Below are 63,903 nucleotides of genomic sequence, written 5' to 3' on the forward strand. Positions count from 1 at the left end.
AGTTTAGTTGTTATTTTTTGGATGGATTCTAGCAGTCAAACCTTGACATATGGTCAAGGTATTATTGTGTGGTTTGTATACAAAGTCTGAATTACATCTAGAGTCAATATTCAACTAATGTTGTTGAAGCTCTCTCTTTTTCTTTTCTCTCCCTGCTAGAAAGTGTGCTTCTGTCATGACTCCTCTAGACTCACTACTCCCTTAATTATTAAAATTATTTAGTCAGTCAGTCAGTCATTTTCTGTAACCTCTTGTCCTCATAAGGGTCGTAAAATTATTTAAATTCACTGAATTAATTTAACCCTCTGTGTACGTGCACTTTTAATACCTCAGTGCATCACACTGACTTTGTGTATACTCATCAAAACAGTAGCTAGTTTAAGTGAGCACATCTGGATAAGACATTAAAACATTTATTCCACTTAAAGCTGAGTTTTTTCTCTCTCACCAGAAAGTTAAGAGACATGTATGAAAAATGTCTACATCCACCACCAGCTATACATTTTAGAGAATGTTACTGCACGAGGCCCAATGCTTAGATAACATCAAATGTGTTTTGTCATAGCATCAGCAAGTATGCACAAGGTGGGTGTGTAGTGAGGTTCCTTTATACTGATAAACACTCATGATTTTGCAATATCTACCACTATCAATGTTGGTGCTATTAGGACAGATAAATGTACAATAAATGTACATAAACTTCTAAATCAACTGCTATATTCAAGGTTAGCCCGAAAATTTCCTATGCTGTTTGTCAGTGGAATTGCAAATGTGAAATGTAAGTGTTTCAGGTTTGTTGATTTTAATCTTAACTTCAGTGCATTCTATGGCATTCACTATCTTATCAGTATCAATGTGAGGTTGTCACTCACCCATACTTATGTGTCTGTGTATGCACTGTAGGCTTCTCCATGACTGGGGTTCCCCCTGCTCTCAGTCTGGCACAAGACCTGCATCTCTCTCCTTTCTTGCTGCTTGAACAGTCTTTACACCAGTGTCCCATCAGTTGTCCTTTGCTGCCTTTCTGACCATTGCCATGCCCGGTCATTGCTCAGCACAGTACATGTAAACCTGGGTTGGGCATTCCTCTCACTAGACGTCTCAGTTCAACACCAGCTTGATGGTGTCCCAGTCCAACAATGGTCTAAACACCAGCACTGACCTTTTTTGGCCTGTTGCCTCCGTCCTTGACATTTTGACATTTCCATGACCAGGTTACAAATGGTCAGCAGGTGACAAGGCTACGCTTCCAGCTTTCGGTCCCTTTTTTCAAAAGTCCACACACTGGTGTAACATTCAGTCTCTGACAGCAACTCGGCCTCCACTCATCTTCTGATGCTTCTTCTGTTTTTGTTGGGTGACAGTTCTTTCAGCAACCGGGTCTGTGTCCTTTGCTGCGTTTGCATTAGCTGGAGCACATGGAGGAGGAGCAGAGTCAATATCTGGTCCAACCAGTATGGGTCTTGTGACTTGTGTGCCTCAGTCAAAGAAAGATACAATGTGCTGTAAGTTTGCTCTTACACATTACTTCTGCTCATCAGTTTGTTCTTATTTCTCATATCTGTCCTTAATCTCTTTAATACCCCTTTCCTCTTAACACGTTGGCACTGTGTGCATTCTGGTCATGTACACAGCTTATTTGTTTTTTACAGTTTTCTAGACATAGCTGCTCCTTCTCCATGCCTCCAAACATGCGTTAAGCTGGTCCAGCAAAATTTTGACTAAGGCTAGGAAGCCCATTTCCACCCACTTCTCGGATTGACCCCTTTCACCCTTTGCAATGCTATATTTTTCATTTGGTAGAAGGAAGTTAGGACCAGTGTCCTCATCAGATCCCACTTTACTCTGAGCTTTACTCATCTCTAGTTATCCACCTTTTATGAGTGTGATCTGTAACACCCTTACAGCCAAGACTTGAGGACAGGGTTTTCTTCTCCCTGCTCTCTCACAAGAAATTAGGAATCCAAATCTTTGTCTTTTCTTTTAGGATTCAGGCATGCAAACGCCACACACATTTCTTTTTCCTTTCCTTTTCTTATTCAACTCCACACACAAAGTCTTCACTCATTCACATGTAGCATATTATTGTATTAGAATAAGTGTGATATTTAACATACACACTATATACACATTATTTACAAATGTAATGCTAACCACAACAATATCTAACTTTCTATCTCTGTACAATTACCCAGCTGTAGCCTACACTAGGGAGCTGTACAGTGCGGAGGGAGCCAACTACTGAAACACAAATCTTTAGATACATATCTATAGTCACTGTCCCCTCATACAGCCGCACACACACATTATTTTACTGACTTTATTTACACAGCGCTGATGTACAAGATTTTGCAACCTCATGACTATACAGCCACCTAATTATTCAACACCTCTCCTCTGTATCACTGTTCTCTATGTGCATGGAGCCAGTCACACAATCTTCATCCCACACAAAGACCTCACACTCACACACACACACACACACACACACACACACACACACACTCTGTCTCTTTGTCTCGAGATACAACACTATAACCGCTACAACTATAACTACTACTACTACGTCCAAATTTATCCCTATTTCTGCCGATTGGCCTTGTCTTCTATTTTTTTTCTGTCTTTTTTACTTTTATTTACAGCTGTCTCAGCTCTTTATAGATCCTGTTTTATGCATTTCATTTATGCATAGGACTGTTCACCTAAACACGCAATGCATATTATGCACATACACAAATTAATGCACACATGCATACATCTAGTATGTAGGATTAATAACACAATAACACACAGCATGCACATCAATTTGCGCACCAGCCCATCCTACCATGGCCTAAGTAGCCCTTTAAGTGAGCCAAATTTGTTCGGTCTTACCAGCGCTCACTGTTCATACAGAGCAGACCTCACCCTGACTAAATCTCCCGACTGAGCTTTATGCATATTTTTTAGATGTTAAAAGCTCCTACCTTGTCTGGGTGGCCATTCTTTTTGGAGGGTGCTGCTACCTGCTCAGTCAGAGCCATGCCTGCAGAGTTAAAGACTCGACTTATTCAGCCCCACTGTGCCTGACATTGGGCGCCAAAATTTGTGTAGTTGTTTAGAAATCATACAGGCAGAAATTACACTTATAGCAGTCCTTGTTTATTAATTATTCATCAAACACAGAGGGTGCGCACAAGTGATGGGGTCATCCATAGCGGACACATAGAAAATCCGACTCCTCTAATACATCTCACATCTTTTATAGCTTAACAGAGGTATGTCAAACTTTCAGTGTCTCTCACTGGCTAGCCCCTCCTAACCACACAAAACAACAGTGATCCAACTATATTAGGCCTTCCCTCTGGACTGCTTTCTTAGAATCTAACAGGAACACCACCACATTGTGTCTCTACGCTCCTATCACCAAAACAGACCTTTTGGCAGAAGAAGTTGTTTATATGAAATGGTTTCTGCATACTTCTGCAAACCATGTTCACACAGAGTACAGTGTGTAACTAATTATATGTGTATATGGGTGTGTAAGTAATCCCCAACATATAGGAACACTAATATATCATTATATATATATATATATATATATATATTATATATATATTATTTTTATTTATTTAAAAATTTTAATTTATAAAAATAGAATAATATCATAATAAAAATACACAACAGTTGCACACCATTGAGTTCCTGTTTAAACAGAGACATAGCTTAGGAAAACATTTAAGATGTAAAAGGAAATGTTTCTGATTATCTTCATTTGCATTCATATTTGTTCTGAGTCAAATGAGATTCTGCTTAAGTTGTGAAAATATGTTTGTTCCTCCTTTCGTACAAATGCATGTGAATGTGTTCATGCTACATATTTTGTAAATTAACATCTCTGAAGTGTCAGAGTGAACAAATAAGGACTGTTTGCTTCTATTGAAGGACAATAACTTCTAAATCAATTGTTTGCAATTAAAAGTGGAATTTCAAATTTATTCACAGTATTTTGTGGAAAACAATATTAAAACCCACACAAAGACATCTGACACCAAGACAAACACCAAGACATAAACCCATTGAACAAAACTTTACAACAATCAAAGGAGATTATTAAAAACAATGTAACACCATTGTCACTACATAAAAATGCTGGTGAAAAAGAATAAAAATAGGCAAACATTTCAGTGGTTTGATCAATAAAATAAGCAGCCTGGTTTATATGTAATCTGTGTTGAGAACAATACCCGAAATAATATCAAAAGATTTTTTCCACAGGAGAAAATACAGGGTGGGATATATTCTTAATACACTGTAGATAGAAAATCATAATACAATAGTGACAAAGATTATTACTTCGTGTCATAGGGGTCTGCTTAGTATGATGAACACTGTGAAGAAGGATATAACAACATCCACTTTGTTAATATATACAAACACAACCCACAATACAGTAAAAAGGAAAGGTGAATCCCATTTCTATCTGAATTTCCCCAACACTCACATTCATACAGTATAAAAACTCTGACGATCTTTACACACACACGCACAGCCGGCTGTTCATCACATAAGTGTGCAGCTGCGCTTGGCTGAGGTGGTCCAGCGCAGCCAGTTCAGCTTTTCTTCTGTGTAAGGTGGGTAGCGCAGGCCGTTCAGTCTCTCCAAAGCCCAGCCACGCAGCATGCAGCCCCGCCGGTGGCTGAACGCTTCGAAGCCCCAGCGGCCGTGATAACTACCCCAACCGCTGGCCCCTGAAACAAGTGGCCAAAATCAGATCACCAGTTGAAAAAAAAGTGCATACAATGGCGAAGTGGTAAAACTAGTTACCTTAACCTTAACCTTAACCTAACTTAGTTACCTTAAGTTTCCTTCTCTCTTAATCAGACTACAGATAAAAGAAAGCATCATTCAACAACCTCTGTGACCTGACATTGGCTTTATCGCACTGAAATAACGCCTGCTCTCAAGCTGTGTTTTACTAAATCTGCCTACATTTTGTTCCCTCATTTTGATGATTTCATTCACTTATTTTGATGAATACATTTCCTTACTTTGGTCAATCTGTACACTCAAGATAAGTGTAACATTAACATTACAGAGAGCCAGCAAAACAGACCAGCCTTTCTTCCCACAGCCTGAAGTACAGTACACCTGCTTTAAGTAAACAATGCAAAGCCTCCAATTGGCAGCTTCGAAGTCAGCAGTTAAGGGGAGAGTAAAGGGGAGAGTTAAGGGGAGCATAATTTTGAATGCTTAACAGCCGATTCTCAGCTGTTTGCCCCTCCTACTGAGATGAAAGCATATTAGACGTTTTAAGTAAAGCCTCAACACTGTCTAAAAGCTATTTCCAAATATATATGATGTTGACCACATCTGACCAGGTCCAGATCAAAATCCACTATATTTAGTCTTGTTTGGACTAGATTATTCCAGAGATGCCAAAGATTATTTAATCCTCAATTGCAGATTTATCAAGTCAAGTCAATTTCATACCATAGACTGTATAAAATAATGTACGTTGGTTTGTGCCCTTAGAGCTGGCCTAAAGCACACATCAGTGAGGGTCCACGTCACGTAAGTGTCATCATCTATCCATCTGCCATGTCTGTCCATGCACTTCTGCTCTATTGTTGTGGAGAATAGTTGGCTTTCCAAGCTTAGCCTTTTGTCCACTGATTCATCTTCGAATAAAACACAATAATATCCCTAAGTGTCATTCCACTGACAAAAATCAGAAATCTCTTTATAAAAACAGGCACTTTGTTACTAAATATGTGCCTATGACAGGATTGTGTTCTCACCCGTTTGTCTGAAAATAGGTGCTCTGATATTTTGATGAATGAATCCTTCATGTAATCACCATCTGTGAACGGTTTTCCACGCTTTATTATCTCTTGGGTTGCAACAAAACTTGCAGCAGTAGTGGAGTTTGGAGATGCAATCCACTTCTTAAATCTATCTTTGCGCTCCTCTAATTTCTCCAGACGTACTGCAATCGCACTTTTTCTCTCACTCCCAACTGGGTGGTCAGCTGCAAATTTAGCATGCCTTCCCTGGAAATGTCTTTCCAAATTACTCTTTTTGTTATTTGACAACTTCTCGTTACAAAGCAAACATGCAGGCAATCCTTCCGCACTGGCAATGAAAGCAAATGATTTGGTCCATTCTTCCTTGAATCCTCTGTTCTCATCAGCTATCTTTCTCTTTTTCCCTTTGGGATCTATGGACCAGGGAGCCACTATGGGGGCGCTAAAGAGCCGCATGCGGCTCTAGAGCCGCGGGTTGCCGACCCCTGAGCTAACACATTACCACAATTCCTATTAAATCTTTTTTTCACATAGTTATTTCCCCTTGAATACAACCCACAGAGTTTAAATACATATAGTAATTCCCCAACCCTAAAATAGCTTTTAGAGGCGAAGCTGCATTTTAGCCTGCTTAGCGTAGCAGGTAATGCTAACAGCAAGCTGCCTTTTAGCCTGTTTCGCTTTGTTTGGCTTAGCTTAGCAGGTAGAGCTAACATTACCACGATTCCTGTAACGTCTATTTTTTGCAAATATTTATTTACATATAATAATTTCCCAAACCCCAAACAGTTTGTAGCCTAAAGGAAGCTGCATTTTAGCCTGCTTAGCTTAGCTTTGCAGGCAGAGCTAACATTTAGCTTAGCTTAGCAGAGAGAGTTAATGTTACCACAAGTTCTATAACATCTATTTTTTACGCATATTTCTTTTTCATTAAACACATCCAACAGAGGTTAAATATATATTTAGTAATAAAATGTGCTAAAAATCCAAGCAAATCTCTGTGTGTGATGCTGCTTAAATGGCTTTGAAATGGGTGGTTTCTTTTTTCTTCATGGGTGGGTATCTGCACGGGGCATTGTGAATGGCATCACAATTGAGAATTGCTGTTGGTTGGTTGTTTGTAATGTGAATCCTGGACTAACAGGCTGGTTACACTGGTATGTCAAACCATCAAAGACCAACAAGAACTGGGTCACGACCATCAAAGTCCATAAAAAGACCATTTAAAGACCAGCCAAAACCAGCTGATGCTGGTACTGGCTTTAGCTGGTTTTGGCTAGTCTTTGATGGTCTTAGATGGTCGTGAACCAGTTCTGGTGTGAAAAGCCTGTAATGTTGTGCACATTTTTCTTAGCTTACTTTTCTAGCAGGTAGAGCTAACGTTTAGCTTATAGCTTAGCAAATAGAGCTACTGTTACCACAAGTCCTATAAAATCTACATCATACACATTGGGGCTATTTCTTTCTCTTTAAATAGACCTACCAGGTTCCTACTGGATTGGCTTTTAAATGGGTTGTTTCTTTCTTTCTTTTCTTTTTTTTAATGGGCAAATATTTGCATGGAGCATGTGAATGACATCACAATTATGAATTGCTGCTGATTGGTTGGTATTAATGTGAAACCAGGACATACAAATTATTCAGTGATCCAGGGGAAACACTTGGGGATATCAGATCATGCATACACATACCTTTCCTTCATCCACCTCACGTCTAAACACTAATGTTCTGGCTGATGAGATTTATACATTTGTTTTTGTTTGAGTTAGTCATTAATCCAGTATTATAGTTTTTGTTTGAATTTATAATAATGTACCCAGTGCCTTGGGATACAAATCATGATTTTGTAATTGCACCAAACAGTGTCTCTTAGTCCCAAAACCCATCAGGTCAGAGGAAATTGGGAAGTGCGAAAATCTTTAGACCAGGGTCACACCTACCTACACCTCCAAAGGGCAGGGTTGGCAAGGACATGTGGACGATCCCATCATTAGAGCAGAACCCTCCACTGCTGCTCTTTTCCAGTACTGTGTTTACCACCTTTAGAAAGGAAGGACAACGTGGTGTCAAATTAAAAACAATTTGTCTCCAGCTATGATGGGGGACAATGCACAGCTCGTTGTTCTTACTGAGGATTCTTCAGAGAACACATAGAGGGCAAGTGGCTTCTCTTTGCGGTTGATGAAGTCGATTCCTTCCTCCAGAGACTCAATGGTGACGATGGGCAGGATGGGCCCGAAAATCTCCTCCTCCATTAAAGCATCATCATCAGCCACATCCACCACCACTGTGGGAGCTAAAAAAGGCATTACCACATGAAGAAATGATTCAATCTTATCATGCTGCATGAGCCAACATACAGAGAACTGTATCCTGAGGTCTGTCCAACTGTTTTTCTCTCCACCAGGTGGAAACCTGCCATCATGTGTTCTACACAACCAGAATTTCCAGACTACAGAACTCACCCTCCCCTCAGTCTCTTCCTTCGAATTCCTTGCTTTCAAGGCCCTCTCCTCCATGACAATCATCCTCATTTACCAGACACCTAAGCCAAATCCCTCCTTCCTCTCTGATTTCGCTGAACTCCTCACATTAGCCTCATCCCTCTATCCACGCCTGCTTCTACTCGGTGACCTCAATAACTACATGGACTCCCCCACCTGCAAGCTCTCCTCTGAATTTGCCACTCTTCTGGACAATTTCACTCTCACCCAACATGTCACCTTCCCCACCCATGACAAAGTTCATCCTCGACTCCATAAATCTACCGGTACTTGATCTCAAACCATGCCTCTTTCCCCTCTATGACCATAAACTTATCCAGTTCACCATCCCCCATCCCCCGTCCCTGCCTACTCAGAGAAATCACCTTTCGTAACCTGAAATCCATCACTCCCCAACATCTCTCTGACATGCTCTCCAGTACTCTTCCAGATGTAGTAGGATTTTTTCAACTTTAATTTAATTTCTTCTTAAACCACGTTAAAGAAAAATGCCAATAAATCTACCTTGTACCTTGTTTTTTTTTTAGCATCTACTTCTGTTCTATTTGTCATAGAAACTTAATTGTAAGGTCAAACTGTACATCTTCCATGGGATGTATGGATTAAATTTTGTATTTTATAATACCTTTCAGTGATTTTATATAATATTTTAAAAGCTATTGTCAAAAGTCTATAGGTGTAATATTTGAAAGCTGAACTAGCAACGAGTGATATAGGTACTACAAGTGCTGGTATTGTACATGTTACCAATAGTACCACCATGTACTGAGTAACTATGCGTTTTACACTTTGGCTAGTAACTCATGAACTGTAAGGTGCAGCAAACAATATTTGCACAGTCTGTTTCTTGGATGATAGTGATTTGATTAATACAGGCTACACCATTTTGGGCCTATAAAGTTTTACATCACTGGATTTTTTGGTAGACATTTTTGGCTTCTTTTAAACTATATTTCATCAACTCTCCACTACTCTTGGTACGAACCATATTTAGATGACCCTGAAAAAATTTTGGGTATTACTGACCTTTTGTGTGTAATTGGTTACTAAACCTTTGAAAGGTGGCCTGGTGCACTTAATGGGCCTTAACTTTTAAACAGCGCTCACATTCTAGTTTCTATTCATTGTCAGAGGCTGTGGCTAAAATTGCTGAGATGGAATGAGCTAGAAATATAAAACTTATCCTAATGACTGGAAATGATGTGCAACTGTTTCACAAGAAATATGCCCTCAGAAAAGCCTTTGGATCAAATTAGTCTGCCATGATGGATGTTTGCTCATTTGCATAATGCAAAATGCAGTTATGTGCCATCTGCTTTTAGGATTTTTACTTTATCAATAGATTTTGTATACCCCATCGTGGCGTTGAAGCACATATTTCTGTTATAAATAAGGTAGACTGGTCATAAAACATTGCCACTATTAATCAAACAGTCTTTACAAAGGGCAGGGCTTACACAAAATTCCTCATTAACGATTTGTCCAATCATCATAAATCTTTGTAGATACCTTCAGTCCATGTTAACGGTGCCATTTATACCAAAAATGTTTACCTTAATAATATGTAGCTAGACAGAATTTCACCAAATCTGGAACACATACTCTGAGGGCAAGTACTAAGGTATCACAAGGTATCATATCGATTGGTGCATGAGGATGTGGCATATTTAGCATTATATGCTATATAAAGCCTATGCTCAATTTGCTGTAAACTGGAGCAAGCTGGAGACATGAAACTTGGCACCATAACTGGAAATGATTGCCTAATGTTTCACATCAAACTTGATCCCAATCGACCTGATGGCGGTCCTGTAATCAGCAGCCAAAAAAGTTTTCACTTTTTTAATAATTTTTTAAAAGGTAATTTGGTTCATGGGAAGACAGTATTGTCATCTTTATTTTTCTGATTTTGACTACATCAAATTGTTAGCGCATTCTATATTCTATTGTACTTTGTATATCTTTTATCCTTTGTAAAGCACTTTGTGAGTCCTCTCTGTGAGAAGTGCTATATAAATAAATTTACTTAATTACTTACTTACATCAATACCGAAATTGGTATCTACTGTTGTGTGATGGAGCTAATCAAATCTAATATAAAGCAAGATCAGAAAAAAACACATAGCCACAGTCAAACAAATACTTTTCACAATGACCACCCACCAAGTTTCTTGCACGTCCGTAAAAGGGGGCAAAATGGTGGGCCTTTGAGGAAGCACTTATTTAAAGTGCATACACTGTAATAAGCATAACTAACTGGATAAGCAAACTTTCTGTTGGTGCTTTAACACAGGTTAGTTGCAGCTGAAGGACCATCTCTGTAGCCACTCTCCAACAGTCAATTAAACATCTACCAGGTTAGCATGCTAATACGACAGCAGCTGTTAAACATCCCAACAAAGTCATGCAATGGATTGACACTTGTTAAATCCTTTCTAACCTTTATTGTGTTAGCTGTGTGATGCTAACAGTTAGCTCTGTAATTGTGTGTGTCCCTGGTGTAGATCTCACACTCCTGCAGCAGTAGTCTCCTCATAATGGTGAATGAAATGACACGTGTTTATTTTCATAAACAGGCTGTTCTCTTTAAACATTCGTTTGGGTATCTCACCATGGGACATGCTCCATGCTCCTGCACTGTACCCCAGAAGATCTTTTACACTATGCCAGTCCTGACTAGCAGACAAATGGGATGTCTGCTCTCCTACTATAAGATCCTGAAGTGACACTATCTCTTCAATCTAAAACCTCTTCTCGCTCCTAGAAGCAACCTCTCAGACGGTGGGTGCAGCTAATGGGCAAGCAACACTGTTCACAGAGCAAGCTAACACCTACATCGGTGAACGCTACCTACTGCTGCATAGCTATCTGGGTTTAGTAGCTGGGCTGTCACCAAACAGTAGCTGCTACAGCTAGCCACCAAGCTAGTTGATGACTGCTTCTCCCTTTCACAGAGCTACTTCAACTATGGAGCTACCTTCCCTCACCATGAATAAAGGTTAGCTTCCGGCTAGAGTGTGCACATGCGGTAACAAGATAGCTGGGGCAGACACCCACTCTGTGTGCTCAGTGTGTCTGGGGCTGGAACACATCCAGGACATGCTAGCATCTCCAGTTAACTGTGAGCATTGTGCGCGGCTCTCGTTGAAGACTCAATGTCGCAAGCTAGCCTGTCAATGGCAGATCCTACTGTGGGGGTAGCCATTCCCCTGTCACAAGAGTTGGAAGAGAGCACCCAGAGACAAGCCAGCCCTTTGGGTGCCAGCTGGGGTGAACAGCACGACGCTGTTGCCCCGCTGACTGACCCCTACGAGTATGAGGCTAGCCTTATGGTGGAGCACGTTAACATTGACGGGGATCACTCCAACTCAGGGGACAAGCCCATTAGCCCCGGCTCTGACGAGGATGAGGTCATCAGAACTTTTACCCTCTTGCCATCTTCACAGCCAGCAGCTACTGGTAGTGCGTGCAGCGAATCTCCAAACCCAACAGCGAGAGCAGATCTGCACAAGGCTTGTAAGAGGGCAGCTGCAAAGCTTGGTATTGCATGGCCCAAAGCCCTCACCGAGACCTCCAAGTCCCGCTTAGAGGGTAAACAGCTCTCCAAGGCCAAAATCTCTACAAGACAGCTACTGCTGATTTCCCCCAAGTGCCTGGAGGAGGCGACCCGGTCCTGGAGCAATACACTCTCCACCAAAAAATCCATCCAGGGAGGTTCCATGTTGGACTGGATCGAGATGGAGGAGACAGGATTCTCTCACCTGCCTCCGGTCGAGCCCCTCCTGGTGTCCCATTTGCACACCACACAGAAGTCCACCATGACCTCTGCTGGCTCCACCCTCCCCAAAGTTGATTGCTTTCAGTCAAAACTGACGGAGAAAACTCAACTCCTCGACGTTCCAGTGGGCCTGAAAGGCTTTTTCAGCCTGGTGATAGCCACCATGCAGAAATGTTGCGAGGAGAAGAAGAGGGACGATGAAGCATTGCAACTGTGTCTCCCTTGGAAATTGCCACCCCCTCCCCCACTGCACCCTGGCAAACATGGGGCTATAGACTCCCGTTTCAATGAGATAGTACAGCCACGGGCTCAGGGGGAAAAAGCTCACATTTTGCAAGACGAAATCATAACTCTGCAAAACATGGGAGCTATTCAAATGGTACTGCCGGAGCAGAGCTGATGTGGCTTCTATTCAAGGTGTCTTCTGGTTCCGAAAAAGGGTGGGCGTCTACAGCCAATTTTAGACCTGTGTGCTCTGAACAAATACACTTGTACCCTGGCAGAGTTTGTGATTTTTTGGCCATTTTTCAGAGAATATGAATAATAATACAAAAACTTTTCTTTCACTCATGGTTAGTGGTTGGGTGAAGCCATTTATTATCAAACTATTGTGTTTGCTCTTTTTAAATCATAATGACAAAAGAAACTACCCAAATGACCCTGATCAAAAGTTTACATACCCTAGTTCTTAATACTGTGTATTGCCCCCTTTAACATCAATTACAGCTTGAAGTCTTTTGGTAGTTGTGGATGAGGCACTTCATTTTCTCAAATGGTAAAGCTGCCCATTCTTCCTGGCAAAAAGTCTCCAGTTCCTGTGAATTCTTGTGCTGTCTTGCATGAACTGCACGTTTGAGATCTCCCCAGAGTGGCTCAATAATATTAAGGTCAGGAGACTGAGATGGCCACTGCATAACCTTCACTTTTTTCTGCTGTAGCAAATGACACGTCGACTTGGCCTTGTGTTTTAGATCATTGTCATGCTGGAATGTCCAAGAACATCCCATGCACAGCTCCCGGGCTGATGAGCGCAAATTTTCCTCCAGTATTTTCTGATAACATGCTGCATTCATCTTGCCATCAATTTTGACCAAGTTCCCTGTGCCTTTGTAGCTCACACATCCCCAAAACATCAGCGATCCACCTCCATGTTTCACAGTAGGAATGGTGTAATTTTCATCATAGGCCTTGTTGACTCCTCCCCAAAGGTAGCGTTTATGGTTGTGGCCATAAAGTTCCATTTTGGTCTCATCACTCCAAATTACTTTGTTCCAGAAGTTTGCGGCTTGTCTCTGTGCTGTTTGGCATATTGTAAGTGGGGTGAGTGTGAGTGTAAGTGGCATTGCTGTAATAATGGCTTTCTTCTGGCGACTCTACCATGCACCCCATTTTTTTTTTTCAAGTGCCTCCTTTTTGTGCACCTTGAAACAGCCACAACACTTTTTTTAAGAGAGTCCTGTATGTCAGCTGAAGTTATTGGTGGGTTTTTCTTTGCATCCTGAACAATTTTCCTGACAGTTGTGGCCAAAATTTTTGTTGGTCTACCTGACTGTGGCTTGGTTTCAACAGAACCCCTCATTTTCCACTTCTTAATTAGAGTTTGAACACTGCTGACTGGCATTCTCAATTCCTTGGATATCTTTTTCTATCCTTTTCCTGTTTTATAAAGTTCAACTACCTTCTCCCATGGATCTTTTGATAATTCTTTTGCTTTCCCCATGGCTTGCAATCCAACAACGTCAGTGCAACACTCGGTGAAACATGCAGAGGTCTGTCAGGAGCCAGAAACTCACTGACTTTTTATACACACACACTAATTACAAGCAAACAGATCATAGGCGAGGATGGTTACCTTTAGTGGCCATTTAAACTCATTTGTGTCAACTTGTGTTTATGTTATTAGGCCATAACCTACAGGGTATGCAATCTTTTGATCAGGGTCATTTGGGTAGTTTCTGTTGTCATTATGATTTAAAAAGGGCAAACACAATAGTTTGATAATAAATGGCTTCACCCAACCGCTAACTATAAGTAAAAGAAGGTTTTTGTATTATCATTCATATTCTCTGAAATATGGCCAAAAAAATCACACATTCTGCCAGGGTATGTAAACTTATGAGCACATCTGTACATGAGAAAGTACACATCAGAATGGTAACACTTGGCTCTGACACGCTTTATGCGTCCGGGCAATTAGTTTATATCCATAGACCTAAAGGATGCTTATTTTCACATCTATATTTATCCCCATCACAAACAATATCTCCGCTTTGCCTTTGAGAATGATCCTGAAGAGGAAAGCTATTACAACAGATGCCTCTCTTGCGGGCTGGGGTGCCACACACAACGGCAGAACAGTGAATGACACATGGAGCTCACAGATGCAGTTTGTTCACACAAACTGCCTGGAACTCCATGCCATCTCACTAGCACCGAAACATTTCTTCCCTTCCCTGAAGGGACAGCATGTTTTGGTGAGAACGGACAACACCACTGTGGTGGCATATATCAACACACAAGGCGGGCTGCGCTTACGTCATCTGCACACGTTGGCACGCAGAATGATTGTGTGGAGCAGCTCTCACTTGTTATCGCTGAGAACCACGCACGTGTCAGGCATCTTGAACCGAGGGGCAGACTTGCTCTTCAGAGGCAATCCTGGCTATAGCCGCTGGATACTCAGCAGCGAAGTAGTGACAAAATTGTGGGACAGATATGGTCAGGCGGCGATAGACCTCTTTGCATCAGAGGAGAACACTCAAGTGTTTTATTCCCTGACTGATCAGAGCCATGTGTCCTCCTGTACGCCTTAGCCCCATTAGAGCTGATGACCTCTACTCTCGCCAGGGTGCAAGAAAGGGGTCTTGCTCTAATTCTGATAGCTCCCCGCTAGCCAGGGAAACACTGGCAAGGGTCTAGCTTTCTCTACTGTCAAAGTATACTTGGCCGCTATATCAGTGTGCTATGTACGCTATGGGAATAAAACAGCAGGTCAACATCCCCTTATTTGTCAGTTTCTGAAAGGAATGCGGCACTTTCGGCCAGTATCAAGGAGCCCAACAACCCTATGGGATATTTCCATGGTGCTAGATGTGTTGTCATGCCCGCCTTTCAAGCCGTTGCAGCAGGTGGACCTAAAGATGCTCTCCTTTAAAATGGCTTTATTACTCCATCATGTATGCAATTTTCCATGGGTGATTTGACGTTTTTGCTAAAACCCAATCCCGCGTTTGTGCCCATTGTTTTTAACCCGGTGTCGTCGTACCGCCCCGTTGATCTGTGTGCTCACTCCACTTGTGGTATGGCCAAGTCTTGAAACATTCTTTCAAGGCGTTTCTGTTGAAGAGATATATGCAGCTGCCTCCTGGGCGACACCCCACACTTTCACCAGACATGGTCTCATACAGTTTTAAGCGTAGGTTCAGTACCAACTGTGCCTGTCTATCTGGCAGGGTTTTTAATACCAGTGTTCGAGGTGAGCTTGTCTAGCCATACAGCAGTCTCTATATCTCATACTGAGATACCAAATAAAATAGTGAGATACTTTACTCATGATGGCACATTCAGACAACTGTGGTCAATTTCTTATCTAAAGTTACACTGTCTGTACATTATTACTTCTTACCCACCTATGTACTTGTTCCCCTGGTTGCTCTCTCCTCCCAAAACAACCTTGCCGCTGGACCTCCCAAGCAGTTCCATCAGTCGCGTCCAGTGTCGGGGTGAAACTATGCGGGACAGGTCAGGACAGGTTTGAGGCTCCTTGCTGTAAAATTCCTCCAGGGTCTCACGAAGTGCAGGCACCAGAGCATCCCGGGTGGACTGCGTGCACAGCACGTAGTCTGGGGCCACACAGCTCTGGCCAGCGTTGAAAAACTTTGCCCACACCAATCGGCGAGCAGCTCCTGCAATGTTTACCTGTCCATATATGATGCATGGACACTTGCCGCCCAGTTCCAATGTCACTGGGGTCAAGTGGACCAAGGCTGCCTGCAGGATTTTGCGTGCCACAGTCTGAGAACCTAAAAGACAGGGCTCAAAAGTCAGTGTCTAAAGTAGAGAAAGCATATCCTCTGGTGAGCGTGAATGTAGGTTCTACATGTTATAACAATTTGGCTGCCAGTACTCAAGGTATCTTGCTGTGGCACTGTGAAGTAAAACAGAAATTTCTGGAAGTTCATGATGAAGGAGGAGAGGACATTCAGTGAGCAGACCGGAACCTGGAACTGGTAGGTTCCAGAGCACTTCAAAGTGACGCACAGGAAGACAGCCGGAAAAAGCTAACAATAGCATGCTATCACCAAACATGGTAGGAGAACACAGAGTTCCTCACTGGTTGTGACCTGCAATGAAACTCGTAGAGTGGATGAATCTACAGAGACCAGAGAGGAACCCAGTAAGACCCTGGACTTTAAAATACTGTGAGAGACTGTTTGACCGGTGAAGATTGCTGCTGCCACCTGTTCAAATAGAGTGGTGAAGTAATGAGTCTTAAGACGTGGAAGCCCATTAGCCTTTTTGCCCTTCCGGTTCCCTCGTCTCAGAGTCTATATGCTTTTTGAATGGGTTTTTGATAAAAGAAATCTTAAATAAGGCCTGTGCTTAACACAGGCTAAAGATACTTAGAAGTTTTGTTCTGCAACATAAAATACATCTGTACAAACCCAATTTTTGAACTTTTAAGGTTTACGCATCTTAAAAATGGCGGTTGCTAACAAGTGGCTAAGTCGGACTATAGTGTATGGGGGGACTTTGGACGACATCACACTGGACACAGAAACCCATTCAACCCACTCGCCCGCCGTTACAGCTTTATAGCAACAGTCACGCCCCTAACTTGTAGATTTATCTGCTTCAAATATTTCTCATTTGTGTTTTAATGTGTTTTTACAGAGAAGTTGAACTATTTGGGGTGGTGTTGTTTAAGTCGTGCAACCACGATATAGTTCATTCATTGCCTAACAATAGCTTTTTGCTTCTGGTGATTTTATTTATGCTTCAAAACACACAAAAGTGGTGTTCATCTGTAAAGATTATCATGCTGGACAAAACATGTAAGTATCATAAACTTGTGTTTGTCACAGAGCTTATTTTTGGCAATAATCGAAAATCCCATTCAAAATCCCATAAGGTTTTTAACAAGGGAACCAGTGTGATACAAATTTCCTGGTTGGCCTACAAAAAAACCTCATCCCTTCACCACTCTATTAGCGCCGGCTTTACACCACAGCTCGCTGATTTAACCCTTTATAGACTTTACAGAAGTGTTTACCGCTAGTGTCATCTTGTTTGTTGTAAAATATTTATGTAACAAGTGTTATTTTTACTGAGCTGAAGCATAAGGTAAGCGATAATTGTTAGCTGCTGCAGGCATGTTGCAGCTGAAACCAGACCATAGATGTAATTATGTTGCAAATTTGCAGTCTAAATTTACACAGTGAGCATACATATCTCTATAACCTTCTAACCTTTGTCAACGCTTAAATCTGTTAATAGCAGAGATCATCATCATCTACAATAGGACAGATGACATACAGAGATCGGATCCTTCTTAGAGGCTTTTACCTGTGTAGAAGATGTGGTCAAAGCGATTCTGCAGAAGTGTCTGGGTCTCTTCTGCTCCACCACGAACAACTGCATAACAGTCCTGTCACAATGAGAGTTCCCCTTTTTACTGAAAGTGTCACGTTCAGTGTAACAAGCTCCACCTTACCACATACCCTTTTATATATCAGGGTACTAGACTCACAGTATTAGACATGGGAGAAATAATACATTCTTAGATGGATCCCTGTGTGAACATGGAAAATTCAGCATGGACTCACAAATGTCAGTAAAGAATGATCTAAAGATTTGTTCATGACATGATGTTGACGGAATGAAAGAGGTGAAACTCAATTGCAAGGGCAGTGCAGCACCTGGGCAGACATGCTAGAGTTAACTTGTAATTCATCCTCACAAAAGGAAGCGATTAAGCATATTGTGAATACTTTCTACACCATCGTTCAGCGACAAACATTAACTGAGCAGAGCAGCAATCAAATGATCTCTGACATTAACTGGGCAGAACAGCAAACAGCAGGAACATTAACAACAAGACTGCCTGCAATACACACTGCAGCATTCAACAAATAAAAACATCTGTGGTGAAGAAAATAATTCATTGCTCAGTCTGATTCACCTCAAAAACCCTGTGCCTGGCCTGAAAGCATCTTTCCCTGGAGCTAACAGTGAAGGGCTGCTCTCCACTGCTGGATGTGTTGATAACAACACAGCTGAGTATTCTCCTCATTTGATTACTCTCATAAAGGCAAAATACAGTAAGGTGCTTTCAAATTAATTAATTCATTAAATAATACAGCAAACGAGAATAGAGCAACCCAGAATAGGTTAGAGTCAGCAAGCAACTAAGCATGAAAATTTTAAACAAAAATGATATAAACTGTAAGTCTGGCACTTCATGGTGATAAAGCTCAAAGCCACGATTACTGGTTTGCGCACTTCTTAGCAGAGGTCTGCGCTCTACAGAACAAATTTAGTATATTGAGTATTTATTTAGTATGTAAATATGAGCTTTAGTTTCCAAATTAAAGTTTGTATTTCATGATATAATTGCCCATTTAGGGTATACATGTTTCCCCTTTATTGAATAGTTCTTGTGCCAACTTTTTGAATAATTTTATAAATTATTAAATTATTTAGTTACTTTCTTTGATGTTTTTCATACAAAATTTTTTTTCAAAGTGACAAAAAGAACAATTTAATCTTTGAATTAACAACAACCTATTAACATTAATTTACAAAACATTTAATTCCTGTTGTTATACTACAATCTTCACTGTGGTGCCTCAACACAATATTGATATCCAATCAAGGAGAGTCATGGTTAGTGGAGTAGTGAATTTATCTGGAGCAGTGGCGAATACAGAGAAGCCTCTAAAGCTGATGTGCCATCAGGAAGGTAAACAATTAAAATAATAAATATATAGCAATCAATGTTTCAGTTAAAACAACATTAAACAAAAAAACAACACAAAAAAACCTAATTGTAACTGAAGGAATTCTTATTATTAGGGCCCGAGCACCGAACAGTGTGAGCACCCTATTGTAATTAATCCACTTTTTATTAGGGCTGGAGCACTGAAGGGTGCAAGGACCCTATTGAAATAAGTCTGTTTTTTTAGGGCCCGAGCACTAAATGGTGCGAGGACCCTCTTGAAACCGAAGGAATTATTAGGGCCAGAGCACTGAACGGCGCGAGGACCCTCTTGAAACTGAAGGAATTCTTCTTATTATTATTTATCTCTCAAATGAATTGCCTTTTGAGGGCTTTAACATATTCAAACAGTCATGAAACTTTGCAGACTTATCAGGTCTGGTGAAAAATTTGATATTTTAATGGTCTCGTGCATGGGTGGGAGGAAATGTATCAGTTGAGCCCCTACTGATTTTCAACGAAGCAGCCCCCACAGTATGTTTTACCTAGAGCTGTGAAACTTTGGAGGCCTGTGCAACACCCCAGTACCTACAAAAAGTCTCTTGGGGCCATAATCAAAAAACCAACTGGAAGTCAGCCATTTTGATTTGAAATTGTAATTTTGGTGTATTTTTGGCCATTTTCAGGGGTTGTAATCTTGAGAACTTCTCCTAGAGCTTTCATCAGATTGACTTCAAATGTTATGGCTACCTTCACAAGACCTTTGACAGCAAAAGTTGTTCAAATCATGAGTTTTCATCACACCATGTGATCTGTATGAGGCATCTAATTTGCATGATCTGCCATGAAACAGGAAGTAAACAGGAAGTGGTATGTAACTCTGCTGTAAATGGTCCAACCTGACCCAAACTTCACGTTTGATAGGAGTCCCCCCCGAACACATCTATATGACAATTTTAAGCGACAGTGAGAGTGCCAGATATTGGCACAAGAAAGGCAAAGCTTTGCAGTAAGATGTCCAGCTCCTAGCAGGTTGACTCGATTGATCTCAAAATGGTCTCAAAAAATCTTTAAGACGTTGATGATGCTTGAACATGAATATTGAGAGTTTTCATTGAAAGGCGTTACCGAAGTTGGGTGGACAATTTCGATGCTTCGACATGACATCAAAAACTGTTGTAACTGCGCCCCAGATGGTCAGATCTTTACAAAATTTCACAGATATGATAAGAGTCCAGGTCTGAAGACATCTGCAGTGCAATTTTGAATCTTACTCATAGCCCCACAAAACTCACCAAACTGAGCACACACATCAGAAGTCCTAAAATGTGATATTTGATATGATTTTTTTTGCACTGATGTGCAAAAATGGCTGTGTATCACCCCCTACAGATTTCAGCGAAGCAGCCCCTGCAGGACATTTCACCTAGAGCTACAAAACCTGGGAGGCATGTGCAACAGCCCAAGACCTACAAAAAAGCCTCTTGGACCCATACCCTAAACCCAACAGGAAGTTGGCCATTTTGAATTGAATATGAGATTTTGGTGTGTTTTTGACCATTTTTTGGCCTGTATTGCCCTGAACACATCTACATGACAACCATAACCATTACTTTTAGTGCCCCCTATTGGCAACATGACATGTCATGGAAATTACAAGCTTTCTTCTTTGATGGAATGCTCCTACAGACTGTATACGATTAACTTCAAATCTGGTGACAAAACCTTTAAGACCTTAATGATGGAAAACCTATACTCTGAAGAATAGGTTTTCCAGGATCGCTGGAGATGCTGTGGTGGCCGCCAAAAAGGAGGTTGTTGTAACTTCACTTTACATCGAGCAATTGGCCCCAGATTCCACAGTTGTGGTCAGGCTGCAGCCCTGAACATATCAACATGTCCTTTGATACTGACCTTTGATTAAGCCACCTACTGTGGCTTGGTGAGTACGCCACTGAGTACACCTCGTACCACAACTATCCTTGATTTTCATGAAGTTTACATGTTTTGTTCGACAAGTGATGTAGACCAGGATGACAAATTTTGTGTGTCCAAAGGAAGTAATTCACCATGTGAAATATCTCCATCAAAAGGTCCAAAGTCTCTACATACCTTTTCCAAGTTTCCCTGAAATGGATGATTGCATCACTCAGAGTCTTTACAGTAGCCTTGACTTGAGTGGGGGTGTGAGGGCCCGTTCATCGCTGCTTGCAGCTTTAATCTTATTATTAGGGCCCGAGCACTGAACAGTGCGAGGACCCTTTTGTAATTGCTCTGATTTTTATTAGGGCCCGAGCACTGAATGGCATGAGGACCCTATTGTAATTGGTCCGTTTATTATTATTATTATTATTATTATTATTTATTATTATTATTATTATTATTATCATTATTTTGTCAAATTGCTTTTTTGAGGGCATTATCATACTCGAAAACTCTGGTGAAAACTTTTATGAAAAAAACAAAAAAGCCTCTTGGAGCCATACTACACAGGAAGTCTGCCATTTTGATTTGAAATGTCATTTTTTTTGCGATTTCATGGTGATGGAATTTGAAACAATAGTCTTACAAATTTCAACGGATTGACTTCAAATTTGGAAATCCCACCTTCAGAGGTGGGCGACCCCAGTCTGCGACCAGATTTCATTTTTGTGTAACTGTGTGGAAGTTATGAGGCAAAGAAGTTACATGTTTCGCCACCAAACAGGAAGTAGTTTTTAAAACTATTGTACATGATCCAAAATGCCTCACAAATTTGATGGAAAGACAAAGTTTCACACTGAGAGGTCCAGCTCCTAGCAGGTTGAATTAATTGATCTCAGACGTGTGTCAAAAAATCAAGATGCTGGTGATGATGGAAAATGAATATTGTCTGTTTTTTGTTGAACGGTGTTCCCGTGACACTACGGTGAATTTCAAGTTGCGACATCAAAAAACTGTCATAACTTGACCCCAAATGGTCAGATCTTAACAAAATTTCACACATTTAATGAGAGTCCAGGCCTGAACACATCTGTGGCACAATTTTGAGTCACAGTCATAGCGCCACCTAGTGGTAACAGAAAGTTAGTTTTTTTTTTTACAACCTCAAATGCTCTCAAAATACTGCAAAAACTTTCATGATGCACAGAATAATAATACTGATACATAATACTGCAAAGACTTTCATGATGAACAGTAAAAATACTTTTGAGTTTTCATCAAATGCTGTCGCCATAATTACGTACTATTCGCCATAAAACAGGAAGCACCTTTTGAGGGCCAAGTCATGCACCAATACCCACCAAAAGGGGCACAGACATCAAAAGTCCTAAATTGTGATATATGATATGATTTTATGCACCAATACTCACCAAAAGGGGCACAGACATCAAAAGTCCTAAATTGTGATATATGATATGATTTTTTTGCATTAATGTGTAAAAATGGCTCTTGTGCGCCCCCTAGAAAATTTCAATGAAGCAGCCCCCGCAGACCATTTAACCTCGAGCTACGAAACTTAAGAATCATGTTCAAAAGCCCAAGACCTACAAAAAAGCCTCTTGGAGCCATGCCCTAAACCCAACAGGAAGTGCGCCATTTTAATTTTAATTTTCACATTTTTTGTTATTTTAGTGTCTCTTTGATAAACACAGATTCATCTGATCGACTTCAAATCGGGACACCAGTATTTCCTAAAGTTGGTGATGTTAAATTGCTTGCCGTTTTTGATTTCATCAAACGCTGTTGACATTCTGCTGCTTTCTTCGCCATAAAACAGGAAGTTGTGTTTAAGGAGCTAAAGATGCTTAAAAACTCATGAAACATGGCATACACATCAATAGTCCTATGATGTGTTATTTGATATGATTCTTTTTGCTGTGATAGGCCAAAATGTGCTCTGGAGCAACACCTACTAATTTGCAGCGAAGCAGTCCCGGCAAACTGTTAAACCTATAGCTACAAAACTTAAGAAACTTATGTAAAAGCCCAAGACCTACAAAAAAGCCTTTTGGAGCCATGACCTAAACACAACAGAAAGTCCAACAACATAAACTTTATTTAATCTTTTTAACAAACATTTGCAATTTCTGCTAGAGCCCGACAGATTTTTCAATACACCCATGTTATCACCTGATACAAGCCTTTCACAGAAAAAATGGAGCAAATCAGCCTCGGCTCATATTTTTCCCAAATGCGCTGATGGGAAAAACTCTGTTCACAGACCATATAATACAGGAAATGATGCTGGGGGTTTTTAGAAATAGTTGTCTTCTATAGCTGTCCACTAGACAGAGCTCTTACTCCATTGTTCACCCATTCTTTGACTCTACCACACACAGACACACAGAAAGAGAAAGAGAGAGAGAGAGAGTCAAAGTGCTGTCTTACTTCACTGTTAAACTACTCTAAGCACTCAAGGACATTGTGAGAGTGCGTTGCAGAATAGTGGACGGTGGTGCAGTCAGTCAGAGTGTTTTTTATGATAAGCAACATTGAAATACATACTGATATATTAAAAAACAATGGCCTCATCTTCCTGTAAATGAACAAGATGACCTCAGGTTCCAGGGTGCAGGAGGAGAGCATTACCAGCTGATTTTACTGTATTTAGCAATTCTCAAGACCCTCTTTGCAGCGTTATAATTTAGCAGCAACGACAGACACATTTAGAGCCTTATTTTGATCATCAGGAAATAGGAAAAATATACTGTCATTTTTTCCCATGTTTGTTGCTGTGACTTAGCCCACAACAGCGTTGTAAGTGGCAGATCACAATGCATGCACACACACACACACACACACACACACTAAAGTGACTTAGGTCATCTCCAGCCTTAGCACTACATGAAAGAAGTACTAATTCACTGCTGTGCGCAGTGTTGCACTTTCTCAGAGAGACACGGCCACATCAGTCGGCATCCAGCAAGTAGCCCCGACGTGCACGGAGGTGCGAGGGCCCGTTTATTGCTGCTTATAGCTTTAATAATTAGGGCCGGAGCACCAAGGGTGCGAGGAACCTATTGTAATTGCTCTGCTTTTTATTCTTATTATTTTTCTTCTACCTAATGAATTGCTTTTTTGAGGGCTTTGTCATACTCAAAAACCCATGAATTGTGGCATGCTTATGGGGTCTGGTGAAAATATTTGTATTTTATAGGTGTCGTATATAGGTGTCAAAAAATTAGCTTAGTAGCGCCCCCTAAATGCCAGCCCCGGCAAACCATTTTATGTGGAGGGATGAAAATTTAGAGGTACATAGAGCATGTCAGGATGGACAAAAAAGCCTCTTGGAGCCATACTCTAAACCCAACAGGAAGTCAGCCATTTTGAATTGAAATGTCCTTTTTTGTGATTTCATGGTGATGGAATTTGAAACAATAGTCCTACAGATTTCAACAGATTGACTTCAAAATTTGGCAATCCCACCTTCAGATGTGGGCGACCCTAGTTTTCGACCAGTTTTCATTTTTGTGTAACGGTGTGGAAGTTATGGGGCCAAGAAGTTACGTGTTAGAAGTAGTTTTTAAAAACTATTGTACATAATCCAAAATGCCCCAAACTTCACATGCTTGATAAGAGTCTTGCCCTGAGCACATCTATATGACAATTTCACGCGATAGTGAGAGTGCCACCTATTGACACAGGAAAGACAACGTTTTACACTAAGAGGTCCCGTTCCTAGCAGGTTAACTCAATTGATTTCAAAATTATCTAAAAAAAAAAAATCATTAAGATGTCGGTGATGATGGAAAATTAATATTGTCCTTTTTTGTTGAATGGTGTTCCCCTGACGCCACGGCGAATTTCGATGTTGCGACATGACATCAAAAACTACAGATTTCAACGGATTGACTTCAATATTTGGAAATCCCACCCTCAGATGTGGACAACCATAGATTGCGAGCAGTTTTGGTGTTTGATCAGTGCTGTGGATTTATGGGGCCAAGAAGTTACATGTTTCGCCACCAAAACAGGAAATTGTTTTTAACTCAGTTCTACATGATCAAATCTGCTCCAAATTTCTCATGTTTGAAAGTGAAAGCGCCATCTATTGACACAGGAAAGACAAAGTTATACACTAAGAGGTCCCGTTCATAGCACGTTGACTCGATTGATTTCAAAATTATCTCAAAAAAAGAGATGATAAGATGTTGGTGATGATGGAAGATGAATATTGTCCGTTTTTGTTGAACGCCACCTAGCGGTAACAGGAAATTACTTTTTTTACACTTTAATGTGTCTCCTGTCGCAGATACACCCAAGCCACCTCAAATGCTCTCATAATACTGCAAAGACTTGCATGATGAACAGAAAAAATACTTTTGTGTTTTCATCAAACGCATTGATCTGCAAACGCTCTCAGATGTGTGTCAAAAATCATTAAGATGCTGGTGATGATGGAAAATGAATATTGTCTGTTTTTTGTTGAACGGTGTTCCCGTGACACCACGGCGAATTTCGATGTTGCGACATCAAAAACTGTCATAACTTGACCCCAAATGGTCAGATCTTAACAAAATTTCACACATTTGATGAGAGTCCAGACCTGAACACATCTGCAGCACAATTTTGAGTCACAGTCATAGCACCACCTAGTGGTAACAGAAAGTTAGTTTTTTTTACAACCTCAAATGCTCTCATAATACTGCAAAGACTTTCATGATGAACAGTTAAAATACTTTTGAGTTTTCATCAAAAGCTGTCGCCATAAAAACTGGAAGCACTTTTTAAGGGCCAAGTCATGCACCAATACTCACCAAAAGTGGCACAGATATGAAAAGTCCAAAATTGTGATAACTGATATGATTTTTTTGATTGATGTGCAAAAATGGCTCTTGTGCGCCCCCTAGAAAAATTTCAACGAAGCAGCTCCTGCAGACCGTTTAATGCAGAGCTAAGAAACTTAAGAATCATGTTCAAAAGCCCAAGACCTACAAAAAAGTCTCTTGGAGGCATTTCATTGAATGGCATTTCTGTGATGCCACAGCAAATTTTGATGTAGCGAGATGACATCAAAAACTGTCATAACTTGACCCCAGATGGTCAGATCTGAACAAATTTTCAGACATTTGATGAGAGTCCAGGCCTGAAGACACCTGCAGTGGAATTTTGAATCACAGTCATAGCGCCACCTAGTGGTCACAGGAGGTTACTTTTTTTTACACTTTGATGTTTCCCCGCGAGCAAGTTAACCCCAGCGACCTCATATTCAGTCATATTACTGCAAAGACTTTTATAATACAGTGGAAAAAATACTTTTGTGATTTCATCACACGCTGTTGCCATGGTAATACACTATTCACCATAAAATAGAAAGCATTTTATGAGCGGCAAGGCATGCATGAAAACACACCGAATTTTTTTAGTTCCATCCACATCCTAAAATGTGATATCCGACATGATTTTTTGGAATTGATGTACCAAAATGGCTCTACCAGCCCCTGCAGTACATTTCCTCTAGAGCTACAAAACTTGGGACGCATGTGCAACAGCCAAACAGGAAGTCAGCCATTTTGATTTGCATGTGCAATTTTGGCGTATTTTTGGCCATTTTCAGGGCTTGCAATTTTTCGATCTTCTACAGATTTGATCCGATTGACTTGTTATTATTATACAGACATAACAGAGCAAAATTAGCCCCTGCACATATTTTATTTTACCAATTGCGCTGATAGGAAAACTTTCTTCATATAATGCAGGAAATGATGCTGGGGTGCTCTTGAAATGGTTGCATTCTATAGTTTGTCCAGCAGAATGCGCTCTGACTCCATTGTTGACACATTCTCAGCACTGTAAAAGCAGCAGATTAGAGCAAATACAGCCCTGTTTCACACTTCTGGCAGCTGCAGCTTTGCCTCTACCTCACACACACACACACACACACACACACACACACACACACACACACACAGGGAGGGAGAGAGAGAGAGAGAGATAGAGAGAGAGAGACAAAGTGCTCTCTTGCTTCATTGTTAAACTACTCAGCACTCAAGGACATTGTGACAGAGACCATTGCAGAACAGTAAGCAACACTGAAGTACATACTGTTATGTTAAAAAAAAAACAATGGCCTCATTTTCTTGCAAATGAACAAGATGACTAAATTTTAACAATAGCAACATGTAAAATATTGAAACCACACAAGAACACATCCACACTCGTGTTCTGTGGTTAATGAAAAATGCACTCAGTATTGTTTAATCACAGTGGGTTTATTTCATCACCATACATTACAAAGGCATCGGACACTTATTTCAAATACAATAACTAGTTATGGGTAAAAGAGAGGTTATGGGACTCCGGAGGCAGCAGACAGGTACCGACAGGCCAAGTGGAGTGCGGCAGCGGCGGTTGCCGAGGCGAAAACCCGGGCGTGGGAAGAGTTCAGCGAGGCCATGGAAAACGACTTCCGGGCGGCTTCAAAGAGGTTCTGGACCACCATCCGGTGTCTGAGGAGGGGAAGCGGTGCTCCGTCAACACTGTGTATGGTGGCGACGGGGCACTGCTGACCTCGACTCGGGACGTTGTGGATTGGTGGAAGGAATACTTCGAAGACCTCCTCAATCCCACCGACACGCCTTCCGTTGGGGAAGCAGGGCCTGGGGACTCGGGGGTGGGCTCCTTTATCTCTGGGGCTGAGGTTACCGAGGTGGTCAAAAAGCTCCTTGGTGGCAGGGCCCCGGGGGTGGACGAGGTCCGCCCGGAATTCCTCAAGGCCCTGGATGTTGTGGGGCTGTCATGGCTGACGCGACTCTGCAACATTGCGTGGACATCAGGGGCAGTGCCCTGGACTGGCAGACTGGGATGGTGGTCCCTCTTTTTAAGAAGGGGGGCCAGAGGGTGTGTTCCAACTACAGGGGGATCACACTCCTCAGCCTCCCTGGTAAGGTCTATTCGGGGGTACTAGAAAGGAGGGTCCGCCGGATAGTCGAACCCCGGATTCAGGAGGAGCAATGCGGTTTTTGCCCTGGTCGTGGAACTGTGGACCAGCTCTGGACCCTTGGCAGGGTCCTTGAGGGTGCGTGGGAGTTTGCCCAACCAGTCCACATGTGCTTTGTGGACTTGGAGAAGGCATTCGACCGTGTCCCTCGGGGAGTCCTGTGGGGGGTTCTCCGGGAATATGGGGTTTCGGACTCCCTGATATGGGCTGTCCGTTCCCTGTATAACCGGTGCCAGAGCTTGGTCCGGTTATTGCCGGCAGTAAGTCAAACTCGTTTCCTGTCAGGGTTGGACTCCACCAGGACTGCCCTTTGTCACCGATTCTGTTCATAACTTTTATGGACAGAATTTCTAGGCGCAGCCAGGGTGTTGAGGGGGTCCGGTTTGGTGACCTTAGGATTGGGTCTCTGCTCTTTGCAGATGATGTGGTCCTGTTGGCTTCATCGGGCCGTGACCTTCAGCTCTCACTGGATCGGTTCAGCCGAGTGTGAAGCGGCTGGGATGAGAATCAGCACCTCCAAATCCGAGACCATGGTTCTCAGCCGGAAAAGGGGGTGGTGTGACCCTCTGGATCGGGGACGAAGTCCTGCCCCAAGTGGAAGAGTTTAAGTACCTCGGGGTCTTGTTCACGAGTGAGGGAAGGATGGAACGGGAGATCGACAGGTGGATCGGTGCAGCGTCTGCAGTAATGCGGACTCTGCACCGGTCTGTCGTGGTGAAGAGGGAGCTGAGTCGAAAGGCAAAGCTCTCGATTTACCGGTCGATCTTTGTTCCTACCCTCACCTATGGTCACGAGCTTTGGGTAGTGACCAAAAGAACAAGATCGCGGGTACAAGCGGCCGAAATGAGTTTCCTCCGTAGGGTGGCTGGACTCTCCCTTAGCGATAGGGTGAGAAGCTCGGTCATCCGAGAGGAGCTCGGAGTAGAGCCGCTGCTCCTCCGCGTTGAGAAGAGCCATATGAGGTGGCTCGGGCATCTCATTAGGATGCCTCCAGGACGCCTCCCTGGTGAGGTGTTCAGGGCACGTCCCACCGGTAGGAGGCCCCGGGGAAGACCCAGGACACGCTGGAGAGACTATGTCTCACAGCTGGCCTGGGAACGCCTCGGGGTCCCCCGGGAAGAGCTGGACGAAGTGGCCGGGGAGAGGGAAGTCTGGGTTTCCCTGCTTAGGCTGCTGCCCCCGCGACCCGACCCCGGATAAGTGGAAGAAAATGGATGGATGGATGGATAGTTACTGATGTTACTTTGATCATCTTTGTATGTGAATTAACACATAAGAATCAATGTCTTACCTATATCTAGCATTAAGGTTACTGGTTCCATAACATTTCCCGTCTGGCAAGTTTGTTGCCAACGTAGCATAACTTTAGCTAACTAACCCGGCAGACCTTTATTTTTCAACCTCACATAGACACCCTAAGTTCAAAAGTATTAGTCCCCTAATTTCTAACAGACTTTACTGTTTTGTACTTGTCTGTACTTTTTGCCTTCGATGCATGTCTGTTAGCTGGCTAGTTAGCAAGATAACAAGCTAAGCAAACAAACCAGACAAAAAAATATACCTGCTAGTAAGTGCTAAGATATAAATAAAAATTATACTAGAATTTCACTTACCAAAAAAACTGGAGCACTGGCATCTTGGATGGTCCGTCAGTACAATGAACTGCACAGCAAGCGAAATTATTTGTCCAATATTTGTACCAAAAAAATCTCTGAAGGGCTCCAACCACAGTCTGCGGCTCCAACCAGCCGGCTCGATACCTCACACTTAGCAGAGATCAGGGTGAGTGGCGTGAGGTAAAGCCTTGCTGTCAGCCTATCACTCAAAAGTGGCCACACCCTTGATAATGCAGAACTTGATTGATAATAATGATAATAATAATAGTAATACATTTTATGTCTAGATCACCTTTAAGGGAACTCAAACACACTTGACATAATAAAAAGGAACAAAGAATACAAATAAAATAAGTACAAAATAAAAACATAATAATAATACATAATGCAGCACAAGAATTAAACATTAAAGGCAGTTTTGAATAGGTGGGTTTTGATGAGTGATTTAACCTGAGAAAGGTCTCTACAGCCACGAATGTGTTTGGGGAGGGAATTCAAAAGGATGGGCGCAGCAATTGAAAAGGCTCTGTCGCCCCAGGTTCAGTGCTTGGTCCTGGTTGGTTGAGACAGGAGGTTGGCATCAGAGGAGCGTAGGGTGCAGGAAGGAGTGTGGCGGATAAGCAGATTAGTGAGGTAGGAGGGTTTCTGGTTATAGAGGGCTTTATGAGTGAAGAGAACCTTGAAGTGTATTCATTGTGGGATCGGGAGCCAGTGGAGGGTCTGGAGGATAGGGGTGATATGATCGCAGGAGCGAGTGAGAAAGTGAGCGTCAGAGTTCTGAGAGAATGGTATTGCAGTAACTGTTTCTGGAGGTGATGAAGCATGGATCATGTCTTAATAACATTAAACAAGTGAATTATAAAAAAAAAGTACCCCCTGTACAGTCATGAATGTTTAAATTAGCCATAAAGACCAAAACCATTTTTGTACCAAGTAAACATGTTTATTTCTGCTGTAAAGTTGGGCATTTTAAGATGGGGGTCTATTGGGATTTGGTCTGTTTTGGGAGCCAGCCTCAAGTGGCCAGTCGATGAACTGCAGATTTTCACACTTCCGCATTGGCTTCAGCTCTCAACACTGGATGCTGAGTATTGGGAGGTAGTAAATGAGCTGGGTGTTCTATTAAATGGCTGGGTTACAGAGGAGGAAGTAGATATAATCTTTGTTCCAATGGCTTTTAGGCTGATAGCTGGATGTAATAAGGTCCTCTGACAACTAACGACTCACGTTGTTTAGATTGTGATGACTTGACCTTTTTTTCTGGGTGTAATTTGGGCAACCCCTCGGGATGGCACTGCCCATAGTAAGCACAGCCACTGGTTAGATGCCACTAAATATTACACATTAGCATGAACTGAGCTGTGGTTTTAGGCGGGACACTATCAGCAAGCTCTGGAGTTTGTTTAACCCATCCACCAGCGCCTTGGTGCATTGGCTTCTGATGTTAAAGGCACCCAAGTGAAGGTATTTGACAAGCTTGGAGTGAGCCCAGGTTGGAAAAAATGTATGTTTCTTTACCTGCGACAAATATTTGGGGATGAGCTCTGCTATCACACCATCTGTGGCGGTACTGACCTCTGAAGGCTTGATGACTGCACAGTTTCCTAGGGGGAGACACCAACACCACCACAGTCAGTAAAGACAGCACTAATCAACTTGATAGAACTTGTCATATGTTTCATAGTTGGTTTACTGCTGTTTTCAATCCAAATTTAGATTTGCAGCCCTCTAAATGTAACTTTTTCACAAAGGCCACATTGTTTATGGTGAGGCTTTTAGTGGAGAACTGGAAAATAATTTAAAGGAATCCTTGTTTCATCAAATGTAGCTGGCATTTCAAGTTATGAGTAACAACCATTATTAACTCTCACAGACGAATCTGGAAGTGAACAGTGTTCTCTCCCACTAGTGTCAAGCAAGGTAAAGTGTTTTTCTGTAATGTCACAAAAAGAGACAATTCAAGAGATACACGAGAGTCAGCAGCCAAACAATAATCGTTATCATACAAGAAGCTGCCAGGTTAACATTCCATGACTGTCATGTTTGCTTATCATTTGGAATCTAGGCTTAAGCAGACAGCTTGTGAAAACACTGAAGTCAAGCAGGAAACACTTAAACATTACTGAGGTGAACCTCCCACTGACCTCTATTCATTACATTTCTCTCAAAAAGAAGAACCATACTGCAAACTTTCTGGCACTTCAACTTGAAGCTGGCACCAATAAATATTTTGACATCATGAATGGATCAGATGACAAACTGATGTGAAGGGATGGCCTTTGGTGATGAGACCACAGAGAATTATCACCAACTCTGCAGGTCTCTTCAGCTTTACAGAGCTTTGTTTTGACTTGATGGCCAACAACCCCACTGTTACAGCTTCACTCTTATTGCTCTCATCAACTTTGTTTCTAGCAGCAGCAGCACACAGCTCTTTTATGGCACGCTTCCACTACATGGTACTTTACTCTACTTGCCTTTTTTGATTTTCCATTAGGAAAAAGTATCTGGTACCTGGTACCACCATTGTTTGGTAACTGCTCTCCAAAAAAAGCCTACCGGGTACTATGAGGTACTAAAGGTGACGTGAATCACTGCACACCACTGACTCTTCAGACAAAATCGTCCTTGCATCATCAATGCACAGAATACCATGAATAACACAAACAGCAAAGCTATTGCAGTGGCCAAAAGCCACTATGTAATTCAAACCCTGTGCATATGTGTGTGCACACCGTAGCTTTGACGACCAGCTACACTGAGGCAGTAGTATCTTCTAATGGAAAACGACCCCCAGAAAAGTACCCAATACCAAAGGCTAGTAGAGTAGAGTAGAGTAGAATAGAGCTGGTACCATGCACTGGAAATGAGCCATTAGTCATTCATCCACTGTACACTAACTGCTCCGCAAGACTTGATCATCATCCTATCAAATTTCTGACTCTCTTGTTTTTAAGCTTTGTTTTTGTCCTCATTTTCTCTGTCTCCTGTCTATTGGCAGGAGGTATACAGATAGTAACAAGAAAAACTATCAGCTGATGTTACAATGAACTGAATACAATGTTAACAAGAGGTAAGCTTGCGAGCTGGAAAAACAGAACACTAAGCCAAATGAGGCAACAATGACCCATGGAGATGAGTGACCCTTTTATCATTACACATTGTTCTGTTATCTATTGTGACATAAAAAATGAAGTGGCACAGTTTTAGGTCAGTACACTGTGTATACTGGTGATATACAGTCATGGAAAAAATTATTAGACCACCCTTGTTTTCTTCAATTTCTTGTTAATTTTAATGCCTGGCTCAACTAAAGGTACATTTGTTTGGACAATTATAATGATAACAAAAATAGCTCATGAGAGTTTAATTTAAGAACTAAGAACTATTCATTTTCCATGGTTTTCTTGATAATAACCAAAATTACTTAAATTCTTACATCAATAGCTATGGCATTGTACCGCCAAAAACACTACTTTTAAGCATTCCATGTTTTCTTTTCTGTTTGCTTTAAACACATGATACACACAAGAGTTAATACTTGATTGCATAACCATTGTTTTTGATGACTGCAGCCATGCGTCTTGGCATGCTCTCCACCAGCTTCTGACATTGTTCTGCTGTCACAGCAGCCCATTCCTGTTGGACAAATTCAAACAAATTTTCTTTGTTTTTGGGCTTGTGGTTCTCCATTTTGAGTTTGATGATTTTCCACAGGTTTTCAATTGGATTAAGATCTGGTGATTGAGCAGGCCAAGGCATGGTGCGAATGTTGTGGTTCTCCATCCAGGCTTTAACTGACCTTGCCGTGTGGCAAGGGGCATTGTCTTGTTGGAAAATCCAGTCATTCGAGGCAGGAAAGAGTTTTCCAGCTGATGGAAGAAGACTGTTTTCAAGGGTAGTCCTGTACATGACCTGGTTCATTCGGCCTTCACACAATTGCATTTGCCCTGTTCCACTCAGACTGAAACAACCCCAGATCATGACTGATCCACCCCCATGTTTTACTGTAGGGGCAAGACAGTCTGGGTTGTAAGCTTCTCCAGGCTTCCTCCTAACCAGTAAGTTGGCTGGAGTGGGCATCAATTCAAAATTGGATTCATCACTGAAGAGAACCTTAGCCCAATCATCAACAGTCCAATCCTTGTGGTCTCGAGCAAAGAGTAACCGGGCCTTCCTCTGCCTTTCATTGATGAAGGGCTTCTTGCGTGCTCTGTGTGACTTCAAACCAGCTTAAACAAGTCGGTTTCGAACTGTCCTTGCCGAACAAGTCACATTTCTCGACACTGCCCACTCATTTTTAAGGTCCCTGGAGGTCTGACAACGATTCCTGACACAGGAACGGATGAGTGCACGGTCATCTCGTGGGGTAGAAAGACGTTTCCTGCCACGGCCAGGTAGCAATTTGGTAGTGCCATGTTCAGCTTGGTTTTTTTTGTTGTAATGAACGGCTGTCTTGGAGATCTTCAGTTTTTTCGCTACCTGTCTCTCACTCATGCCAATTTCCAGCAGTGCCAAGATGGCTGCCTTTGTGGCTTCACATAATTCTTTTGTTTTAGGCATTATGTGAGAGCTGACAACTTCTGAGTTGTGCTACGGCTTGAATGTAAGCAGGAAACCACTCTAGGCCTTTGCATGTGCAGTGCTGCTTGTGACATGAAATGGCCTCTTATATACCCTGGGAATCAATTAAGCTTAAGAATGTCAAATAGGACATAAAGTATTATGTGACCAGCTGCATTTTTTGTTGTGTTCATTATATTATACGTTTAGTGGTACCAGATATTAGAATGAACAAGAAATTGAAGAAAACAAGGGTGGTCTAATAATTTTTTCCATGACTGTATGTGTGGAAGATACCTGCAGCGATGGCTGCAACCAAAGGTAAGAGAAGGAGCTGCAGGGGGTAGTTCCACGGTCCAATGATTAACACGACTCCTAATGGCTCCCTCCGTACAAAACAGTCATCGAGCTTTGTGGCCTGAAAATTCAAGGGGATAAGCAATTAGTTATATACACTACGTATGCACGCATTACTTAATGACACTTGAGAAATGGCCTCAGAAGTCAAAATATTACACGCTAGGTAACCCTCCAGGGTTGATAAACCATCCCATGCACAAGGAGTATTTATCAGTTTACATGCACTGCATTATTTCAAAATAAACTTGTAGGCGCAACACTTTTTTAGGATTCAGGCAACAAATGCAAATGGTTATATTTAGAAAAAAAAACTTGCTTGTCCATTTCATGCCCTCCCTATAAAAAACAGACAAACCTATCATAGCAAACCCTCGAGTCTTGAGGCTATATTTTTTAAATTGGGAAATTAGCTTGGTTGTTCTGTTAAGTAACATGCATAATAATCTAAAATCCAAAATGAAAAAGCATTGTGAACAATTCACGATTGTGCATTAAAAAAATTGTGATATGACATTTTTGCCATATCACCCACCCCTAATACAATATATATACACACAAACATACATACATAAACTGTGATATCTGATGCCCCCCTCCAAACTGATAGATTATTGTAAACAATTACTAAAATTCAGTTGAACCCTCCAATATATGCAAAAAACATGTGCAGCAAGCAATTTTAACAAATCACTGGTAACCTACCAGGTTTTTGCTAACGTACTCTGGCTGCATCCAGCTTGTTAAGTTGGCGATGGTGTAGTGCAGCTCATTGATCACTATATCAATTTCAGACATGATGGCCTCAAATTTTGGCTGACATGCAAGGACAAGAAGAAAGAAAGGTTAGTTCTTAATTTATTGTAATGGAAAAACAAACAATATACTTCATAATTTATACATATATTATTTATAATTTCATAACTGGTGGGAAAAAGAATCCTACAGCTTTATGAAATAAGGGGGCTCAATGAAAAAGGGAAGAATAGTGCAGTGGAAAGACTGCTTTGTAAAATGTTTAATTTCACTGTCATGGGGCCAGACAAAACTGCTGTGTCCGGGTCAGGCTGCAAGGCATTCTGGACTTCTGTTTGTGTGTGTGTGTGTGTGTGTGTGTCTGTGTATGACAAAAAGGCACAGTTTTATACCTTTGCAAGGTCTTTGTGCAGGGCATTTAAAATCTGTTCCTCATTATCTTTGATCATGGTCATAAGCTTGGCAAGCTGTGTTTGACGGAACTGCTCTGGTATTGTGATGCCTGATCGAAATGCTGACCGCAGTCTGTCCACAACCTGGCTCTGGGTATCCATCCTTTCACCTGGAACATACACACACAAAATCTCAGCTTTCAGATAAAATAAACTAGTAAAGAGAAAACCACCACATTGCATAAGGTGAAACAGATACCAGAAACAGCAAATACCTCGTTATCCCAATTATCAGGGTTGAATCGTCACTTCAGCAAGTTTCAATTACTGTGTCATTAAAAGAAGTGTTTGTTACAAAGTTAGCTTACACTAGTTGAATAATTAATTATTGTTGCACATGCTAATTGTGCATATCAGACTACTACTAGTACTTTGCCCTCTTCTTCAACCTGTGTTACCCTGAATCATAAATAAAATTGTCCCAATCTTTAATCTTTGTGAAAGTCAGAAAATGCATGCAGAGAGTTTGGACCATTGAGTGAGATATTTCACATGGTGTAGTATTATCCTATGACCACTAGGTGGCACTGGAGACCTCAGAATCTAAGTCATCCTGGTCTACATCATTTGTAGACCAAGGCATGCTAATTCTATGTAAATCAAACAATAATTGTGTTAAAAGGTATATTTCCTGTTGCCAGTAGGTGGTGCATTGAGAATCATGGTTAACTGACATGGTGATGTGTTTAAGGCTGCAACCTGATCAAACTGGTAAAAAAAAATTGGGGCTGATCGGTTAATGCAAACTGAAGTTAGAGCAGCTTCCTGTTTGGTGGCGAATACTCCATTGCCACAGCAACAGCGATCATTAAAAGCGATGATATTCACAAGGAGGCATCATGGAGGTCTTAAGGCAGCTTTTGTTATCAAGTTTGAGCTGAATGTGGTCAACCTGTAAGAGGATGACCTAAAAATATAAATTATGTGACTTCCTGTTTTCAGGAGGTAGCAATGTGCCTATAAGTCAAATGAGCAAAGCATATGTGATAAGGTCGGGACTCTCATCAAACATGGGAAGTCTAGGGCAGATTGGACAGTGTTGACTGAGTAACTACAACTTCCAAGTTGAAAACCTTGCCACACCCACGTGGTATGATGAAAACTCAGAAATTGAAAAGCTTTTGATGTCCCATTTCATGGGTGGTAATACTTGTGAAAACCACTAGGTGGTTAGAGACCACACAAAATGTAATTCATCTTGGTCTACATAATTTGTAGACCAAACCATGTAAATGTCATGTAAATGAAAGTATACTTCTGTAAAGAGACTTTTTGCCTGTTGGTGGCGCTGTGAGTATACTTAATTGACAATTTGTTTGTATTCAGAGCAGCACCTTGATCACACTGGTAAAATTGGGGCCAATCATTTAATGCAAAGTGAAATTACAACAACTTCCTGTTTGGATGTGCATGTTGCCATGGCAACGATGGCCATGAAAAAGCTTTGAAATCACATGGAGGAATAATCTAGCCTTTCTTACCAAGTTTGAACTTAATATGGTCAACCTGTAAGGATGTGTACATCAAAATATAAAAACATGTAACTCCCTGTCTCCAGTAGGTAGCCCTATTGTGATAACTCGATAGAGCCATGCTGGTATGCTCACGCTGGGACTCCTATCAAGCATGAGAAGTTTTGGGCAGATCAGATAATGTTTGGCTGAGTTACAACAAATTCCTGTTTCATGGCGAAACATCAAAGCTGGAAACCAGGCCACGCCCACATGGTGTGAGAAAAAAATCACATATTAAATAACTTTTGAAGTCCCATGATCTTTCATTTCAGTGCAAGTTGGAAAAAGCAGGCAGAGAGTTCAATCTTCAGTTAGATATTTCATGTGGGGTAATACTTCCTGTGGCCACTAGGTGGCGCTAGAGACCACACAATGCGGGTCATCTTGGCATACATCATTTGCAGACCAAACCATGTAAATTTCATGTAAATCAAAGTATAGTTGTGTTAAGAGGCTTACTTCCTTTTTCCAGCTGTTGGTGCTGTGAATATCCTACTTAATTGACATGTTGATGCGTTCAGGGCTGCGCCTTGATCACACCTGTAAAATTTGGGACCAATCGGTTCATGCAAAGTGAAGTTACAACATCTTCCTGTTCATGAAAACCTTTGACATCACAAGGAGGCATCATCAAAGTCTCAAACTTTTCTTATCAAGTTTGAGTTAAATATGGTCAACCTGTAAGAAGGTGCACATTAAAACATAAAACATATATCTCCCTGTCTCCAGTAGGTGGCGCTATCATGGTAACTCAACAGAGGCATGCAGATGTGTTCAGACCGGGACTGTTATCAAGCATGAGAAGTTTGGAGCAGATCGGATGATGTTTGGCTGAGTTACAACAACTTCCTGTTTGATGGTGAAAAATCAAAGTTGGAAACTAAGCCACAACCACATGGTGTGATGAAAACTTATTTTTTTAAATCACTTGTTATGTCACAGTTCTTAAGGTCTTAAAAATCACATTTGAAGTCATTTGGGTGGAATCTGTAGAAGATATGCATCAAAGAAGAACACGTGATTTTCATGTCATTTCCTGTCACCAGTAGGAGGCACTATAAGAAATGGTAATGGTTATCATGTAGACGTGTTCAGGGTACGACTGTCATACAACATGTGAGGTTTGGTGAAGATTGGGCCATGTCTGTTAGAGTTATAATCTACTTCCCATTTACTTCCTGGTTCATTGCGAGATGTGGAAATGTTTGGCCCAGTAATGCCAACATGGTGTGAAGAAAACTCACAATTTTAATAACTTTTAATATCCTTTTGAGAGGATGTTTCAATTTTGAAGTCAATCAAATGAAATCTGAAGGAGTAAGTTGTAAAGTTGTAAAAATTATGACCCCTGAAACTGGACCAAAATACCTCAAAATTGCAAGTTCAAATCAAAATGTCGGACTTCCTGTTAGGTATAGCATATGGGTCCAAGAGACTTTTTTGTTCATCTTTGGGGTGTACATGTCTCTACCAATTTTCTTTAATGTAGGTCAAAGCAGTGCGGGGGCTGTTTCGCTCCTGAGCCATTTCCTTAGACCCACGCACAAGGCCATTAAAATATCAAATTTCTGTATGAGCATTCCATCAAAAGAAAGCATGTAATTTCCATGACATTTCATGTTGCCAGTAGGGGGCGCTAAAAGTAGTGGTAATGGTTGTCATGTAGATGTGTTCAGGGCAAGACAGACATCAAACGTGAAGTTTGGTGAAGATTGGACCATATTCCTCAGAGTTATAAACTTCTTCCTGGTTAATGGTGAGACATGGAAATGATTGGCCCAGTAACAACCACACGATGTGATAAAAACTCACAAATGTAATAACTTCTGATGCCTCCAGCCTTCTGAGAGGATTTTTAAATTTTGAAGTCAATCGGATGAAATCTGTAGGAGAAGATCTAAAAATTGCAAGCCCTGAAAATGGCCAAAAATACGCCAAAATTGCACATTCAATTCAAAATGGTCCACTTCCTGTTGGGTTTAGGGTATGGGTCAAAGAGGCTTTTTTGTAGGTCTTGGGCTGTTGCACGTGCCTCCCAAGTTTTGTAGCTCTAGAGGAAATGTACTGCAGGGGCTGCTTCGTTGAAATCTGTTGGGTGCGCTAGAGAGCCATTTTGGCACATCAGTGAAAAAAAATCCTATCAAATGTCACATTTTAGGACTTCTGATATGTGTTTGGTGAGTTTTGGTGCATGCCTTGCCTCTCAAAAAGTGCTTCTAGTTTTATGGCGAATAATGCGTAACTTTGGCAACAGCATTTGATGAAAACTCAAAGGTGTAATTTCTGTGCATCATGAAGGTCTTATTCTCATTGGATATGAGGTCATTTAAGTTAACATGCTACAGGGAAAGTAAAAGAAAAAAGTAACTTCCTGCTACCAATAGGTGGCACTATGACTAAGATTCAAAATTGCACTGCACATGTCTTCAGGCCTGGACTCTTATCAAATCTGTGAAATTTTGTGTCTTGTAATTTTGTTTTAGATCTGACCATCTGTTACAACAGTTTTTGATGTCATGTCGAAACATCAAATTGTCCACCCGACTTTGGTAACGCCTTTCAACAAAAACTCTCAATATTTATTTTCAAACATCATCGTCTTAATGATTTTTTAAGACCATTTTGAGATCAATCGATTCAACTTGCTAGGAGCCGGGCATCTTCCTGTAAAACTTTGCTTTTCTTGTGCCAATAGGTGGCGCTCTCATTATCCCTTAAAAATGTGATATAGATGTGTTCAGGGCGGGACTCCAATCAAACATGTGAAGTTTGGGTCATATTGGACCCTTTACAGTAGAGTTACATACCACTTCCTGTTTACTTCTTGGTTAATGGCAGATCATGCAAATTAGATGCCTCATGCAGATCACACGTTGTGATGAAAACTCATGATTTGAATAACTTTTGCTGTCAAAGGTCTTATAATGGTAGCAATAACATTTGAAGTCAATCTGATAAAAGCTCTAGGACAAGTTCTCAAGATTAGGACTCCTGAAAATGGCCAAAAATATACCAAAATTACAACTTCAAATCAAAATGGCTGACTTCCTGTTGGTTTTACGGTACTGCACCAAGAGACTTTTTTGTAGGTACTGGGGTGTTGCGCAGGCCTCCAGAGTTTCACAGCTCTAGGTAAAACGTGCTGCGGGGGCTGCTTCGTCGAAAATCAGTAGAGGGCGCAACTGATACATTTCCTCCCACCCACGGACCAGTTTTTTTCACCAGACCTGACAAGTCTGCAAAGTTTCATGACTTTCTGAATATGTTAAAACGCTCCAAAAGGCAATTCATTTGAGAGAAAAATAATAATAATAATAATTAAAGCTGCAAGCACCGATGAACGGGCCCTCGCACCTCCGTGCACGTTGGGACTCGTTGCTGGATGCCGACTGATGCGACCGCACGTCTCTGAGAAAGGGCAACACTGCACACAGCAGTGAATTAGTGTTTGGTCACTGTAGCACTGAGGCTGGAGATGCCTTTTTCCTGTTGAATGTAGGTGGAGCTATAACAAAGTATTGACATGTAGATGTCTTCAGGCTGTGACACTTGCGCAGCATGTGAAGTTAGAGACGAATTGCAAAGTCAAATGACAGCAGCCTCCTGTGTTATTTTGGAAGATTATAAAATGCTGCCCGCTACAGCTGACAGTCAGAGTCCACAATTAACTTTTTGATTAACCATCTAATTTAGCTGGTGGAAAAAAAATCTACCAGCCATCTATATAATAATAAAAAGCTTATTTCCTCTCACAAATACATTTATTTCAATAAATGTAATTGAGATACTATGTAAACTTAAAGAGGAGATCAGAGAAAAATGTGAAGTCAAAGATATCAAAAACATTTCATCACCACAGCCTCTGTGTGTAAATTATGGAGGTAGATCAGTCTCATAATGAATAAATGCACACAGAAGGATTCACAAATGTAAATTGTATAGTGCTATAGTGCCTATTGATGGTAGGGTAAGACAGGCCATGAAAAGGTGATTACTTGTGTTTATCCTGCAATAAGAATGGACGGTGTCCCATACTATTATTAAGCATTTAAAGCATTTAAACAGGCACTATAGCACTGCCTCCAGCCCTGACTGATGTGCTCTCTCTAAATGTGGTTGGCGCAGAAGACAGCTCCCGGGCCAATAACTGGACAAAAGTCCAGGCTGCTACCTCGGCTTGAGGTGACAGACCCTGTCAAACAGTCATAGTATTTACTATAACTTCAACTTGATGGCAAAATGTTAACTTGACCTTATTAACCTTATTAGCATGCAGTAACGCTAGCACAGCCCGTTGGCATAGCTCGTTAGCTCATGATGCTAGATACACAGTGTACACACGCCATGTTCAAGTTGAACGGCAACCTGTCAGTCGCTCTGGTAGGCATGTATAGCGCTGTGCAGATGTGTTCATATGATTAGCTGAAAGTATGTTCTTGTGATTGGCTGAATGGAGGGAGACATCTGATTGGCTACAGATTCTTCCCTGTTGAAAAAAATGCATTTGTGGATCAAGACATGACAAGGAAGTCTCAAAAAGATTCACACATAAATGCAGTGAAGTTCACAAATCACAACCAGTTTGTAAATACTGATTCAACAATTTGTGAATAAATGTCACAACATACGTACATATATGATTTAGATGAAAACTGCAAATTCTTTTAAATAGAGATATTGGTGGATTTCCATTATATATATTTTAAACAAGTAATTTGTGCGTGTGCATCAATTTTATATATTTAAAACAAGTAATATTTGTGTGTGCATCAGAAATGCATTTGTGAACTTTATTCATTTATATGTGGAATATTTTTACATTTATACAGAATGAGAAATATTTGTGTGTGCACTGAAAAATATTTGTGTGTTGAGAGACATTTATATATATAAATCCCAATATACATTTGTGAATGCTTCTGTGTGCATTTATTCATTATGAGACTGATCTAACTCCATAGTAAATGAGTTCCCTCTGGCAAGCTTTGACACTGTATAGCCGTCCAGGGCTTTTATTGTGAAAGGTAGGAACGGAAGAAGTGCAGCTCCTGCACTGACGCTGTCAATGTGAGAGGCAGAAAGAGATTGCAGTGTTGGCTGAAACTAGGAAGGCCTCTGTCTTAATATCTAATAACTTTTATCAGTATGCACACAGCCTTAGCTCCCAGCAGACCAGCGGATGTCCCTCTCTCTGCTGGAAACAGAGCCGCAGAACGAGTAGCGCACGAGACGGCCTCGCAGCACAAGCGCAGGTGACATTGAGAGAGCAGGACACCAAGACAGAGCAACGATGCCAAGCGCCCCTAAAAACGCACTGTCGACTCTCAGCAGAGTTTAATATGTGACAATTGTGGCACAAAAACATACTCGCCAGTGTGGTGAATAACCTCCAGAGATTTTATCACATTTGGTGCGCACAGGGTGTTTTTTTTTCTGACCCCGCCTACAGTTTTCACCGTGATTTCAATGCACGATGATCAAGCACATTTATCATGATAGATAAAATTGGTTAGTTTTACTAACCCTCTCAATAGGTACAGAGAAGGGTGGAGGAGTATTCTGTTTGCTTTATAGTGAAACTACAGACTGGAACATTACTCAAAATATCAGTTGCGCCATAAATACAGAACAGCCCCTTAGTAAGCGCAATGGCTCTGCAATGATCTGTCTCTTACAGAGCTGCTCCGCGTTTAGCGAGCGCAGCAGGCACGGGAATAAACAATAGTATATTTCCTCCTTATTCCCTGGTGATATAAATACCTTGCTAAATGTGTGTCTTGGTGCAAACATAATGCCGCGAAGAGGGTCTGAATAATCACTAAATAGCGATGAAGTCGGCACGTCAGTAGTCCTCTCGTCACCTCACCCTGGCACCATAGATCGTCTTGTCCGTGTACAAAATGATGAAGCCATTGTTTATTAACTTGACAGTATGGATTTCAATGCAGCTTACCATGAAAACATCCCTTGACTGACAGCATCAGCATCTGTTATACAGTATTATCTTGCTCTCTGCTACTCATGTGCTCACAGAGAGAATGTAAACAATGGAGTAAGGGCGCCCTTGCTGGACAACCTTACCATAAATTGCCTGAAAATTAATATAGTAATTACAAAAATTGTGGGTTTCCTGTTGGGTTTATGGCATGGCCCTAAGAGGCTTTTTTGTAGGTCTTGGAGTGTTAAACATGCCTCCAATGTTTCATAGCTCTAGGTTAAACGGTTTGCGGCGGCTGCCTACTTTAATTTTCTAGGTGGCGCTAAAGAGCACATTTTGGCACATCAAAGCAAAAAAATCATATCAGATATCACAATTAAGGATTTCTGATGGATCTAGCAACATTTGGTGCATTTTTGTGCATGGCGAATAGTGCGTAACTATGACGACAGAGTTTGATGAAAACACAAAAGTATTTTTTCTGTGCATCATGAAGGTCTTTGCAGTATTATGAGGGCATTTGAGGTTGCTCGGGTGTATCTGCTACAGGAGACACATTAAAGTGTAAAAAAAAACTAACTTCCTGTTAACACTAGGTGGCACTATGACTGTGATGCAAAATTGTGCTGCAGATGTGTTCAGGTCTGGATTTTCATCAAATGTGTGAAATTGTGCTAAAATCTGACCATCTGGGGTCAAGTTATGATAGTTTTTGATGTCATGTGGCGTCACAGGAACACCGTTCTGTGTATTGAAAAATCAGTCAAGCTCTTGCAGAAATTGCAAAAATTGGTCAAAAAATTTAAATAGAATTAAAATTGATGGACTTTCTCTTGGGTTTAGTTCATGACTCCAAGAGGCTTTTCTGTAGGTCTTGGGCTTTTACATAAGTTTCTTAGGTTTTGTAGCTATAGGTTAAACGGATTGCAGGGGCTGCTTTGCTGAAAATTAGTAGGTGGCGCTCCAGAGCACATTTTGGCCTATCACAGCAAAAAGAATCATATAAAATAACACATCATAGGACTATTGATGTGTATGCCACGTTTCATGAGTAGGCATCTTTAGCCCCTTAAACACAACTTCCTGTTTTATGGCAAAGAAAGCAGCAGAACGTCAACAGCATTTGATGAAATCAAAAACGGCAAGCAATTTAACATCACCAACTTTAGGAAATACTGGTGTCCCGATTTGAAGTCGATCAGATGAAATCTGTAGGACAAGTGTTTCATCAAAGAGATACTAAAATAACAAAAAATGTGAAAATTCAAATTAAAATGGCGCACTTCCTGTTGGGTTTAGGACACAGCTCCAAAAGGCTTTTTTGTAGGTCTTAGGCTGAACATGATTCTCAAGTTTGATAGCTCAATGTTAAATGGTCTGCAGGGGCTGCTTCGTTGAAATTTTCTAGGGGGCACACAAGAGCCATTTTTGCACATTAATACAACAAATCATATCAGATATCACAATTTAGGACTTTTGATGTCTGTGCCCCTTTTGGTGAGTATTGGTGCATGACTTGGCCCTCAAAAAGTGCTTCCTGTTTGATGGCGAATAGTGCGTAACTATGGCGACAGCGTGTGATGAAAACACAAAAGTATTTTTTCCGTACATCATGAAAGTCTTTGCAGTATTATGAGAGCATTTGAGGTTGCTCGGGGTGTATCTGCTACAGGAGACACATTAAAGTGAAAAAAAACTAACTTCCTGTTACGACTAGGTGGCGCCATGACTGTGATTGAAAATTGTGCTGCAGATGTGTTCAGGCCTGGACTCTCATCAAATGTGTGAAATTTTGTTAAGATCTGACCATCTGGGGTCAAGTTATGACAGTTTTTGATGTCATGTCACAACATCGAAATTCGCCATGGCGTCACGGGAACACTGTTTAACAAAAATGGACAATATTCATTTTCCATCATCACCAACATCTTAATGATTTTTTGATACAAGTTTGAGATCAATCAAGTCAACCTGCTAGGAGCTGAACCTCTAAGTGTAAAACTTTGTCTTTCCTGTGTCAATAGGTGGCACTCTCAGTATCGATGAAAATTGTCATACAGATGTGTTCAGGGCGGGGCTCTTATCAAGCATGTGAGGTTTGGGCCAGATTGGACCTTGTACAACTGAGTTAAAAACTACTTCCTGGTTGGTGGCGAAACACATAACTTCTTGGCCCCATAACTTTCACACTGTTGATCAAAAACCAAAACTGCTCCCAAACCAAGAGTATTTTTTGTCCATCCTGACATGTTCTATGTACCTCCAAATTTTCATACCTCTACATGAAATGGTTTGCCGGGGCTGGCAATTAGGGGTCACTACTGAGCTCATTTTTTTGACACTTTTAAACGATGCCTCCAAAATACAAAAATTTTCACCAGTCCGCATAATCATGCCAAGTTTCATGAGTTTTCGAATATGATAAAGCTCTGAAAAAAGCAATTTATTTGACAAAATAATAATAATAATAATAATTAAAGCTGCAAGCAGCGATGAACGGGCCCTTGCACCTCCGTGCACATCGGGGCTACACGCTGGACGCTGACTGATGCGGCCGTGTCTCTCTGAGAAAGGGCAACACTGCGCACAGCAGTGCATTAGTACTTCCCTCATGTAGTGCTAAGGCTGGAGATGACCTAAGTCACTTTAGCAGAGGTGTGTGTGTGTGTGTGTGTGTGTGTGTGCGTGTGTTGCGTGTGTGTGCATTATGATCTGCCACTTTCAACACTGTTGTGGGCTAACTCACAGCAACAAACATGGGAAAAAATGACAGTATATTTCTCCTATTTCCTGATAATCTATGTAAATCCCTAAATGTCTTTTGCTGCTGCTTAAATATAACGCTGCTAAGAGGGTCTGGAAAATTGCTAAATACAATAAAGTCAGCTGGTTGGTAGTTCTCTCCTCCTGTACCCTGGAACCTTAGATCATCTTGTTCGTTTGCAGGAAGAAAGGGCCATTGTTTTTTAACATAACAGTATTTATTTCAGTGTTGCTTACTGTAAAAACATTCTGACTGACTGCACCACCGTCCATTGTTCTGCAATACTCTCTGTCACAATGTCCTTGAGTGCTGACAGTAGCTTAACAATTAAGTAAGACAGCATTTTGACTCCTCTCTCTGTCTCTGTCTCTCTCTCTCTCTGTGTGTGTGTGTGTGTGTGTGTGTGTGTGTGTGTGTGTGTGGTAGTCACACATGCAACATCCAGAAGTGTGAAAAAGGACTGTTTTGCTCTGCTCTGCTCCTTTTACAGTGACAGGATAAGGGCCAACAATGGAGAAAGAGCTCTATCTGCTGGACAAACAATGTAATACAACTATTTCTAAAAGACCCCAGCATCATTTCCTGCATTATATGGTCTGTGAACAGAGTTTTCCTATCAGCGCATATGGTAAAAATATGAGATGAGGCCGATTTGCTCCATTTTGTCTGTATAAGGCTTATATCAGGTGATAATATAGGTACATTGAAAAGTCAGTCGGGCTCTAGCAGAAATGACAAAAAATTGCCCAAGATTTTAAATAAAATTAAAATTGGTGGACTTTCTGTTGGGTTTAGGGCATGGCTTCAAGAGGCTTATTTGTAGGTCTTGGGCTTTTACACATATTGCTTAGGTTTCGTAGCTCTAGGTTAAACAGTCTGTGGGGGCTGAAATTCGTTGAAATTTTCTAGGAGGCACTCAAGAGCCATTTTGGCACATGAATGCAAAAAAATCATATCAGATATCACAATTTAGGAATTTTGATATAAATAAAAACTTTCGGTGCATTTTTTAACATGCCTTGCCGCTCAAAAAGTGCTATCTGTTTTATGGCGAATAGTGTGTTACCATGGCAACAGCATGTGATGAAGTCACTAAAGTGTTTTTTCACTGTATCATGAAAGTCTTTGCAGTATTTTGACAGAATATGAGGTCGCTGGGGTTAATCTGCTCTTGGGGAAACATCAAAGTGTAAAAAAAGTAAGTTCCTGTGACCAATAGGTGGCGCTATGAGTAAGATTCAAAATTGCACTGCAGATGTCTTCAGGCCTGGTCTCGAATTTTTGTTCAGATCTGAACATTTTGGGTCAAGTTATGAGAGTTTTTGATGTCATGTTGAAACACTGAAATTGTCCACTCGACTTCAGTAACGCCTTTCAACGAAAACTCTCAATATTCATTTTCAAGCCTCATCAACGTCTTAAAGATCTTTTTGAGACCATTTTGAGATCTATCTTGTCAACCTGCTAGGAGCTGGACATCTCACTGTAAAAACTTTGCCTTTCTTGTGCCAATAGGTGGCGCTCTCATTATGGCTTAAAATTGTCATATAGATGTGTCCAGGGCGGGACTCCTATCAAACATGAAGTTTGGGTCATATTGGACCGTTTACAGCAGTTACATACCACTTCCTGTTTACTTCCTGGTTCATGGCAGAACATGCAAATTAGATGCCTCATACAGATCACACGATGTGATGAAAACTCATGATTTGATTAACTTTTGCTGTCAAAGGTCTTATGAAGGTAGCAATAACATTTGAAGTCAATCTGATGAAAGCTCTAGGACAAGTTCTCAAGATTACAACCCCTGAAAATGGCCAAAAATACACCAAAATTACAATTTCAAATCAAAATGGCTGACTTCCAGTTGGTTTTTTGGTTATGGCCCCAAGAGACTTTTTGTAGGTACTGGGGTGTTGCACAGACCTCCAAAGTTTCACAGCTCTAGGTAAAACATGCTGTGGGGGCTGCTTCATTGAAAATCAATAGGGGGCTCAACTGATACATTTCCTACCACCCATGCACACGAGACCATTAAAATATCAAATTTTTCACCAGACCTGATAAGTCTGTGGAGTTTCATGACTTTTTGAATATGTTAAAGCCCTCAAAAAGGCAATTCATTTGACAAAAAAATAATAAACATAATAATAATAATAATAATAATAATAATAATCATAATAATAATAATTTATAATATTAATAATAATTTATCAGAATTCCTTCAGTTTCCAGAGGGTCCTCGCACCGTTCGGTGCTTGGGCCCTAATAATTCATTCAGTTTCAAGATGGCCTTTGTAGCTGCTCTGCAGTCGGTGCTCAGCCCTAACTATGTTTTTCTCATATGATGACAGAATCCAAAAATTGAGAGAGAAAATATTAGCTATTCAAATGACTTCAAAATACAAAAAAGGAGCCAGGTCTAAACATGGATCTGTTTCATTAAGAAGCAGCCCACAGCAACTCTTTCGCTCATCCACAAAACCGCCAGGCTGAGTTTTTAAAAGCCACCAGACAAACAGATTTTTAGGAAGCACCTTAAGTGATTTCGCAAAAATTCGCGGTGGAGAGAAAACATTTGCAAAGTATCTGTATGCCGAATTTACAAAAGTTTCATGTTTTATTACATGTTCCAGTGTATGACTCTTCCGACTCCCCTCTGCGGAAAAGCTAATAGATGTAAACTGCGAGGTTTCCCCATGTACTTCGGCACACCAAACTGTCACACCGGGACATGCTACGTGTCAAACAAATGAGCAACACCAGCGTGCGCAGACGAGCACGAGCTAGTTTAAAACTAACAAAAGGAAGTTGTTGCCCATTTTAAGTTTCATAAATGCAACCACCGTCAATGGGTGGCCAAAAGTTTGGAGTCCAATCAAAACACAGGTTACGTTAAACAAATGATTCAGTGATCACTAATTTGTGGATAATCTAAAAACAAATCCAGTCCCTTTCTCTGGAATTTAGGGAAGCCTTCTACGTAGGCTACTCTTTTTACACTCGGTGGTAACTAACTCAGTATTGTGAAAAGAGAACACAAAATGAAGTGATAAGGAAAGGGTGCAGTGTTGGTCTACCTGTTGGTCTGTCGCTGTGCCGAGGAGTCCAACTGCCTTGTTTTGTATTTCCGGGTGTTGTCCCATTTCTGCCTACCGGTTGCGATTCTTTTCCTCAATCCGCCCTACTCTCCCGCTGATTGGCTAGTACCTGTGCCCTCCGTTGTTTGGTTGGTTGGTCACGTTAAGGTATCAAGAAGGAGATTGGTTAGAATGTTAGTAGCAGAGTCCCATAGTAGTAATTTCTCCATTATCTAGGAAAAGGAAAGTCGCTTGACGGTTTGGTTTTGGTTGATCTTGAAAAACTTGCCTCCAAACGAGTCAGGCGAGACATTACGTGCTCCGTCTGTATGTCAGAGTGTGAACTATCTCCTAATCTTGTCAGTGTTCCACACAGCAGCCAGCCTATTCTGTCGCACTCATCCACTACACACCTTATTTTGCTCAAACTGTTAGGGGAGCAGCACAGGTAACAAAAAGTTTTTTTAAAAAAACCCAAACCAAAACAAAACAACAACAAAACATTATATCTGAAAGATTTTAGTTAAAAAAAAGTTTAAAAAAACAAGTTTACAAATGATAAAAACGAAGCAGACAAATAAACAGACAATAAATAAATGGGTAAATAAATAAAAAGCAAGAACCCACAAAACAAATTATATAACTAGCACAATAATCAGATGTACAGACATACAAATACACTGTACATTCAGTTAGGATTTGGGGAAGAAAGTGGCATGATTTTCTAAAACCTTGAAACTTTTATTGTTATTAATTAAGCTGACTGACCTAAGTAGAGATTTCTGCTCCAGGAGGAAAGATACAAATTTAGAAGTTGACTTATATAATGTGTGTTTGTGAATAAAAAAAATTGCATTTAAAATAACAAAATTATTAAATATTCAAGAGCTCTGTTGTCTGGATAATAACATAATAACAAATGATATCCCTGAGTTTAAGGAGTAGTTGTGCCACCATAAAAAAAATAGCAGCTCTGCGAGAACCTGATACAATGCATCTCTCCTTGTTTTATATAAGGTTAATGTTTTATTGGGCACTTTCCCTGTCTAAATAAAATTACGTTAATTACGTTAAATTAGTTATACATTTTTTTATTGGAAAAGAGCGGCAAATAGTTAGTTTGTTAGTTTAAGTCTGTCCAACATCAGTAAGTGCTGTGTTATGCCAATCTCACCGTAACTCAGGTGACTTTTTGAGAGCTGAATTAATGCATTTGGAGTGGCACAAGTTAAATTCTCTCAAAGCAGTTGGAAAACTGTGAAGACATAAACTGTTGATATGAAATAGTATTGCAAGAATCATCAAAGAGCTGGTGGTTAACATCTTTTTGGAACCATTTAGGATTGTTTCAGTTGCAATTCATTGGGCAAATATTACATGTTAAAAATGAAAAAAGAAAGAAAGAAAAGAAAGACCTCCAGTTTAGTTGAAAATGTGATTTGGGATAAAATATCAAAATGAATCAGGATTTTTCTGATGTCTTTTCAGCCAGTTAACCTTAAAGGCGTTAACAGTATCCCTGAAATCCAGGACATCTAGACCTAGACCTCTGCTTTGCTGTTAGAAATAAGCCTAAATGATCTGTTTTTTCCAGATAAAGTCCAAAAAAAATTCTATTTACCTCTGTAGATGTCGAATCATTTACAAATAAGGATAAGGATGCATACACAAAGTGAGATAGGCTTTGGAGAAGAGAACCATATATTGAAAATAGTTTTGGGGTTTGTTGGAAAAATTTCCAATTTCAGAGTCATCGCAATTATGCAGAGCCAAAATTTCACATTAAGACAGATTCAGTCTCAGACCTGGAGCATTAGAGAGTTGGCTAATTAAATAATAGAATTATATAACTAGGTCTTGTTTGTCAAAAAAAAGCATTTTTAACTTTTTACGAAAGATCAACATTACTTCAAAAATTCTGTCATTTACAATGTTGATAGCCAGTAATTCAGTGACTAGTACAAATAAAAAGGGAGAAACAGGCCAACCCTGCCTAACGCCTCTATTAATTGGAAATCTTTTAGAAGTGTTGAAGTTAATGATAATGGAGCTTATTTATTAAAGCCACAATTTTCTGATCTATTGTTAAGAGAGTTATGGGAAACCAATTTCCCATTAATAACAGATCTTCATCTGGTTTGGGGATAAAGACATAATACCTTGCTGCATTGTAGTGGTCATCTCTTCTTAACTAATGCATTCTTTGATACAAGTTCATGGATTTTGAATGAGATCCCAGAAGTGAATATAAAATTCAAAAGACAACTTGAGGAGATCTTTAATTTTATTAAAAGATATGTCAGAATCACAAACATTTAAATTCGTCATCAATTGAGGGGATATTAGAGTGATTTTTTTTCCCAGGAAACTCAGATGATTGTTTCCATTAAATTCAGATTCATATAGTTTCTCATAAAAAGCAGTGACAAAATTCTATCAATATAAAGCACAGCTGAAAATGTTCTTTTTAAATTTCTTTTCTCAAGAGCAAAAAAGTAAGTTTTTTGAGTGTTTAAGAGTGTTTTTACCCTTCCTCAAGTCACCTGGCTCTAGATCAACATACAAACAGTCCCAGATCCAGTAGTTAACATCCCACTGTGCCACCTTAATAAATAACATATTCACAAATGACATAGAAAACAATACAAAGAGCTGACTATTAATCAACGATATCATTGACCATCGACCAGTTTATACAGTCTATGACATTAAACACAAAATAACCCACCCACACAAGAAACCAGAATACAGACGAATGAGGACAGAAGAATTAATGAATGCAGTTGGTTAATAAGTTATCTTAGAGGCAGGCAACAATTTGTGATGTTGGGAGAGTTTTCTTCATCCTGTGTGGACATTGCTTGGGGCGTCCTCAGGTGTCAGTGTTGGTCCTAAATTTTTTATTTTGTACATTAATAACATCTGTAAAGTATCTAAAAAAAATGAAGCTTGTGGGAGTGCAGTAATGATCAGACGAGTCGCAGTAATGAAAAGTTGAGTCACTTCAAAGGAAAGGAGCAGCAGTCTCTGATGAATGTCTCTATAACATCTCTATAATGTGGGTTTAAAAAAAGGAGGTCTGTAGTCCTCTGTACAGGAGTCAGTTGTGTCCCTATACCTGCTTGGTCAACTTCCAGACCATGTGGAGTCTAACCGCAGAAAGGGGGCACTGTATTTTAATTGTTTGTTTGTTTGGTGATTTGTATGTCTGTTTACCCCTCCGGCCTTTCTCTCACTTGGATGAGGAAAAGAGGTCATGCGCTGCTGGCCCCAGCCCTGTACTGCACTTCGCCAGCAGAGGGTTGGGCCAGAGAGACACCAGCCTCCCCACAACCCCAACCAAACCTACCAAGCTCTGACCCCCTTCGTCATGTATTGATCGCACCAATGTCACTATATAATTACTGCTAAATATTGAACCATTTCTATATATGATAAGAAATTAGTACCTTTGTGAAAATATACAGCTAAGGCAGGGCAATGCATTCCCTTGCAGTAATGACTACCTAAATGGATATTCATAAGTGATAGTAACAACAGATATAAGAGTTATAATAATAATAATAATGCTAATAATAATGCTAATAATAATGCTAATAATAATAATAATCATGATAATAATAATACTAAAAATAAAAACACAAGTAAAAATAATATAATAATGATAATAATAATATAATTTTGTAAAAATAGTTAGTCAGTCATTTTCTGTAACCGCTTGTCCTCGTAAGGGTTGCGGGGGGGCTGGAGCCAATCCCAGCTGTCATTGGGCGGAGGGTGGGGTACACCCTGGACAGTTTGCCAGATTATCGCAGGGCTGATACATATAGACAAAAAACCATACACACTCACAGTCACACCTAAGGGCAATTTAGAGTCACCAATTAACCTGAGCTGCATGTTTTTGGACTGTGGGAGGAAGCTGGAGACCCTGGAGAGAACCCACGCAGACATGGGGAGAACATGCAAACTCCGCACAGAAGGGCCCCTGCCCGGACCGAACCCCGTTCCAACTGGGATTAGAACCAGGGACCCTCTTGCTGTGAGGCAACAGTGCTAACCACAAAGCCACCGTGCTGCCCCCTATTTGTAAAAATAAATAAATAAGATTTAAAAAGCGGGGGAAAAGAGAGAGAAATAATAATAAAAATATTACCAATAAAATTGAATATTTTTTTAAAGGAAAGAAAGAAAGAGAAAAAAGGAGGTATCTTGAAAATTGTGGGGACAATAAAGAAATAAAGAAATTCTGTTTTTCCCTTTTACAAAAGATAGTTACCTGTCAATGCCATGACAACAGAGACGGGGTTATTAGGTATTGGTTGATAAAAAGAATGTAGCAAAATCAGATAAATCAAAATTAAAAAGAGAGAAAGAGAGAGTGGGTGTGTGTGGGTGTAATGGGGTGCATGTTTGTGTATGTTTGTGCAAGTGTATGTGTGTGAAAAGTCTGAGTGTGAGTGTATGAGAATGTATATGTTTTGTTTAAATTAGTATGTTAAGTGAAATCACATGCTTTAGATATGTTTGCAGATTGGAAATCAGGTGACAGTAGAAGTTAGTTTGCTGATAAATGTGGACCAGGTTTTGGTAAAGTCGGTTGTTTTATTGATGAGAGAGGCAATGATTTTCTCCATGGAAATATGGTCCTTTAGAAGATTTCTCCATTGTGTGAAATTGGTGTGATTTTTTGTTTTCCAGTTTTTTGTCTTCTTGGCGATAGTTAGGGCTGTAATGAGTATACTGGATGTGTGTTTGTTAAGTTGAAATGCTTGAAAGTCTTCTAGAATGCAGAGTTGGGGAGATAAAGGGATGTGGCAGCCCAGTATGTGAAAGAGGTGATCTGTGACTTGGACCCAAAATTGCCTAACTGGAGTGCAGTGCCAGAGAGCATGCACGGAAGTATCTGATGTGTTCTGTGAGCAGTGTGTGCATTGGTCAGATTTGGTTTCTCACCTGTGTAGTGTATTCTATGAATGATTTTGTACTGAATCAGTTTTAAGTTGGGGTTTTTGCAAATGATAAAGATATGTTTACATATTTGTTTCCAGAAGGTAACATCAGTACAGAGGGAAAGATCTCATTTACTCATTTATTTAATTACCCATTAGGTAATTCCCTATTATTTGGTTGCCCCAACAAATCTCTTAGGTCTCTCCAACTGGTGCAGAACGCTGCTGCTCGTGTTTTTCTCCTGTTTTGGCTTCTTTGCACTGGCTCCCTGTGAAATCCAGGATTGAATTTAAAACCCCCCTCCTTACTTACAAAGCTCTAAATGGTCAGGTTCCATCCTATCTGTCACAGCTCATAGTTCCTTACCAACCCTCAAGATCACTGCGCTCTGAAAATGCAGGGTTACTTGTGGTTCCCAAAATTTCCAAAAGTAGGATAGGAACCAGAGCCTTCAGCTACCACGCTCATCTCCTATGGAACCATCTTCCAGTTTCGGTCAGGGAGGCAGACACCGTTTCAACTTTTAAGGGTAGACTTAAGACTTTCTTCTTTGATAAAGCTTATAATTAGGGCTGGCTCAGGCTGCCTGGACCAGCCTATAGTTAAGCTGACATAGGTTTAACCTGCCGGGGGACTTCCTCTGATACGCTGAGCTCCTTTTCCTTCTCTCAATGCCGCCATCGGAAAATCATGCATGTCTGTTAACTGCATTGCCATTTGCAAGCTTAGCTTAGCCTTACATCTGTGATAGCCCTGTGGTACTCTCACTACCTGGGGCTCGCGATTACAGAGCATGGGTCTGTTGAATTGCACTACGCTAATCCTGTTGCCTCTCGGGAGCATTCCTGCTCCCTTGTTTCCTAGTTTTCCTGGATCCTGGCCGTAACCTTGACTGTGCCTGACCGTGGTGATAGCTGTCCTGATGCTGCGACCCTGCCTTTGGTTGTGCTCGTGCTGTGGCTGTACTGATACTGTGCCCCCCGCTCGCCCTGATTGTGGTCTGGTCCTGGTTGTGCCGATGTTGTGATCTTGCCTTTGGACACCTCCCTATCAGCATATGCATGTGACTGTTATCATCACCCTCAACATCATCATAGAGTGCTATTAATAATTTCACAACTACCATTACTGTAATATGACATGCATCTGTTTCTGTTATTGCTGTGCCTCTCGCCCCCTCTCTCCCCCTCTCTCTTTCTCTTTCCATTTTTGCCATGATTGTATTTCATTTGTTATTTACGACATCTATTGCTCGTCTGTCCATCCTTGAAGAGGGATCCCTCATCATCCTCTACCGCTCTTCCTGAGGTTTCTTCCTTCGGCCTTCCTGCGGCCAGGGCTGGCACATTTTTTTCTCTTTTGTCCACGCAGAGTGGTAGGAGTGTGGATTTGGATCAGCCAACTGAATAATAAAGAGAGTGATGAGAATGTTTTAATAACTGAGAAGCATTCCTGCAAAGATGAGTGGGGTTCCTGAAGGAGGAGTAACTTCTGATCTCTCATCTGCATAAAGAATTATTTTGTGTTCTATGGATGATGTTTTGATACCTTTGATGTTGTTATTTTGTCATATTGCGGCAGCGAGTGGTTCTATAAATATGGGAAAGACTGAAGGAGAGAGTGGACATCCTTGCCTGGTACCGTAGTGAAGTGTGAAATTTTGTGAAATCAACCCGTTAATAGTGACAGTGGCTGCTTGTGATGTGTATAGTGCTCTTATCCAATTTATAAATGACTCTCAGAACCCAAACTTTCATAAAGTTGCAAATAAAAAAGTCAAATGCTTTTTCTGCATCAAGTGAAAGAATGGTAGTGCTAGATTTCTTATATTTGATAGTGATATCAGGTTTTTTGCGAGTGCTAGGAGACGATTGTCTTCCTTTGATGAAACCTGATTGATCGGTATGTATGAGAAATAGATTGACTTTTTCAATTCTGATTGCTTATGCTTATGATTTTTATATCTATTGATAAGAGATCATGGACAGTAACTGGAGGGATGGCTGGGATCTTTGTCAGGTTTAAAGAGTAGTGCGATTAATGCTGTGTTCATGGTATATGGGAGGTAGTCGTGAATTCATTAATCATTCTGAAAAACAAGGGAGGGATGGTGGACCAGAAATATTTGTAAGAACTCAGCAGGGATGCTGTCTGGACTGAGTGCCTTATGGTTTAGCACGTTATTCAGTGCACTGTAAAATTTTTCAGGGGTATATGGTCTGTCTAGGGCGTGGACTTGTTCTTGTGTTATATGTGGGTAGATTCAGGAAGCTCAAGAATTTATGGATGTCTTCAATATTTGGGTTATGATTGGTTGTGTACAAATCTTTGTAGAAATTCTTAAATACATTATTTATTTCTTGTGAGTTGTGGTTAGGCTTCCCTGCTGTTGTTATGGTTAATTTTTCTTTATTTTATTTGAATTATTGATTGCCAGATATTTATTTGATTTGTTATTGTGTTTTTATTTATCAAACCTAACCCTAACCCTACTTTAAGTTCCAATTCTGTCTCCTTTCATTTTCTGTGCGATGAATATGAAATTATTTTGCCCCTTATTACAGCTTTAGCAGTTTGCCAAAGAAGTTTTGCAGAGGTGTTTGGAGAGTCATATATTTCCATGAAGGATGTCCACTCTCTTAAAATAACTGTCGAATTCTTGGACCTTCAGTAGAGATGTGTTAAACCTCCATCTGGTTGTAGTCTTTGGCTGGGTATTGATGTTGAGTTTAAATGATACTGGTGCATAATCTGATATCGCTTGAATTAGTTTGTGTTTCAAAAATATAAGAGTGTAGGGAGTTACTAGTAAGAAAGAAATCAATTCTGTATGATGGACTCTTGAAAGGTGATAGTTGGAGGCCAAACTGGGTGGATATATTCTCTTATGGATAGAGAATACACCCACCCAGTTTAGTCTCCAACTATTATCAAGACCACAATCCTCCATATACTGTGTTGAAGTCTCCTCCTATGATTAAATCAGAGCTGGGCTGATTGTTGAGCACAGAGAATAAGTTATGGAAGAAGCAAGGATCATCATTATTAGGGCCATATAAATCAACTATTGTGTAAAGCTTATTTTCGATGGAGATGTTAATAATGATGCATTGTCCTTCCAGATCAAGGATAGCAGTTTTATGTCTAAATTTAATCTTATTGTTAATCAAAATTGCAACTCCTCTTTCATTTGAGTTGTAGTTAGAGGTGAAAATGTGGGGAAATTGTGTAGATTTTAAAACGGTGCTTCTTGAGTCAGTTAAATGGGTTTCTTGCAATAGACATATATCCACATGCATTTTGTAGAGATGGTTCATAACTTTTAACTGTTATGGTCACATATATAATATATTAAGTGAATGTGTGTGTGTCTGTGTGTGTCTGTGTATGCGTGTGCATATGTGTGTGTGTGTGTGTGTGTGTGCAAGTGTATGAGAGAGAAAGACACTGTGTGTATGTGCTTGAGCAGACATGTGACTGTGAATAATAAGAGCAAAGGGGCACATAAAACGATAAACAAAAGAACAGACAAAACAATGGTGACATTGTGAGGCAAAAATTACCACAATATTGTTTGAAAAATCAAACAGACTACAGACTGTGGTGCATTTTTTATGCTTATAGGTCTTGTGATTGTACATACATTCAGTTGCGAAAGAGTTGCCTATCAACAAACAGTTCATCAACCAAAATTACTGCTTTCCTCTGTTTTTCCAGGAATTGCTTTCTTATTGGAAAAAGGGCATTGCATCTTTCCATGATTTCACGTGGAAAACCATCCCAAAGTTGACCTTTCAGTTCTCTCCCTTGTTTTTTAATCAGGTCTTTGTGTTTGAAATGTTCAAACTTTGCAACTATTGGCCCGGGGTGTTTGTTGTCCTTCTTAGCTGCTCAGAGATGATGGACACAGTGAAATGTGAGCTGGTTGGGCTCTTTTTACCCTTCTTACCCATTGTGTGGATTGAGTTGTAGTATTCGTAGATGAAACGTTCTAATTCGTCCAGTTTGTACTGTTTATCTCTTAATCCTTATCATACTGTTGTTGTTGTTCAGTGTAGTTAGGAGCAGGGCGCCACCATGTTGAATCACAGAAAAGAATCACAGCGCCATCAGCCTCTCTCACAGCACCCTATTTTATTCAATATTTTAAAATAATCAGTTCCTTCACTGGGGTCCTTCCCATCTCGTCTTGCTCTCAGTCTGACATGGGATGTGCATTTTTCTCTTTTTTCTTAATGTTTAGATAGTCTGACCACCAGGAGCATCACTGCCACATCTTCTGACACCTCTTCCACGACCTCTGTCTTTTCCGCCCAGTTACTGCTTGATACATGGTCAGTTGAATGTCATATAAATCATTTTTGAGCATTTTGCTCATTAAACATCTCCATTCAGTACTTATCACATGGACCATAGCTTGGATGATGTCCTGTTCTGACCATGATCTGAATACCAACACCTGGCCTCCTTGACGTGATGCTTCCATCATTGGAACTTTCAGGAAGGGAGCTTACTTTTCATTTTCTCATAGAAGTTCTATCTTTGGTGGTTGCTTGGGCTTCATTTTTGTTCTGACACTAAGCAGCGGTGGTGGTGGTGCAAGCTATGTTCCATCAGCAGCTAGGTCTCCTGCCTGTGCTGCTTCTCCTCAGGGTGGACTGGAGGTTATGGAGGAGGAGGAGTGGAGTTCAGAGTGAGGCCCAGTCAGAATGGGTCTTGTCATTTAAACAATGTGTAAATTTGTTCTTGTACATTATAATGTCCCTCAATAGCCTGTGTAGTGGATGATGAGGACAACTCTTGATAAGAAGATATTCAAATGCCTACCCAAAACTGAAACTTCTTTAGGAGATTCCTTAGATGAACCTCAGGGTCAGCTAATGGACCTAACTGCCTTGTTGAACTTACGACTCTTGTAAGCAGAACTAAATTACGACCGATTTTTTTGCCCGACCGACAGTTTGAGTTAACTTACAACTCATTTGGGGCAAGGAGCTGTCAACTGAGCTCCTGCAAAGACTCACTTCACCCACAACACTGACAGCTGCCACATCCAGAAGTTCTCCGATGACACAGCCATCGTTGGATGTGTGTCAGAGGGGGACGAGCTGGAGTACAGGGAGGTCATCACCTCCTTTGTCTGCTGGTGCGAACGGAACCACCTGAGCATCAACGCCAGCAAGACAAAGGAGGTGGTGATTGACTTCAGGAGGAAACCACCTCAGCCTGTACCGGTGAACATCCAGGGCCTGGACATTGAGATCGTGGAGAAGTACAGGTACCTGGGTGTTCACCTCAACAACAAATTGGACTGGGCACACAATACAGATGTCCTGTACAGGAAGGGCCAGAGTCGTCTCCACCTGTTGAGGAGACTGAGGTCCTTCGGTGTGAGCAGGACTCTGTTAAGGACATTTTATGACTCGGTGGTGGCATCAGCCATCTCCTATGCTGTGGTCTGTTGGGGCAGTGGAAGCACAGAGCGGGACAGAAAGAGGCTGAACAAGCTGGTCAGGAGGGCCGGCTCAGTCTTGGACTGTCCCCTGGACTCCATCGAGGAGGTGGGTGAGAGGAGGATGTTGGCCAAGCTGACATCCATCATGGACAACCCCTCTCACCCCCTTCATGGGACTGTGGGAGACCTGTGCAGCTCCTTCAGCAGCAGACTGCGGTACCCACGCTGCAGGAAGGAACGCTACCGCAGGTCCAACACCAGCCTGATAACCTGGACTCACTACAATAATAAGTTGCATTCTCTGACTTTTGTATTTACAACCTGTACATTTTTTGTTTTCCTTGATACATGCCTATTTTTGCACTATTGTATATTTTATATTTTATATTTTGTATATATTGATATTTTTATATATTTTTTTCTGTACATACGGCTGCTGTGACAAGTTAATTTCCCACAAGTGGGATAAATAAACGTGTCTAAGTCTAAGTCTAAGTCTAAGTCTAAGTGTAAATATGCAAAGTACAGCACAATGCGAGAAAACATGGCCCCAGTTCAGAGAGAGAAACCCCACAAAATAGAACCGGAGCCCTCTTCCATTATTCCTACCTGCAGTAGTTTTTCAAATTTTTTCAAAGTAAACGCTTCAGACCCCGCGGGACACTCAGTCAAGAGCATTTTGGGGAGGCCCGAGATCCATGAGAGTTTATTCCAGCGTCCACTGGTGAAACTGGCCACTTGACCCTCTCCGTTTTTGGGGGGGCATTTTATGTTGATATTGAATTGATATAGCTTTGTTGCTGTAGTTTTGAATCACCTCCGTACAGACCACTCTGCTCTCTGATTCCACCTCACTTCATGCTTTGATCTACCGTCTTTTGTACTACAACTATGAATCCCAGCAGCCCCAATATTATACACAGGGATCATTAGAGCACCCCCCTGTGCCAGCCGCCGAAAACACACTTTGACATATATAAGTCAATGGCACTCAAGCATTGGCTTTTGAATGATGTATATATAAGTCATTGGTACTCTGAGTTAATTATCCTTCCTTTACACTGTTGTGTACAGATGCTATATTGTTTTGTAATCATGCTATTTGTGATTTTCTAATTATAGGTTTTGTTGATAGACCTTTGGTCATATTAAGTACTTTCATACTTTGTTATATTTTGATACTAGTACATGTATACCTTTACTAAATAGGATCTTTAACAACCTTTATTTATATCAGAGTGTTTTGATACCGTAGTATTACACTTACTTATTTTCACACATATTCATTATGTTTTTTTAACATGGATAATACTATTTTCCTTAGTTAATGATCTGCCAAATAATTATTTGGTTTTCTCAGAAGTGTTTGGTATTAATCAGCAAAGGAGAGCATCATGGTTTCAAATATCGAAGATTTGAAGGCCTGTAGTGAACTTTATCAACACTTTAGGAAGAAATGAAATCTACACAGTTAAAACAGTAGAAGTGATAGAAGGGAGGAGTGTATTTTTTCCACTTTGACGGTCAAGCACCACACCTATTTTTTTCACAGGAGTTATAACCCCAGTGAAGTTGAAGGACTTTGGTCTTTTGGGATCTTTTGGCTCTTTTGGCTCTTTTGGCTTTTTGGGCTTTTTGGTCGGTTCAAACCGACCGAGGCCAGCCACTGAAACAGCACGAGCGTAACCGAGCTGCCCATCCGTGTCCTCACAAAAGCCACACTGCTTTCCAGAGCGAACCGTTTCCCTGGCATCGAGACTTTTAAGGAAGGTGAAACGATCATTCCTGTGCTGTTATGGGGTTGATGCTCTTAAATGATAGGGACACATAGGAAATGTTTGACCTAGGTTAGGATCTCCCATTAATACAATTATGGGTTATTCTCTGATCAGGCCTCTTCTTTATCTTTTCCTTCAATGTTTTATGGATAGGTTGCCTCTCTACTGTTGATCGATGCTTGACATTGACTTTTCTTCAATCTTACCTTTTCATCTGCTTGATCATCTAGCTCTATTTTAGTGCACCTGATCAAGTCAAGATGTCACACCTAATTCAGTTCCTCACTGGTTTTCATCCCCTCATTTTTATTGTTGCTTCATTTATGAGTTTGTTGTTCATTTAGTCATTTTATTCACTTGGTGTCTTTGCTGTATTCACTGTTTCATCATTTATCCATACTTATTCTTAAACTCATTCATTTATAGTCTTTCAGGAGTAGTTTGCTGTGTAGTAAGTAGTTTAATAAATCAATGACAAAATACATAACTATAACTCATAATGCAAAATTATGACTCAGAAACCTTAATTGGTATAAAGATGAAGTGGAGTAATGGGACTCAACTTCGGCTATCAGGTAGCAATAAGTCAATACGTTTACATTAAAAATTAGAGTTTAAAAACTTCGGAGCACCACCCATTAAAATATAAAGGTTGATAGCCCATTGTACCTTATAAATTAATCTAGTCTCATAATTTAAAGTTTGCTACAGAGTTCTTTTTCCAGGTGTACAGGGACCTGACATTATACACACACATCACAAAAGCAAATCTTTATAAATTAAAGTTTTGTTAATTAATTAATAATTTTAATTAATTGCTAATTAATTAATAAATCCCCTATTTAAACCACTACACCCGCAATGAGACATTAGTAAGTTTTCTTTTTGCCTTTTTATTTCACCTTGAACACAAGTTACTGTAGGCCGTAACCAACACTGACTCAAAACACAAAGCCTGCTTTTAACTCTGCATCATCTAGTCACTTAGCTTTCCACATCCGAGACTTGTTGCCCCATCTTCTTTCTAAGGATAACAACACATCCCTCCCATAGCTCTCAGGCAATTACCAGTGTGCATAACGTACATAACTGTCAGGTGTGTGTAAATACACACCTGGCAGACATGTTATTACTATGCTTGACATGCACCTGACAGTCTGTTTTCATATGTGTTCAAAACTTTACTTTGAAATCTTTTATCAACTAAGGGCAGTTTCAATAGGGGCAATGCATTCCTCTTCATGAACACTCACCCACTTGTACACTTTTACACCGTAAAACTTACCAAACACAACTATCATCTTAATATGTTCGCCACCAAGCAGCAGCCCTGAATGGCGCTTGCTCAAAGGCACATTGGCAATGATAATAAGGGCTAAGCAAGTACTGGTCTTTCACTTGGCCCAGATTTTTCTGCACTTACAGTGATTGAACCAGCAACTGTCTGGTTTTGATCTTGTTTTTCAATCCTTCTGGTATGTCTGTGACTGTATGACAGTTTTACTATTAAAATAAATCCACAAATAAATTAACAATTGAAAAAATGTATTTTACCATTGTGGGACATATTCTCCTCTCTCCACAACTACATCTGAAAGATGCACAGATGACAAAACAAGATCACTGAATATTATTCACATTAGGGGTAGGCAATATGGCAAAAATGTCATATCACAACTTTATTAAGGCAGGATCACGATCACGATTTTGTCACAATTCTTTTTAATTTTGGATTTTAGACTATTGTGCATGTTACTGAACAGTACAACCAAGCTAATTTCCCAATTAAGTTACCCTTTTGAGCAGATTTTAATCTGTGTGTGCAATTTTGTTTTCCACTGTTTTGATGGGAACCATATCTTTTTTCAGGTGAAATATTATTTATGTTTTTGGGGGCACAAACTCTTTGGTGTTTTCATTTTCATCCATGATTTCCCACATATGAAATACACGGGGAGGGGAAAGAAAGCCAAGACTCGACATTTTGCTATGATTTCTTTATCTGTGTATATATGGGGAAGGCATGAAACGGACAAAACCTGAAACTAACTCAAAATAGTCTTCACTTTAGTCAGTCACTTTCCACCTCTGAATATTTGTCTGTTGGTTCATTCAGACACTTTGGTGCTGTGAGGAGAAGCTTCGCTCTGTTTGTCTGTGTCTCTCTAACTGTGCCGCGCTGTCGGGCAATCAGCTGTTTGATCCGTGATAATGAAACCGCTTGGTTGTCAAATAATTGGCTGTATTCCAGTCAGCTCTTCACTGCATTACATGATTGTTCAACACTTCTGTCGCAGTGTTTTCGTGTGAGATTTGCTTTGGTGTCATGAGGGCGTGAGAGTGATGGTGAAAGCATGTGTCCAGGAGCGTGAGAGTTGGCAACCCTGAAATATGTTAAAATGCAAAGCAATTTGACACTCCAATTGCTTTGCATTTTAACATACTCCCCCCCCTTCTGTAGCTCCAGTCAGACCCAGGGATGCATGTCTCTGTGTGACCGGCAGAGGCTGCGCTGCCCGCGGCCATTCTCAGAGCCAAACCACATTCTGCACTCCAGCTAAAAAGTTTGGATACCTCGTGTGTGAGCATAGAACTGCAACCAATAGAATGGGCACTTTACCATGATACAATGATCTCTCCGTGGTGGTAGATCGTGGACACATTCTAATTCTTCACAATCTTCAATCGTCATATCGCACACCCCTAATTCACATTTTTAACAGTCAAGTTCAGTCTGGATTAAAGTGTG

General features: G+C 40.7%; 1 protein-coding gene across 1 annotated transcript; it reads right to left on the reverse strand.

Moving 5' to 3' along the window:
• Window positions 1-3,697: 3,697 nt before the first annotated feature.
• aldh3b1 (aldehyde dehydrogenase 3 family, member B1) lies at window positions 3,698-49,041 on the reverse strand. The gene is made up of 10 exons (XM_042504475.1): window positions 48,969-49,041; window positions 35,613-35,782; window positions 35,170-35,280; window positions 34,405-34,525; window positions 31,063-31,148; window positions 17,634-17,715; window positions 15,698-16,090; window positions 7,916-8,082; window positions 7,727-7,826; window positions 3,698-4,730 (listed from the first exon to the last, which is right to left on the reverse strand). Exons 2-10 carry the CDS (start codon window positions 35,772-35,774, stop codon window positions 4,543-4,545), a joined length of 1,410 nt encoding a protein of 469 aa, XP_042360409.1. The 5' UTR covers window positions 35,775-35,782; window positions 48,969-49,041; the 3' UTR covers window positions 3,698-4,542.
• Window positions 49,042-63,903: the final 14,862 nt, after the last annotated feature.

Source organism: Plectropomus leopardus, chromosome 17, assembly GCF_008729295.1.
Source record: "Plectropomus leopardus isolate mb chromosome 17, YSFRI_Pleo_2.0, whole genome shotgun sequence".
Classification (NCBI taxonomy): domain Eukaryota; kingdom Metazoa; phylum Chordata; class Actinopteri; order Perciformes; family Serranidae; genus Plectropomus; species Plectropomus leopardus.

Bases quoted from the DNA above. Each gene is read 5' to 3' on its own strand.
- aldh3b1 (XM_042504475.1), bottom strand. From the start codon at position 35,774: ATGGATACCCAGAGCCAGGTTGTGGACAGACTGCGGTCAGCATTTCGA. The intron at 31,149-34,404 runs GTATCTTCCACA...GTCTCCCCCTAG, and splicing joins GGTTGCAGCCATCGCTGCAG to GAAACTGTGCAGTCATCAAG. The intron at 8,083-15,697 runs GTGGGTAAGAAG...TGCCTTTTTTAG, and splicing joins CCAGGGGAACAAGTACATAG to CTCCCACAGTGGTGGTGGAT.